This window comes from Caenorhabditis briggsae (assembly GCF_000004555.2).
Source record: "Caenorhabditis briggsae complete genome, chrX, whole genome shotgun sequence".
In the NCBI taxonomy this organism is placed as follows: domain Eukaryota; kingdom Metazoa; phylum Nematoda; class Chromadorea; order Rhabditida; family Rhabditidae; genus Caenorhabditis; species Caenorhabditis briggsae.
This window is the reverse complement of record NC_013491.2, coordinates 7,578,479-7,633,937: the sequence shown is the minus strand read 5'-3', so window position 1 is coordinate 7,633,937 and position 55,459 is coordinate 7,578,479. Positions and strand designations below refer to the sequence as shown.

General features: G+C 35.1%; 11 protein-coding genes across 11 annotated transcripts; 6 read left to right on the top strand and 5 right to left on the bottom strand.

Annotated features, from left to right (window-relative positions):
- Positions 1 to 2,002: 2,002 nt before the first annotated feature.
- CBG14006 lies at positions 2,003 to 3,267 on the top strand (the record flags this gene model as incomplete). The annotated part of the gene is made up of 6 exons (XM_002644210.1): positions 2,003 to 2,043; positions 2,086 to 2,194; positions 2,255 to 2,363; positions 2,417 to 2,530; positions 2,571 to 2,635; positions 3,145 to 3,267. The coding sequence occupies 6 exons, from the start codon at positions 2,003 to 2,005 to the stop codon at positions 3,265 to 3,267; spliced, it is 561 nt and encodes a 186-aa protein (XP_002644256.1).
- A 1,602-nt stretch (positions 3,268 to 4,869) lies between these two features.
- Positions 4,870 to 5,299, top strand: CBG14005 (the record flags this gene model as incomplete). The annotated part of the gene is made up of 2 exons (XM_002644209.1): positions 4,870 to 5,100; positions 5,147 to 5,299. The coding sequence occupies 2 exons, from the start codon at positions 4,870 to 4,872 to the stop codon at positions 5,297 to 5,299; spliced, it is 384 nt and encodes a 127-aa protein (XP_002644255.1).
- Positions 5,300 to 13,684: 8,385 nt separating this feature from the next.
- CBG27610 lies at positions 13,685 to 16,610 on the bottom strand (the record flags this gene model as incomplete). The annotated part of the gene is made up of 3 exons (XM_045239396.1): positions 13,685 to 13,728; positions 15,413 to 15,825; positions 16,480 to 16,610. 3 exons carry the CDS (start codon positions 16,608 to 16,610, stop codon positions 13,685 to 13,687), a joined length of 588 nt encoding a protein of 195 aa, XP_045099450.1.
- A 1,732-nt stretch (positions 16,611 to 18,342) lies between these two features.
- CBG14002 lies at positions 18,343 to 18,772 on the bottom strand (the record flags this gene model as incomplete). Its single annotated transcript, XM_002644208.1, has 2 exons — positions 18,343 to 18,495; positions 18,542 to 18,772. The coding sequence occupies 2 exons, from the start codon at positions 18,770 to 18,772 to the stop codon at positions 18,343 to 18,345; spliced, it is 384 nt and encodes a 127-aa protein (XP_002644254.1).
- A 3,758-nt stretch (positions 18,773 to 22,530) lies between these two features.
- CBG14001 lies at positions 22,531 to 23,104 on the top strand (the record flags this gene model as incomplete). The annotated part of the gene is made up of 3 exons (XM_002644207.1): positions 22,531 to 22,596; positions 22,644 to 22,823; positions 22,973 to 23,104. 3 exons carry the CDS (start codon positions 22,531 to 22,533, stop codon positions 23,102 to 23,104), a joined length of 378 nt encoding a protein of 125 aa, XP_002644253.1.
- Positions 23,105 to 25,763: 2,659 nt separating this feature from the next.
- CBG14000 lies at positions 25,764 to 26,650 on the bottom strand (the record flags this gene model as incomplete). The annotated part of the gene is made up of 2 exons (XM_002644206.2): positions 25,764 to 26,024; positions 26,531 to 26,650. 2 exons carry the CDS (start codon positions 26,648 to 26,650, stop codon positions 25,764 to 25,766), a joined length of 381 nt encoding a protein of 126 aa, XP_002644252.2.
- Positions 26,651 to 34,400: 7,750 nt separating this feature from the next.
- On the top strand, positions 34,401 to 37,031 carry CBG13997 (the record flags this gene model as incomplete). Its single annotated transcript, XM_002644205.1, has 6 exons — positions 34,401 to 34,543; positions 34,633 to 34,729; positions 35,527 to 35,610; positions 35,670 to 35,869; positions 36,444 to 36,515; positions 36,980 to 37,031. 6 exons carry the CDS (start codon positions 34,401 to 34,403, stop codon positions 37,029 to 37,031), a joined length of 648 nt encoding a protein of 215 aa, XP_002644251.1.
- Positions 37,032 to 40,143: 3,112 nt separating this feature from the next.
- Positions 40,144 to 43,945, bottom strand: CBG13996 (the record flags this gene model as incomplete). The annotated part of the gene is made up of 5 exons (XM_002644204.2): positions 40,144 to 40,168; positions 40,211 to 40,382; positions 41,255 to 41,323; positions 41,372 to 41,449; positions 43,912 to 43,945. The coding sequence occupies 5 exons, from the start codon at positions 43,943 to 43,945 to the stop codon at positions 40,144 to 40,146; spliced, it is 378 nt and encodes a 125-aa protein (XP_002644250.2).
- A 64-nt stretch (positions 43,946 to 44,009) lies between these two features.
- Positions 44,010 to 44,939, bottom strand: CBG13995 (the record flags this gene model as incomplete). Its single annotated transcript, XM_002644203.1, has 3 exons — positions 44,010 to 44,178; positions 44,226 to 44,816; positions 44,863 to 44,939. 3 exons carry the CDS (start codon positions 44,937 to 44,939, stop codon positions 44,010 to 44,012), a joined length of 837 nt encoding a protein of 278 aa, XP_002644249.1.
- Positions 44,940 to 48,771: 3,832 nt separating this feature from the next.
- On the top strand, positions 48,772 to 50,281 carry CBG13994 (the record flags this gene model as incomplete). The annotated part of the gene is made up of 4 exons (XM_045239395.1): positions 48,772 to 49,559; positions 49,846 to 49,927; positions 49,974 to 50,192; positions 50,243 to 50,281. The coding sequence occupies 4 exons, from the start codon at positions 48,772 to 48,774 to the stop codon at positions 50,279 to 50,281; spliced, it is 1,128 nt and encodes a 375-aa protein (XP_045095315.1).
- A 1,303-nt stretch (positions 50,282 to 51,584) lies between these two features.
- CBG27609 lies at positions 51,585 to 52,357 on the top strand (the record flags this gene model as incomplete). The annotated part of the gene is made up of 4 exons (XM_045239394.1): positions 51,585 to 51,717; positions 51,940 to 51,997; positions 52,046 to 52,165; positions 52,225 to 52,357. The coding sequence occupies 4 exons, from the start codon at positions 51,585 to 51,587 to the stop codon at positions 52,355 to 52,357; spliced, it is 444 nt and encodes a 147-aa protein (XP_045099449.1).
- Positions 52,358 to 55,459: the final 3,102 nt, after the last annotated feature.

Below are 55,459 nucleotides of genomic sequence, written 5' to 3'. Positions count from 1 at the left end.
GATTTTTTTGAATTTCATGTCCGGCAGGTAAAAAACGTAAAAAACCACTGTCGGCGACTTGAAAAAAAGGCTGTCAGGTGCCGTGGCCTAGGTTTCTCACTGAAAATCCTCGTCCCCCGGCGGCACCTTTTTTTGAATTTTCTTCCTTTTCAATGGCGTTTTTCGGAGATTTCGGATTTTCTTTGAATTTTTTCGCAATAATATTCGGAAAATAGATAACTTTTAACACATTTTAATGCAATAAAAATTTTTGGTCGGATTCCCCCTTTAAGGAATCCCCCCTTTTCTGAAATTCGTTTCAGATATGATTCTAATTCTCTAGAAGACATCATATGACGTAGGTTTTAAGATCTACACCAATGATGTGTACTTTTTTTTGAAATGAAATAAGAAAACCCACCAAACCGAGAAAGTAATGTTTCAGAATCATTGAACCTTAGGCGCCATATGGTTGTTTTTTGCCACTATCCTACAATAATTCGTGTGATCTTTTTCTTCGAAGTCAAATTTTTCTTTTTGAAGATCAATAAATCAGGCGCCATATGGTTGTTTTTGGCCAGTGTCATATGTCAAAAACACAAAAATGTCTTTGTTGAAGCAAGCATGAGATCTTCCTAGAAAAGTTGGTGATGTCAGGCGCCATATGGTTGTTTTTTGGCAGTGTTAGATACAAACGGAAACATCTACGATCTTTCAATAGAGATACGACTTCTGGATCGTTTTGTGTTTTTTGGTTCTAGAACTGAAAACATTCTAAATTGGTCGCAAACTTTAGTTTTTTTGGAACACAATCGTGTTCTTAAAAACTAATCCTTCAATTTGACATCTAGAACACGTTTATGGTACTAGATCAGGAACACGAAAAAAAAATCCAAAAACTTTTTCGAGCAGTATGTTTTGTTTAGATTGGTAGGATTCATGTATGTAGTCTGAAATCAAGGGGATTCAATTTCGATTAAAATTTTTTGATTAACTTCGAAATTTCGTATGACAAATTTTGTTTTTCCTAAATGTTGTTTGAAATTGTTTTCACTACATTCCAACTACATTCAAAATGTTTTTTCAATTCTTTAACATATAATTTAGGAAATGTTAGAAAAATGATTTCAATGTTTCCTTGTTCCTGATTCTTCTTGTCAACATGATAAATACAGTGGCGAGAAGTGGTGAGGAGAATTTTTTCGAACATTCATTGCTTTGTTCAAAAACGCTCAATTGACTTGAAATTTTGCATGAGAATAGCTGTAAAATTCCAAAACATAAAACTCGGTTTTTTGAAGGTTCTCATTTTCAGAATTTTTAGAGCAGTTTCAGATGTAACCGTGGTCAGAGAATCCACAAAAACTATTTTGAGGATTTTTTCTGGCTTCGATTTTAGATGTCAAATGATTTTTAATGTCCACGTATGCACCAAACAATTTTTGAAAAATTTTGGAAGTCGGGCTCTCGAGTTATGATGCTCAGAGAACAAAAGGTATGTGTTGGCGTAACTCCGCTGAAAATGTGGTTTTGATGCTCAAAACTTCACAAATGATGTGATTTAAGTTGTTTAACAGTTTTATGTTAAATGTTTTTCAATTAAAAGTTTTTTTTTTCATTTTTAAATTTTAGAAATTTTTTGTAGAGGTGGGAGTACGATGAATTCGAACTTTCGCGAAATCGAACTGTCCCGAAATCGAACTCGTTCGAATTAGAACTGTCCCTTTTTCGAACACGCCCAGAACAGAACAAGAACGGAATCGAACTGCTATAAATTCGAACTGTGCGGTGTCGAACTGTCCCGGATTGGAACTCTGTTAGCAACAGGGCGCGCTTGCTTTTTTAAAATTATTTTTGTCAACAAATTTTGCATGTTTTCTCCAGAAAATAACTTTTTTCACTTATTTTGGATATTTTGCGAATTTCTCTTCCCGTTTCGAGAATATAAACTTTACAGAAAGTGGCTTCTCGTAAAAACAAGCCGATCGTTCAAGTTCAAGGATATGCAATGCGTTTCAAAAAAATGAACAAAAATGGAACAGAGCTTTTTTACTGTGTCGAGCGGTAAAAAATTGCAGCATTACTATAAAACAATATTTTTTCCAGAGAAAGACGAGCTCGATGTGATGCAGCTCATCTTTTCGACAGAAGGAACAACACGTTCACTGTTAAGAAGCAACATGTGAGACACGACGAGGATTTTGTCAGAAGTGAAGTTAGTATCAATCGATAGAATGTAACAGAATAGTCGTCACAGCAAACGATTTTTCTTCAGGCATTCCTCGTGCGCCAGGAATTGAAAAAATGTTCGAATGACGGAAAACCCCGCGAAGTGGTTGATGATGTTAGAGCCAAGTTCTCTGTAGTTGCTTCAGTTGCTTGTGGTTAGTACACAACATCATAAAGTGTCTTATAAACAATTATATATTTTTAATAGGATCCTATGACGCAAAGCGAAAAATCATTGACACTGCGAAAGGAAGAAAAGAAGACGATGTTATTGAGATGGATAAGGGTGGAAGCATTGCAAACGAGTTCTCACAAACTAAAGGTAAACACAAAGTTTTGACATTTGAAAAATTCAATTTCAGATGGACAGAGGTTTCTAGTAAAAGATGAGCAGTTTCAAACAGCAACTGGCTCATCACGGATTCTTGTATTTGCTTCAGATGTCGGTCTTGAGTTGCTTGCTAATTCTTGCCCATTCTGTTTAAAAGTCATGAATTCTTTCTTTTTTAAACACATATTTTCTATTTTCAAAATGTTTTTTCCTCACTGTATTCAAATAAAAATGCTTTTTTTGTTGTAAAAATGATTTTTTTTCTGAAGAAAACTTGAAATTTTCAAAGGTAATGCAAGCGCGCTCTGTTGCTAACAGAGTTCCAATTCGGGACAGTTCGACACCGAATCAGTTCGAGTTGGAACAGTTCGATTCCGTTCTTGTTCTGTTCTGGGCGTGTTCGAAAAAGGGACAGTTCTAATTCGAACGAGTTCGATTTCGGGACAGTTCGATTTCGCGAAAGTTCGAATTCATCGTACTCCCGTAGAGGTGAGAAAAAAGAAAATATTTTTTCCCTACAATTGAAAAAACTTTTAACACAAAAATGTTAAACAACCAAATTCAAATCGTTTGTGAAATTTTGAGCATCTAAAATACATTTTCAGCTGAGCTATGGCAAAAATGCCGACACATACCTTTTGTGCTCTGAGCATCATAACTCGAGAGCCCGACTTCCAACAGTTTTCAAAATTTTTTTGGTGCATATGTGGACGTTGAAAATCATTTGACATCTGAAATCGAAGCCAGAAAAAATTCTCAAAAAAGTTTTTTTATGGATTCTGTGGCCACTGTTACATCTGAGACTGCTCTGAAACTTCAGAAAATGAGAAATTTTCCAAAAACTGATTTTTATGTTTTTGGATTTTACAGCTGTTCTCATGCAAAATTACAAATCAATTAAGCGAATTTGAACAAAGCTATGAATGTTCCAAAAAATTCTCCTCACCACTTCTCGAATATGAAATTTTCATCCTGATGGACTTTGAATGTGATCTTGGAAATTCAATCTCAAATTATACTCAGTTTTCACCAACTGACGTACAATGGTCAGAAAATGCAGAGGATTAGAATATTCGGGTCAGAAACTACCATGAATGGAATCGGAGAAAAAATGTTTAAAAAAAAATGAGTCACAAAATAAGACGATTGCTGTAGAATTTAAGGAGAATGAATTCAAAAAATTGATATGTGAAAAAAAGCAGTTTATAAAACTAATATTTTTCAAACTTAATATTTTTGGAAACAACAGGGTTGAAACATTTGTCTTGAAATTCTTAAGGAGAGTGAAACTTCCAAGAAAACTGTACTGTGATTGATCAGCCGCTACCGGCTGAGCTATCAATTGGGAACTCCTTCAGCCGAAAGATGGAGTACAAGAAAAAATAAAGTAGCCAAAGAAGATGTGAACACCAATCGCGGTGAACAGGCAGGCAAAAACAGATTACTTTTTTTGTGGCAAGAATGACATTCTTCAATCTACAGTAGACTTTTTGCATCAGCTGTTCAAGAAAACAATAGAAATTTTGAAAACTTTTAGAATGAAATTTTAACAAATGAAAAAATTATGAAATTTAAATATCTCAAATGTTATAACTATTTTCCATTTTTCTGTTTTACACACCAATTAAATAATTTATTGGAATGTTGCAAATTCTCTGAATGTTATCTACTTTAGTCATCACATGAGACACGAATTCAGCAAGTCAGTCACCGGATACTTGAAAGATAACTCGGCCCAGGAATTTCTATTTGAATCAAATTTTAAAATGCAGAACTTGACGTCATCGAAAAAATGATACCTATTGTAATTATATCTGATTGCTGTGTCTCGCACCAGACGCCCATGGCGGGATTCGACGGAGAGCAATTTTTCCGGTCCTATTTTTCACGGGTCCTGGTCCGAATATCAACATTTGCCTATGTTTGGATGCTTTGGGGTCGTTGTGCATATTTTCCAAAAAACATGCGGTTTGGTCCTCGGCAGCCCACTCGCCCTCTGCGATCGTTCGCATCCCATTTTTCTGCTATCCAAAGAGAAAACCTAACCGTGAAAGTATTTCTCATCCTTCTCTTATCTTCAAATTCATCATCATCGTACAGCAAGAGGAGAGTTGAAGAATTGGGCGGAGCATTAGATACGAGTAAATTTCTAAAATATAGGCGGAGAATCAAAAACGCATACTTTTCTGAAACATGGGCGGAGAATCAAAAACGCATACTTTTCTGAAATATGGGCGGAGTCTCAAGACCCTTCTCTTTAAAAGGGTCTTTTAGCAGTGCTTTACATCAGTCGTTACCTCACTCTCCCCCGCCTCAACCTCTCGGAGAAAATGATCCGTCTCATTTTCCTCCTCTCCCTCTCCGCTGCTCCCTCCTTCGGAATCTCCTGCTATGGCTACAACGATTACCAAGAAGTCGTCGAGACCCTCCACCACCGTAAGTTCTGTATTGCGGTGTACGAGGTCTCCGATGGCACCGGAGCATTCGGAGGTGGTGAGAGACATCCATCTCGCATCCCGAACATTGTCAATATGACCAAGGGAAACGATTGTGTCATGCAGGTATTTTAAATGGTATGATCTTTTAAGTATCACTCCCAATTTCCAGCACGTCCAAAGCAACCTCGGCATTCCATCGTCCGACATGTGGCTGTGCTACTGTTACACAGAGATGTGCAACTATCCGTTCACTTGGAAGGAATTCGTCAGCCGAGGATACACCCTCAAACCGACCTATGCCGCTGGATTCGAGAAGAAGTGAACTCTGATTGTGTTGATCTTTTTAATTGATTTGTCCCATTCTCAAAACTGATTTGTATTTTATTTCTGTTTTTTTTTGTCTCTGGTCGGAGGGTTCGAAATGAAATTTGTTGCATAGCCCTTGTTTTGAGATTTCTTGGGGCTTTCAGAGTACTCGGGGGTTCTTCTCTGGTCGAATTCTTCGTTTTCATCATAGGCGTTTTGAGTTTCTTCTTGGGTGTTTCTAATCTTCATCGATGGAAAGGCTTATTTTAATAAGTGATACAACGAGTCTTGGGTTGGCAGAGAAGTGTTTCCCTTCCGATTTGTCACTTGGAATGTTGCACTAGACTGGGATTCCATCAGCCCGTGATTTTGGGTTTATTGAACCGCCCGGGTTCATTTTATCGGTTTTCTTTCCGTGGCGGTTCTTCTAATGGTGGTAGTAGTCGAAGCTTTCAGTTGATTTCCACATATTGAACATATGTTCTGAAGCTACATTTCGAGAAATCATTTTGAATTGATCCAGGAATCGGAAGTATTCGAAATTTTCAGAATCTCAATAGTAAGCAAGCTACCTGAGAAATTGAGAAGATCTGAAATTTTCTAAACATTTTATTTTTTGAAATATCACGTTTTCTGCCTTTCTTAGTATGTTTTCTTTCGTCTTCACACGAGTTTCATTTATTGAAAGATCGGTTTGGCAAAAAAAAAGAAGTTGTAATCATTTTTCTAACATTTCCAAAATGATAGGTTTAAGGACTAAAAAAATTTGTAAATGTGGTTAAAATTTAGTGAAAACATTTTCAAACAACATTTGAGGAAAATAATTTGGTTTTGATACACTGAAATTTGAAAATCTTAACTTTAGCAGCTTTATTTCAGACTACAGTAACCATCCGAACCTGAAGTTTTAAACGGAAGACCACTGCTTTTTGATTACGGTTCTTCTGAAATTGTTAGTTTTGCCCCGGTGAGCAGACTAGATTTTCACAGTCTTGCTCAACTTAATTCTAGTTCAACATGTTTTTCACGACGATATCTAGAAAAATCCTCAGCAAAATTTGTTTAGTTTTTCTGCTTCACTGATTTCTTGCTTCTGATTATTGTTTGTCAGATTCTTTTCTTAACACCTGGGATTTTTGATAAATTATTCATACATACGTAGATTAGAGTAAAATCCTGATTATATTTGACGTAGTGTAGTGTTGCAGAATTGTAAAAAAAATATTCGGCCTTTTGAATTCAGGAAACCGGTCTTTTGAATTTAAAAAACCGGCCTTTTGTATATAGAAAACCTCTTCTTGGAAAACAATGTCATCATTCACTCAATAATACGAAAAAAACAGAGTCTTCCAATTATCAGAAAATTTTCGTCATTCTACAAATGATTCATTAGTCATCAGTGGCTTCATCTTTACATTTTCTGTATCCTCGATGTAATGGAAAACTATAAGACTGTGAAAATGTCTGAGAAGGATTTTAAATCCATTCACAAGCTCCTTCTAATCCAGGCAAATGCTTTTTCCTTCTCATTTTATCACATGGATATCCGAAATCCCTTTTTGTTGACGACCAGTTACATAGGTGACATGATGCACCAGCCCACATAATATCCCACATCTTTTTGATATTTGCCTCAACCTCCGCACAGCTGAATATCATTTAGAAGGCGGAGCCTATATCTCATGTTTTTAGTGATATCTCAAAATTTTCCGCTTCGGCGTCTGTCAGTTTTTTGTTCTCGCTTTATCTTGTATGATGTCCCTTTCTACTTATATTTTTCAGTTCTTAGTTGTCTGCCTTCCAGGTGAATGACTGCATAATGATATCTCGCCATCTCGTTTCTCAGCGCCTCGATCTCTCTCGCATTTCACTTGCTCCGACTCGCGGATCTCATTCGAATTTAATCGGTGATATTGGCACCTCGTGTAGGAGCCTAGAGTATTCAAATTTTTCTGAATTTCCATCTTCATATTATTATTTTCTCAAATTTATTTTTTAACAAAATAATTGATCACCTTCTGGCTGGAGATCTTTATTTTGTGCATTCTACCATCTGATTTTTCTGAAGTTCAATCGATTTTTGAATGTGTTATTTATAATTGTAAGTGATTAAACAACGAATAAACCCTCACGATATTATGTTTTTCAGTTCTCAAAAATGGGATCCCTTGAATTATTATGGAGACGTGTTGCTCAAAGAAGTAGTTACTTTTAGAGATCTCAGCATATGATGCCCACAACAAGGATTTTATTTTTTAGTTTTGTTCAAAGTCATCATGACATGCTGCCCAGTCTGGAAATTTATTTATACATATTTCATCTTCAGTTGTTTGAGTATTTGTATCGTTTCTTAGTTTTATCCAAGATCATTTACCACTGCTGCCCAAAGAAATATTCCATTTTTATTGTTTCTCATTTAGTTTTAGAGATTTTAAACATTATTTCCGCATGTGCTGCCCGTACAAATGCTATTGTTTTAAAGTAGTTTTTAATAGTTTTTTTCTGATTAAAACAGGTTCCCATTTTTCAAAAATATTATCAACCAGTGTTGCCCAAACCAATACTGCCAACCAAGTTCATCGCCTTAATATTTTAATTTTCAAGCATTTCAAAATTTTGATTGTTGTTGTTTTTATGAATGAAATAAAATATTATTAAAATTTCTTCCCATTTTTTAGTTAACAAATTTTCAAAAATGAAATGGTTTGTTATTTGCCGGAGGTTTGCATTCACTTCGAGTTCAAAGTTTTTGTTTTTCAAAAAGCCGCAAAAACTTAAACTTGGGTTCTAGAACGATTGAATTTAATAAATTATGTCTATCTGTTGCCTATCATTTTTGATTTTTTCCTTATTGCTAGTTTTACCAAAAGTTTGAAAAACACCAGAAAAGCTGAAGTAGAAAAAAACAGTCGTTAGAAAAAGTTCAAAAAGTCAAAGACGATAAAAAAGCATTATGCCAAACAAGTGGCAGAACATCTTCTTTCTCCACATTTTTTGCAAATAAGGTAGTACAGATAACACAGGCAACACTGGAATTTCGCTTACAAGTTTAAAAAACGAGATCAAAGATTTACATGTCGAACTATCCAAATGGCTTCATTATCTGACATCAAGACTTTTGTGTTTTTGATTTTTTCCAATTTGTAGATACACTGATCAGCTTTGACTTTCTACAACTTTTCAAGTTCGCACGATCTGACATTATTAAATCTTAATATTATGCTTTCTGATTTTCTGTAAATCAAAAGTTCATAAATTATGCTCGAGAATCAAATACGAAATCAATTCTCAACTCCACCAAAACAGGTCAGAATAGATTTCAAGCAGACGTACAGTTGATCTAAACCAATCATTCCGGTGGATTTCGAATTTGGAGAACTAATGAAAATCCTGATGGATGACAAAAAAAAGCGTGTTCTATTGATTTTCAGAGCTATACCTCTGCTCAGCCAGTCGTCGGGGGTACTATCCATTCCAACATTTCGGCAAACCGGAGTCGGTCAGTGGCTCGTCAAGTCATACGATTTCGGTCGGTCGCGATGTCGTCAACTCCGCGGTGTGTTTCTTCCCGTTTTCAAAATGTCTCAGCATTGCACTTCATTTTACGCCTTCTGATTCAGATGGTCTGCAAATGTTTTGGTCAACGCTTTGATGCAATGTATTTTCATGTCACAGACTTGAGGATATGATTTTCCAACCCTTTTTCGGTAGATTTGAGGCAGGTTTTGGTGTGAAATTGAATTCTAACAAATTTCTAGGCACGCAATCAGGGCTGTAATCACAAGCCGACAACCCAAATGAAGTAACTATTTAAGAATCATACAGATAGCAACTAACCCAGGAAATTACGGACAAAAATTGGGTGTCCATTAGACAAATTGAGTTGGTCGGTACTGCTTTTGAAATTTTGAACGAAATTTAACATTATAGTCGCTCTCTTTTGATTTGAAGTATGCACCGAAGTAGTTCACGACGTTATGCGACCAATCTTGCTATCAGAACTCAAAGAATTTGTTCGTTCTCTGCACACAAAACAAATATTTTGTTTTTTTTTTTGAAATAACTCACTTTTCTTCTTTTAAATATGATATTTTACTTTTCCGTTTGATTTGATAAGAAAATATAATTTTCCCCAGTAGTTTTGAAGGAAAAAAATAACTTTTGAAACACATAGGAACTAAAAAATTGCTTTCCTATTAGAAAAAACAACATGAAATGTGCACCGTACTCTTGTCGCGTCGAGACTCGTAGCACACATGCGGGCCTTGGCAGCATGCCATTGCGTGCGCGCGCACACAGAAAACATGAAAGAGTATTGCGAAAGAGGAGACGCAGAGGACGTACTGACCAAAATGGTCCAAGAATCGATATTTTTAAACGCTTATACGTTTTTTTCCTATTTGAGTACTCCTCCAGAAACAAGTTCAATCTGGTACTTTTTCAAGAAAAGAAAAGGATTAATATTTCAAAAAAAGTGAGTTATTGAAACAACTATTAAAACAATTGTTTTATTTTCAGAAAGAAATTCTCCCAATATTGATGGTTCATTAATCACAAAACAACGGCAATTATTCCAATACGCACATGCGAATAAGGTCCAGCAGCTATGCACATAGTACGGTAAATTTTTTTCGAAATTGTGAGACATTTTTGGAAAAAAATTGGTTCTTTCTGGGAAAAACGGTCTCAAGATTATACGGCTGTTCCTGACGATTCGCTGATTTGTCGATCACGGCCCTACTCTTCAGAACATGGTCCCGGCGTTTCGACAGAGGTCCCAACTTTACATTTATTTCGAATTCTTCTCATTAGAAAAAATTTACAATGAAAAAGAGATGTTTCTCCAGAAAGTGATTATGAAACTGTGTAAAATGAATCTCAACTGCTTAGGTTGATGGTCACCAGTGTGAAACAATCGACGTCAAACGAATTTCGCTCTCATTCACATTTCGGCAAATTCGAAGAACAAATGAAGCTCAGAAAAGCTTTTAACCTAGCAGAATAAAGAATTTACTCAAACAAGCGGAACAAACCAAATTGAAGCTTTTTTCTCCAAAACCTAGAAACTGGTCTCCTGCATTCTCGATCCGCCCACAAGTGGTTATCATGCACCTCTTTTAGGCGCATCGTGCAAAAGAGGTTTCAAAAATATTATCCTCCAGTCTCCGACAAATAAAAATTGTTCATCAAAGCATTGACTAAAACGTTTGGATTTTCAGCATTTCTCAATCTTGGAGAATGGGAGTGGAAACATGAAACGAAGAATGCGGCGTTGATGGTGGCGGCACAGATAATCTGAATCAGAATACATAAAATGAAGTTTAACGTTGGATCGTCGGCTTCAGTCAATGTTTGTTCATTCTGAAAACGGAGAAAACATGACCACGGACTAGAATACATGGCAACCGAATATAATCGTAAGACTAGCTGAACTGCTGGTCGATTTCGGTTTGGCTGAATGTTGGAATGTTTACTTCCCCCGACGACTATCTTAGCGCAGGTACAGCTTTGGGAAGCAATAAAACACGCTATTTTGTTTATCATCCATTAGAATTAGAAAGAAATTTTTTCGATATCAAAATTTTCCTCGACTATAATTTTTTCAGCAAGTCTTGAAGATATGTCTCACAAACCACCAACGACTGACTTAGAACACGTTGCCTTGATTATCAATTACAATCCTAATTAATTGTGCTGAGTCGAAATTCACCAGAATGATTGGCTTAGATTTTCTCTCGACTGTACGTCTGCTTGAAATCTATTCCGACCTGATTTGGTGAAGTTGACAATTGATTGCGTATTTGGTTCTTGAGCATAATTTACCAATTGTAGATTCACAGAAAAACTAAAGAATAATATAAATACCGAGTTCTATTAGTGTCAGTTCGAATCGTGTCAACTAGAGCTAAGAAAGGATTTTATTGGTTAGCAGTAAATTTTTTCAGAAATTCAGAAAGTCAGATATTCAGAAAGTCAGATATTCAGAAAGTCAGATATTCAGAAAGTCAGATATTCAGAAAGTCAGATATTCAGAAAGTCAGATATTCAGAAAGTCAGAAAGTCAGATATTCAGAAAGTCAGATATTCAGAAAGTCAGATATTCAGAAAGTCAGAAAGTCAGAAATTCAGAAATTCAGAAATTCAGAAATTTCAGAAATTCAGAAATTTCAGAAATTCAGAAATTCAGAAATTCAGAAATTCAGATATTCAGATATTCAGAAAGTCAGATATTCAGAAAGTCAGAAATTCAGAAATTCAGAAATTCAGAAATTCAGAAATTCAGAAATTCAGAAATTCAGAAATTCAGAAATTCAGAAATTCAGAAATTCAGAAATTCAGAAATTCAGAAATTCAGAAATTCAGAAATTCAGAAATTCAGAAATTCAGAAATTCAGAAATTCAGAAATTCAGAAATTCAGAAATTCAGAAATTCAGAAATTCAGAAATTCAGAAATTCAGAAATTCAGAAATTCAGAAATTCAGAAATTCAGAAATTCAGAAATTCAGAAATTCAGAAATTCAGAAATTCAGAAATTCAGAAATTCAGAAATTCAGAAATTCAGAAATTCAGAAATTCAGAAATTCAGAAATTCAGAAATTCAGAAATTTCCGGACTAACTTTTTTCTTAATTTACTAACTTTTTCCTTGATACTAGTTCAATTGTTGCGTAAATCCAAATGTCTTCAAAAATTTCTTTTTTTTTCTCCCAATTCAACCAAAACTTCAAGAAAACTGAAAAATATGCTATTTTTAAGGTCAATCTGTTTTTGTTACTGTGGAACAAAAAACGAAAGTTTTTATATGGAAAGTTAAAAACAGAGCTTTAGATTTTTAGAACTTTACCTTTTTTCCGGAACTTCAGTTTTCCTGATTTTGGAATTTCGAGATGCTGCAATCTCAGAATTTCATAATCTTTGAAACTTTGAAATTTAGAATTGCAGAATGGAAATGCTGAGACATTCTGAAAACGGGAAGAAAACCACCGCGCGCGGAGTTGACAACATGGCGACCGACCGAAATCGTATGACTTGACGAGCCAATGCCCGACTAAAAGCTAGGAGCACCACAATTTTTCTGGGGTTTTTTCATTTCACATAAGGTAACCACTTTTTTCCTCTAACATAAGCCTTTTCTTTGGCGAAATGTTGGAATGGATAGTACGTCGGGGGACGACTGGCTGAGCAGAGGTATAGCTCTGAAAAGCCATAGAACACGCTTTTTTGTTTATCATCCATCAGGATATTCATTAGTTCTCCAAATTCGGAATCCACCAGAATCATTGGTTTAGAAAGCATAATATTAAGATTTAATAATGTCAGATCGTGCGAACTTGAAAAGTTGTAGAAAGTCAAAGCTGATCAGTGTATCTACAAATTGGAAAAATCAAAAACACAAAAGTCTTGATGTCAGATAATGAAGCCATTTGGATAGTTCGACATGTAAATCTTTGATCTCGTTTTTTAAACTTGTAAGCGAAATTCCAGTGTTGCCTGTGTTATTTGTACTATCTTATCTGCAAAAAATGTGGAGAGAGAAGATGTTCTGCCAGCGCAACTGGAAGAGGATGAAACACTGGCTGCCGTCAGGTATAAGAACAAAAAGATAGGAGCACCACAATTTTTCTGGGGGTTTTTTCATTTCACATAAGGTAACCACTTTTGTCCTCTAACATAAGCCTTTTCTGCTCTTTGTCACTTGTTTGGCATAATGCCCTTTTATCGTCTTTGACTTTTTGAACTTTTTCTAACGACTGTTTTTTCTACTTCAGCTTTTCTTTTGTTTTTCAAACTTTTGGTAAAACTAGCAAAAGGGACAAAATTAAAAATGATAGGCAACAGATAGACATAATTTATTAAATTCAATCGTTCTAGAACCCAAGTTTAAGTTTTTGCGGCTTTTTGAAAAACAAAAACTTTGAACTCGAAGTGAATGCAAACCTCCGGCAAATAACAAACCATTTCATTTTTGAAAATTTGTTAACTAAAAAATGGGAAGAAATTTTAATAATATTTTATTTCATTCATAAAAACAACAACAATCAAAATTTTGAAATGCTTAAAAATAAAAATATTAAGGCGATGCACTTGGTTGGCAGCATTGGTTTGGGCAACACTGGTTGATAATATTTTTAAAAAATGGGAACCTGTTTTAATCAGAAAAAAATATAATAAAAACTACTTTAAAATAATAGCATTTGTACGGGCAGCACATGCGGAAATAATGTTTAAAATCTCTAAAACTAAATGAGAAACAATAAAAATGGAATATTTCTTTGGGCAGCAGTGGTAAATGATCTTGGATAAAACTAAGAAACGATACAAATACTCAAACAACTGAAGATGAAATATGTATAAATAAATTTCCAGACTGGGCAGCATGTCATGATGACTTTGAACAAAACTAAAAAATAAAATCCTTGTTGTGGGCATCATATGCTGAGATCTCTAAAAATAACTACTTCTTTGAGCAACACGTCTCCATAATAATTCAAGGGATCCCATTTTTGAGATCTGAAAAACATAATATCGTGAGGGTTTATTCGTTGTTTAATCACTTACAATTATAAATAACACATTCAAAAATCGATTGAACTTCAGAAAAATCAGATGGTAGAATGCACAAAATAAAGATCTCCAGCCATAAGGCGATCAACTATTTTGTTATAGGATACATTTCAAAAATGAATAATGTGAAGATGGAAATTCAGTAAAATATAAATACTCGAGGCTCCTACACGAGGTGCCAATATCACCGATTGAATACGAATGAGCTCCGCGAGTCGGAGCAAGTAAAATGTGAGAGAGATGGAGACGTTGAGAAACGAGACGGCGAGCTATCATTATGCAGTCATTCACCTGGAAGGCAGACAAATAAGAACTGAAAAATATAAAAGGAGAGGGGAATCATACAAGAAAATATGAGGAAGTATTGATAGACGCCGAAACGGAAGACTTTGAGATATCACTGAAAACATGAGGTATTGGCTCCGCCTTCCAAATAATTTTCAGCTGTGCGGAGGTGGAGGCAAATATCAAAATGATGCGGGTTATTATGTGAGCTGGTGCATCACGTCACCTATGTAACTGGTCGTCAACAAAAAGGGATTTCGGATATCCATGTGATAAAATGAGAAGGAAAAAGCATTTGCCTGGATTAGAAGGAGCTTGTGAATGGATTTAAAATCCTTCTCAAATCTTTTCGAAGTTTTATAACTCTCCATTACATCAAGAATACAGAAAATGTTCAGATGAAGGCTCAGTATCCAAGGGTACATCGGAAAAGGGTACATCGAGTTCTTAGGGTACATTGGATCAGAGGGTACATCAGTTCTTAGGGTACATCTGGGAGGTAGGTTCAAAGGGCACATCTGGCGTTGGTTCTGAGGGTACATCGGAGAAAGGATCCCAGGGTACATCGACAAGTTCTTAGTGTACATCAATTAAAAATTTTGTAGTTTTCAATTGGAAGATATTTTGGTATAAACTGCACTATTTTGCTTGTTTTTTTTTCGATTTGTTTGAAAAAGTACAGTTTTTCATAGTTTTATTGATTGACCAGCAAGCTGGTGAGCCTTCGGCGCGATTCCATCTATTTTTTCAAATCTTCGTTTCTCACTTTTTCTAAATAAAAGGGTCACGTAAATATATATGTATTTATCAATTTTTTCAAAAGTGCACAGACGGACACGAGGACGGACAAACGCCTCTAGCGTTTTATTAATAAGGAAGATTTGTTTATTGGAGCTTGTATCCACAGAATGCAATAGATGTACTATTACATTTTGAGCCTGCCGAAGAAAACAAATCCTTGGAATATCGCAACATGATGATACCTTCAAAAACAGCAAGAGGGCCGACCGGCGACATTAAGAGATGATTTTGAGAGCAAACTCATGTCAACAAAAAACCAGTTTTATTAAAAATTAATGAAAACTACTACTGTCTATTACGAATTATCTGGTCCTAGTTTCTGTATCCCAATCTTTCTGGCGCTTTTACATCGCGTTTCGGCAATTTTCGTGCACATTTGGCGAGTTCAGTTTGTTCCAACGCTCTTTTCGCAGATTTCCTGCTGGAAGATCTGTAACAAATAAGATTTCTAGTTTAGCATGCAACATTATATTCTTACCTAAAATCCGTAGTAGGGACTCATTTTTCTTTTCTACACGGTCATTCGTTCTATTCAGTCTGTGCATTTTGTCTTCTTTGCCACTAACATCCGAGTCGGCGTACATATATCCATGGAAAAACTTCTCCTTGAGTGAAGGCGAGCGAACAAAATGAGGAGAGCCGGAAGATGAACTGTCACTTATAGAACTGTTAATTCTTATGATCGAATCGGTGATAATATCAATATTATCGTCACACGAATTGCTGATTACAGAATTTTCTGGTCCTTCTGTATCCACGAAAGATTCTAACAGATTATCAGTGTTCGTTGTAGTGTTTTCCTTTTCAATGAACAGAGTCTCATCGGTTCTTCCTTGGCCTTCAGTGTCCTGCAGATCCTCTGTAGAAGCTTCTGATTCCGAGCCTTCGATCCTAAATTCCAATCTAAATACACATAACACATCAGAAAACTAACCCATGGATAGTTCGAGAAAAGTTTTTCCGGGAGTTCTTAGCAAATTTTCGCCGGTGTCGTCTAGATTCATTCTTTCTCCCGTTTATTGACTTTTCCTTTTGTTTCTCAGTGAGCGATTGAATAAATTCATTTGAAATTTGTAATATCTTAAAGCTCTTTGAAGTCTGATAATCTCTCAAAATCTATAAATTCCACTTAATCAGCCTAATATGACAACCTGAAAACTTTTTAAAAGTCTGAAAAAGAGTTTTTTCTTGTTAATGTTTTGAAATCATGCATCTTACAATAATTTATTCGAAAATTATATAAATGAATTTATACCGGCTGTCCCGCCTCTCCGATTGTTTTCATGAGATTTGGTAGCACGTGTCACATGTCGAAATGCACCGAATTGTTCATCGGACTTCCAATCTTGAGAATCGATCCCAAGAGTCGCTTCTCGAGTTTCGGAGCATTGGTATCTCGGCTTCTCTTCAAGATCGCTTCGTTGAGAACTGTTTTCACAGGCTCGTGAGTGACCGCTGTTCACTCTCCCAGATGGTCGGAATGGGGTCAAAATCTGAAAATGGAAAATAATGGTACATTTATTAATAAGTTAAAAAAACACTCACCAAATTGTTGAGGTCACCAGAAATAACGAAATTTCATTTTTCGAAGCCAAGTATATGAAAATTTCCAGGTAAGATACTAATACTTTTTGAAGTGGACATTCAGAAAAATAAGGAAACTTTTCAGAGTCCATTCACTACTAGGATTCTAGAAAAAGTTTCCGGAGAACTTTCACAGATCTTTCAGAAAATTCTCATTTGAGACCTGCTAGCAGATACAAGTCAAGGGTGAAAAAAGAATCATGATATGATGGTTCTTGGTGTCTCCATGAAAATAGTAAAAAAGTTCAGAGAAATGTGTACTCGTGGCCGAAAAAAGGTGGGCTGAGCGGGACGGTGAGAATCGAAACAAAATACGAAAAGAAAATAAGAAAACAGAGAATTTATTGCTGGAACGAAATGTCAGTGTTGATTTTCAAAAAAAGAGGAGGGAGTGATCAAAAGGAAAACGATGTTTACCTATCGGCAGCTAGCAGATAAAAATGAAAAATTAAAAAATTCGGAAAATCTGACAAAAAGACGATGGCATTTGAAAAACATAAAAAATCTAAAAAATATTTAAATCATCAAACTCAAAATAAGTTTCAAAATTCGAATACCGTATTTTCTCTAATTTTCACATCCTGCTACGTGCTGAAAAAGGGGACATCCAACAAAAATTTGTGCAGTTCGTCTATTCAGTTTTTTGCAGACATTTTTTCTTTTTAAAAAATGTTCTGGTGATTTTTAAAATTAAGCTTAAAAGCTTTTGGTGATTTTATGAGAAGAACGTTAAAAAATAGAAACTCATGCTTCAATTAGAAAAAAAAGATAATCTAAAACTACTTAAATTCCGAAAAAAACTGAGAGAGATGAAAATATTTTTTAATCTGAAAATCTCAAACAAAACTATAAAGTCTGGTAATCCGGGAAAAAATCTATGAAATACTTGCAAAAGGCCGTGCCGGTAGGAGGATTTTCCCGGCCCGCCTCACAACTGAAAAATGTTTTTTTTTTAATGTTTCTTTTTTTTCTATGAAAGAGAACTTAAAAATTTTTGCCATTTTATTGAGAATCTATCTACTCGTCGTATTCAAACAGAAATTTAATAATCCAGCGTATAGTTCCCATTTTTCTCTCTCCCTCTCATGCTTACTTATTCAGCAATATTCATCTATCCCTCCAAGAATATAACTTGAGCACTAAAATCGAAAAATGGGTGACTACACACTTTGACTCGGAACAGCCAGTGTTTTAGAGGGGGGAGCTTAGGTATTTGAATACTGAATAAGAGACTGTTGTCGAGTATTTCGTAAAACATGTGGAAAAATTATCAGCTTTTTGATCTGAAGAAATAATTTTCCGAAATGGCCAGAAACTTGGTTCAGTATAATTTTTTTCAATCTTTCAAAAGTAAAGAAAGGACAATCTGGTTCCAGAAAAGTTAGATTTCAAAACATTTTTTTTGAAAACAATTCCTATTTTTCTTCGAAAAGTCATATTGTTTAAAGTTGTTATGATTCTCTTCAAAATGTCACATTCAAATTGTTATTCCCAAACGTTGTTTGAAAATGTTTTCACTACATTTTAACTAAATTTTCAAATCTTTTTTCAATCCTTCAACCTATAATTTTGGAAATGTTAGAAAAACATTTCTTGTTCCCGATTCTTCTTGTCAACGTGATCTTTGGATGAGAAATTGAAAACCCATAATGAAAACGAAGAAGACTACAAAAGAAGAACCGCAGAGTACTCTGAAATCTCCAAATATTCCAAGACACGGGTTATACAACAATTTTTATTGACTTCCCTTCAAAACTTTTGACAAAAAACACAGAAAATTGCAAGAATCGGACAAATCAATTAAAGAGATCAAACATCAAGAGTTCACTTCTTCTCGAATCCAGCGGCATAGGTCGGTTTGAGGGTGTATCCTCGGCTGACGAATTCTTTCCAAGTGAACGGATAGTTGCACATCTCTGTGTAACAGTAGCACAGCCACATGTCGGACGATGGAATGCCGAGGTTGCTTTGGACGTGCTGGAAATGGAAGAATAAATTCAAAAGCGCATACTGTTAGACATACCTGCATGACACAATCGTTTCCTTTGGTCATATTGACGACGTTCGGGATGCGAGACGGATGTCTCTCACCACCTCCGAAGGCTCCGGTGCCATCGGAGACCTCGTACACCGCAGTACAGAACTTACGGTGGTGGAGGGTCTCGACGACCTCTTGGTAGTCGTTGTAGCCGTAGCAGGAAATTCCAAAGGAGGGAGCAGTCGAAAGGACGAAAAGGAAAATGAGACGGATCATTTTCTCCGAGAGGTTAAGGTGTTGGGAGGAGGATAGAAGTTGAGGTAACGACTGATGAAAAGCCCTGCTGAAAGACCCTTTTAAAGAGGGGGCGTCAAGTTTCCGCCCATATTTCAGAAAAGTATGCGTCTTTGATTCTCCGCCCATATTTCAGAAAAGTATGCGGCCTTGATGCTCCGCCCAATTCTTTAACTCCTCTCTTGCTAAACGGTGATTATGAATATGAAAATCAGAGAGGGATGAAGAAAACGTTTCTGTTTGGACAAATGAAAAAAAGCACCCATCGCCAAAAGCAATGCATGTGATGACTGAAATAGAAACGTTCTAATGAATTTGAAGTTTTCCAGGAAGACTTTCAAACACCCTCCGTGCCTTTTTCGGTTTTCGTCAGGGTGACGATTCACTACAAACTACGTTTCATGAAACTTTCAACATTCTCGCTTGAATGGATTTTTCGATTTGTCACGATTTCATTTTTTACGAACCTGATGATAATAATGATAACATTTGGCGTGGAAATTTTTGGAAATGAGTAAACAAATAGATCTAACATCCATAACATTATAGTGATTGGAGAAGTAATGATTTCATATTGAATTCGTTAAAAGAGAAAAAAATCCCAAATATTGTCATGGAGATGAAACTGAGAGTTTTTAAAGGGTAATTTCTTCTCTGTTTCTGAACGTTTTTCAAATTTTCAGTGTTTCGAAGAACAGTTAATGCAAAAAATGTTACTTGGTTGTCACTGACATTTTGTGTTCTAGTCTTCTGAAGAATTCCAAGGCAAATATTCGAACCCTGTCGTTTTCAACAATATTAGTTTTATGTTTTTTTTTTTCAAAATTTTGAAACGAAGGTTCTTCTAGTTTGTGACTCATTTTTCTTTTCCTAACATTTTTTTTTCAATTCCATTCGTAGTACTTTCTGACCAAAATATTCTAATCCTGTGAATTTTCTGACCATTTTACGTCAGTTGGTGATGGTGGTGTACAACTGAGTACAATTTGAAATAGAATTTCCGGAATAGCATCGAAAGTCAATCAAGATTGAAATTTCATATTTTTATTCAAATTCCATGTTGATCAGAAGAATGAGAAACAAGAAAAATAAAAATCTTGTTTACAACATTACCAAAATTATAGGTTTTTTGGAAAACATTTTGAATGTAGTTGAAATGTAGTGAAAACATTTTCAAATAACATTTAAAAAATAAATTGAATTTGCCATTTTGAGGTGAATCAAAAAATATTGAATAAAATGATATCATCTACATCGTAGGTTTCCCATGATTTTAGATTACATCAATCCTTCTAACTTGAACAGCCACTGCTTTCTGACTACCGTACTTCTGGAATTGTTACGTTGCAGTATCTTGTAAACGGACAAGCCCAAATATTTGTCTGGAAATTCTTTAGAAGAAAACTCTACTATATAGAGTTGCTCGGTCGCAAGCTGGAGATCGTTGTCAATTCTGCGAAATAGAAATCCAATTTTCTTTCTATGCTATCTTTCAAATAAAAAATGTTTAGTTCAGAATTGTTCAGTTTCTCTAAAAACCTCGAGTATACTGAACAAAACTAGATCATTTTTTTTGTAGTTGACAACTTTTCGCTAAATTCCAGACTGATGAGATATGTCGCTTGTAACTAAAAGTTTGTCGGACATGACCGTGTTCGTTTGAAACATTTTCAACTTGCTTTGTTCAATTTGTAGGGGAAAGTTGTCAACCCCAAAAAGATCTAGTTTTGTTTAGTATACTCTGAGGTTTTCAGACTAATTGAACAATTTTGGACTAGTATTGTAGTACTTCAGAAGTGCCCATTTTTCACTGAAACGCTGTTGCACAAATTCAAACTTTCAGGAAATATGTAGCTACAATATTATTTTTTGTGATCATTTTTTCTAAGTTAAAGTTGTTATTTGCAGAAATTTATTTAACAAAAACAAAACTAAACAAGAATACATCAAAATTGAATATTATTTATAATGTTAACAGCGACTGGTTCTGGAGTAGACTCAAAATTTTCTATTGGCCCCTTTTTCTCAATTTCTGGGTCTTGATTATCGATGAGATTCATTTTAGATTCTCGATCAATTTTGGATGTTTATGTCAGTCTGCTTTTGAGTAGCGAAACGATGAATGTGTAAAGACAGATTGCCACAAACCAGGGGAGAAGAGCACATGCATAAACTCGGCGCCCAACATATCCAATGCTCTGCTCAGAATTTCTGAGATATTCTTCAGGAAACATTTTGACATTCTGAAATCTTTTTGGAAAATCTTGTTCATTACCATTAGACTAATTTTTTCAACCTACCATGAGCAGAAACTAGAAAATTCAAATCTTCAGTAGTGTCGAAACAAAAAGAAAGTTGAGAAGAAATTTCTGGCAAAAAAATGATGTTTTCCCTTGAGCCAGTTGAAAGGTTTCTAAGCAACAAAATGTGGAGAAGAGCAGATCTTGTGACTTTTTTTTTGAATGTGAATGGACGAATTTTTGTTTTGATGGGAGGAGAAAACTATTGTGAAAGTTATGTTTGGCGTGGATTTAAACCCATCTTGACTTCTTTCCAATGCAGAAACTATTTTTCGTACAAATGACATGAATGGATAGGGCAAGAAATTTTTAGTAATGTGCTCAACGTTTTGGAATCGAAAAATTTTACCAAAAAGAAGTATTTACGAAGTTTTTGGACCATACGGACAAATACTAAATATTCGAACAGACACCCAACGTTAGTTATTTTCATTAACAATATTAATTCGGAGCATTCTCTTTAGCCCAAAAAAATTAATCTGAACCCTCATATCATGTGCGGCCACACCACAATTCAAACGTGTGTTGTATTGACTTTTCTTGTTTCCCAGAAGGAACGTTAGGTCTTACAACGATTCCCCATCCCAACTGACCGGTGGACGCGTTTTATGTTCCACGCTCTGTTCGTTGCATTTTTTCAATTTATTGGTTTTTTTTCTCTTGACTATCGGTTTATTTATTTATTCTTATTTCATCAGGGAGATTCAAAGTACCGTATCGAGATTAGATTTCTATTACACATGCTGAATGAATTCAACCTACTGTCAAAACTTTTATTATAGGAAGGCGCATTATCATTCTATTTCTTCTAATAGAAGCCAATTTTGGCTGTGCACTTTATCTTTTCTGTTATTGCAAATACTTTATTTTCCTGGAGTTTTCATTAATTTTAGTCGTTTTTACATATTTTTTTTTCGTTGAAGAATCAAAAAATGATTAAAAATAAAATGCTTTTGTTAGAGAGAATACGGTACATTAAAATTCTTAGTTATTGGCTGTGTGACGGAACTTTTGAATTTTTGACATTTTTTTTCAAAAATGAATTTTTGCATTATGAACTCTGGATTCTATTTCTTTCAGCGTGTTTTTTTTGGTAATATCAATTAGAAAAAACCCTATCTCTCGAAAAAGATCTGTCACGTCATCCGAATCTGTCTCACATGTTGACTTAATTGCTCTAAAGAAAACGTCGACCTTGGTGTTGACCGTTTTCCATACCCTCTTCCAACTTCTTCTTTACGTGTTTTCCCGTCCTACTGAATTCATTCATTTTTCAAGTTAGCTTTCCCAAAATCTCTCGATTTTTTACTCATTTCTCGTTGCTCTTAATGATATTCTGAAAATCATCGTTTAATTCTAGCTATTCACCATTTCTCTCGAGTGCCTATTAGGTGGAATTTTTCTTCTTACTTTTTTTTTCAAATTCTTTCATTTCAGAAAATGTTCGTCACGGAAAGACTGATCTCCATCTACTCCGGACTTCTTTCATCCCCTGAAGAAGACATTGTAAGTTTCGCCTCTAACTTAATAGTGGATTTTCTGATATTTTTTAGAGACATTTCGCTATGAAATGGATACTCGAATCAAAAGTCACTCTGGATCTTCTAGAGAAATACAATGTTCGAATGCTCGTTGAGCAGCAATACTACATCACTCATGAGTTGGCTCGTCATCTGCTCAAAAAAATTGGCGATCTTGAAGAGGAGCTAGAAAACGGGGCTGGATTCTATACGGTGAGTATGATGGTCATTTTTGATTTTGAAAACAGTAACACGCGTTTTGTGACTTTCGATTCATGGATTATTTTTTTCTATATTCATTTAGGTTTCTGTTATGCTGATCTACAAGCTTAAATCTTTTACTAATTTTTATAAACTTTCAGCTGACTCCGTCGCCAGTCAAACGACGCAGAAGTAGATCAACCGGGAAGTTCGTGGGCGGCATTGAGATTATGGAAGGTCCAGCTCGCAATCTCCAGAAGCAACTCGACCAACATTGCAACAAAAAGCAGTGAATTTTCAAAAAAAAAAAACGGGAGCTGAAACTTTAAAAACAGCTTTGAACTGCAAAATTATTTTTGATCTACCTGAAAAATTTCGGTGTGGCAGGTCTGAAGCAAAATTTCATGATTTTTTATCTCATTTTGTGGAGATTCAAAATGATTCGAAAATTTTTTGAAAAATCAATTAGTGGTCATAGAATCCTACATGGTGCTTTTCCGGAAGAAAATATTCCAAATAAGGTCATTTTTCAAGATTTTTTCAGAAAAATTGGAACTCCCCTCTCTCGGTTTCCAACATTACTAGGAGTTCTATAGCTCAAAAAAACCGCAAGATTTTGCTCTTCAATTCGTATAAAAAACATTTTCAATTTTCCTAATTGAACTTTTTTATAATCAAAAAATCTCACGAAATCGTAATTTCACCATGTTTTTCGATTATATAAAAAGTTTAACTAGGAAAAATAAAAAATGCGGTTTTTTTGAGCTATATAACTCTTGGAAATGTCAAAAACTGAGAGAGGAGTTCCAATTTTTCTGAAAAATTTTTGAAAAATGGCCTTATTTGGAATATTTTCTTCCGAAAAAGGACCATATAGGATTCTATGACCAATAATTGATTTTTTAAGAATTATTTGAATCATCTTCAATCCCCACAAAATCAGATAAAAAATTCTGAAATTACGGTTTTAGACCTGCCACACCGAAATGTTTCAGATAGATCAAAAATAATTTTGCAGTTCAAAACTGTTCTGTGGGAGAGCGTGCAGCGTGGTTTTCTCATTGAAAAATTTTATTTTTCTGCTCATGTTTTTCTCAGTTTTACCGATCCCATATCAAATACTACCATTCAATTGTATCATTCCTTTTTCACATGTTTCCAAAAAATGTTCCCTCCCTTTAGTCATTCGTTTCAATCATCTACAGTGTCATTTGAAACATTTTCTTCCTAATAAAAATTTTCATGATATATGGCTTTACAAGAGTTATGATTCTTTAGAAACATTTTGCCATTCAAAAAAACCCTCTCTTTAAAAATGTTCTGGTCTATAACAAAATTATGGTAAGGATTTTTAAAAAAATGCTGATCTTTTAGAAACTTCTGATCTTTGAGGAAAATGATACCCCTCGAAAAATGTTGGTCCTAAAAAAATATTTGGGTCTACTATGAAATTCTAGTCTTTAAAAAAACTCTGGTAAAAAACTCTGCATTTAAATATATAAATGTTATCTGAAAAATTCGTAACATCGGTGAACTTTGTTGTTTTAGTTTGTTTTCAAAAGATTTTCATGATAGACGTTGATATTTTGTATTCGAAAGATGATCAATTTGCAATCATCAGTCGATTGCACCCATGCAAAAGGCAAATCAGGAAAATATATTACAAAATATGAAATTTTTCATCTATCAGATTTTCGAGGGCGAGTGACATTTGTATACTTGTTCACATGTCGGTAGAACATTTGAGTATAACAATTTTTATATCATTTTTTTCAACAAAAAGTTCCTGCTTGATTTAACGCTGGTCTCAAGTCTCATGTTCTGTACTTTAGACGGCTGTTACAGAAATAAGGTGGTACTCAATGCACCTCATCTGTTAACCATAGTTTCGAGAGATGTTCATTTTTTGTTTTTCTTCATGTCTATTTTCTTCTTAACAATGCGTTTTCCTCGATACAGTTTTTAAAAAGGCTATTCTGACGGAATCATATCAAAAGATTTAAAATATCGGAAATATTTGCAAAATAGTATAAAATTCTCAAAACACACTTCAAATTACACAGAGCCATACTTCGTGATTTTTTTCAGAGATTTCCCCAACCATAACAATAATATGTTTTGGAAACCAGAGTTTATTTTGCAATTCCTTGTTGATTTTTAAAACTAATGTCTATTCTGGAACGTTAATTGCCCTCGGAATTCTGATAGACATGGTAATAACAATATTTATTTCTTAGCAATTGGTATTTGTTGAATTTAGTGTAACTCGAAACCATCCTATTTTCTATTAACTTTATTGTCCCTTTGAGAATGGACCATGACATTGACAATGGACTTTGATGCTTGCAAATTCATTATCTTTCAAATACAAGAATATCAATGGTTACTATGATAATCTTCTGAAAACAAATTTTAAAAAAAACCAAATTCACAGGTTTTACGAACTTTTCAGATAAAAATTATGAATTTACATGAACACCTTTAAAGACCAGAATTTTTTAAGGACAAGAATTTTTTAAAGAACTAGAATTATCAATAGAAAAAGACTCTACATTTTCACTTTGAGCTCAATTATCTCCTTTGCTATAAATTATATAAAAAGGGAATAACTGTTGAAAAGTTTAACATGAAATCAGCAACATTTTATCAGTTGACAGATTTTCATTATCTCTCAAAGAAACCGAGATAATTGAGCTCGAAGTTGACGGTTTAGGTGGTTCTATTAGAATTTACGGTATCTCTCATCTTTTGTCAACTCTCACTTTTCCTAGCATAAAAACGTTTGTTTTTCTCAAAAAAAAAACAGTTGTAGCAAAAATACCAAATATTTATTCCTTGCACTTGAAATTTTCAAAATCTCGCGTCTTAGTTTTTTAATCAATACCATATAATTCATGATAAAATGCTTCGAACATAAAAAAGGTAAGAAATGAGTGAAATGCGAAAACGATTCTAAGCAGTATCAAGATCATGCGTATAGAGCCCTCTACCAGGAAATGCAGTCAAAACGCTTGTGTAGATACGAGGTCTGAAATCGAAATCACCAAATGCGTAAGCACCCGAATTGGCATAGTTGTTAGGCGGGTACCCTCCTCCGTTGTACACGTTCTCTCCCCAATCGACAAACTCCTCTTTTCGAAACAAACCCCAGACCAAGACCAACAGAACGATAATGGAAATAGGCAGCCAGAAATACGGATCAGAGAGAAATTTCTGAAATGAAATGATTAATTATTCGACAGAATTTTAGTCTTTGTTTATTCATTCATTCAGACCAGGAATCAGGTTTTACGTTTACGAATTTTACGGGTTTCATGGTTTTTCTTAGGAGTTGCAAAATATTTCGGCCCGGCGTATAACCAGTAATATCAAAAAAGATTAGTTTTGGTACGCGAACTTTTTTTGATGATTTATTTTTGGTGTTTTATTTGAATTTTTGAAATGCTGGTATGATGTTTTATATTGTTCCTAATTATTGTTGTACTTTCAGAAGCATTTTCAGGATTTGTTTCAGTTTCTGGTTACAAAAGTGAGAGAGTACATAAATTTTGAATAGTTGCATTGAAGTTTCTCACTGCTTCGTAATAAAAATAGCTAAAAAATTAGATGAACAAATTTTGGAAAAAAACAAAAACAAGCTGAATTAAAGTTCTAATCATTTCAGACCTTTTACCATTTCGATAATTTTTTTTTGAAGAAAGACACTGAGAAAAACTTACAGTTGCATTTGAAATTTCGAATTCTTTATTGTTCGTTCTGTTATCCAAAAGAGAAGATGGCGTCCCAGCACTGAGCTTGAATAGACCGAGAAGAAAAATGAGAAGGATAAACTCCCACATATTTCTGAAAATTGGGCATAAAAGATTGACATATGGAAAAAAAAGTGGTGACAGATACTAATACTTAACCTGAAGGAATTTCAAAAAAACTAGTTTTAACGCTGCATTATTAAAAAGGAACTCTTTTTTAATCTAATTTCAGAATAGGACTTTTTGAATTTGACAGAAATAGTTATTCAGAATTTAGTGTTTTCAGGGCCAATTGAAATTAAAATTCCAGAATTTTTGGAACTGTGATTTTAGAATTCGACATTTTCCCTATTTCTGAACTTTCTATTATGCTTGCCTGAGAAAAAAAAAGTTGAGACGCAGAGAAAAAGTGTCTGCGTCGCCACCGTTTGTGTGCTATATAGGCTCTCCGCTTCGATATTGCTACCGTATTTAGACTGCAAAAAATACTCCCTAACCTTTTTCTCAGAAAAGTATAATAATTCCTAAATTTCGGAATTTCAGATTTTTCGAATTTTATTTTTTTTTGGAATTTACGATTCCTGAATTTTGAATTTTGAGTTCCTGGAATCTCAGAATTTCATAACTTCAAAACTTTGAAGTTTAGAATTGCAGAATGCAAATTTCGAATTTTCCGAAACACAGAATTACAGAATTCTTAACTTCCGAATTTTCGAATTCTTGAATAAACTTTGTTTTGAAAATAAATCCTTGAAAAATAGAAACCCATCGGCTTCTATTAGAGGAAATATGGAGATTACTTATTCTGTATTATCAAAGTAGCAAGGCACAATTTTTGAAAATGTCGCGAATCTATGTTTTCTTTTCCTCGTCAGGGAGAAGCAAAGATGGTAATAAGTTTTCTGTCTAGTGGAAACAACTAAAAAATCATAAGAATTCTACACAAATTTCAAATCACGAGAGAACGCATTCAAAAAATAACAGAATGAGTAGCAATTTCGGTTTATTTACTATTGGTTAGAGAGCTGAAGACGCAGAGAAATTTGTGGCGAAATAGCGTTGGCAAAAGAAATAACAAAAGTGAGTCTTAGCAATTGTCGAAACCGATGACACATTTTATCGCTTTTCGAAAAAATGAGAGTTGAGACGCAGACAGACTCTCCAAAAAATCTGACTGCATCTCCATCGTATGCGTGTTTTTTCGTTTCGCCGCTTCGAGATCCCTACCGTATACCACTCTCTAACTCTCATTTATTCGGACAACAATAACAGATCAATTGGGAATAAGAGACTCTTGAAAAATTGATGTGAATCTTGACGTCAAGGATATGATAATATGTAGGAGTTTTCAAGAAAAAATCGTGAAAGGACATACAAAGTTTTCTTTCCCAAAGTATAACAATATTTGTTTTCCGGCTGATATGAAGTTTGCAGTATTTTTCATTTACAGATTTGGGATATTTTAATAGCAGTTGATATGATTGAGCCAATGTGTAGAATCCGATTTGATCAGTCACACCCCCATGTTTTTGTTTGGTTTGTCTTTATCTCTCTTTCTCCCGAAAGATAATATTTCTTCCACAAACGACAACGCACAGTGTCCCGATCCGCGATTGCGCCAACTTGCCGCCTTCAAATGGTGCGACGGAGCGAGCTTGTGTTTTCAGTGTTAAATTTCCAGATTTTTTTTCAGTTGGAGATATCTCAGCTCAAACCGAAGGAAAAACATGGGAATACCTACGAATTGTAGAGAAAAACATTCTTCATCAGATTTTAATAATTTTCGCTTTTAAAAATTTTCCGGCTTTGCGGAAACGTGCCTTTTCTGAAAAAAAATCCAGTTTTTCATAATTTTTTCTTGGTTTTCGTTCGTTTGTCAGTTTCATTTAACGACAAAGAAAATACATTGCTGAACAGGTAATCTCAAAATCCAGACAAATATTTCAAAGTCTAATGTCATATTTAGCGAGTAAAACACATGGAGGTGTTGTTGTAGGGTTGAATTCGATTTCATCGAACTCCATGAATTTCAGGCAATTTCATCGGTTCATAAAATTGATTCTGTAAATAATTTTCCCCCCCTAGGACTTAGATTGAGTTGTATTGACCATTTTCTTGCAGGAAACTTTCAGATTCTGTACGAAACGTCATGAAAATGATGCCGTGATAAGTTTCGAGCATTCATCTTACCGTTCCAATTCGATTTAGCCCCGGGAGAAATCAGGTTTTGGACAGCTGCTCTAAATTAACAGAAGCAGGCTATTCATAACTTGTATTTTTGAGATTCTTGCTTAAACTGTCTATTTCTAATTCAGAAACATATGTATTATGTCAACCATACAAAACAAACTTGGAAACTATGAAATTTTGGCTGAAAAAGTTTGAAAAACTGGACTTTTTTCAGAAAAGGCACGTTTCCGCAAAGCCGGAAAAATTTTAACAGCGAAAATTATAAAAATCTGATGAATTATATTCTTTACAATTCGTAGGTATTCCCATGTTTTTTCATTCGGTTTGAGCTGAGATATCGCCATCTGAAAAAAATTTCTGAAAATTAACACTGAAAACACAAGCGCGCTCCGCTGCACTATTTAAAAGCGGCAAGTTGGCGCAATCGCGGATCGGTAGGCTGTGCAACGTTACTGTTTTTTTCTATATCGATTTTTGGGTATATCGCTTTACAGCCCCTTCCAATCTATCCCACCTGGTTTTCCAGTATACACCCAACAGACAAAAACGTTGAAATACATTCCCACTCACTGTTTTTCAATGTTTTTCCTGCTTTTTTCAGCTGAGCAGCAATTGTAGGCAGCCAAATTATGCATGAAAACGTCTTTTTCATCCGTTTTACTGTTTTTTGTTAATTCTCCTTGATGTTTTGTCTTTTTCGTTTTCGTTTTTCAATCTTCAGCTCTTCCTGACGTATGGATTTATGTTGTCGTCGTATTAGACTCGTCTTCAAATCTGTAGACTAAATTTCCTAAATTTCCAAAAAATTTTCACGACTACTTTTGTGTGGACCACACCAAAATTACTGATCCTTCGAAACTTCCGGTTTCAGCAAATTAGCGAATCGAGAATGAATGTTTATAAGTTTGAAGCCATCATGTAGAGAACACCAAAAAACGAAAGCAGCTGAAGGTCCATTTCTTTTCTTTTTCATGCACAGCTATTCAAAATTTATTGAATTGAACCGATTTGTGACGAATTTCAGTTTCCCCATCCGTTTATAGATGTTTTTCTTGACCTCATCAAAACTACTGATTCTTTGAAACTTCCGGTTTGAGCAACTCGGCAATGAGTTCATATCAACTGGAGGTTTGAAAGCACCATGTAGAGAAAATCAATAAGGCAAAGGCAGCTGGAGGACCCTTCTTTCTTTTTTCATCCACGGCTATTAGAAACTTCTTGAATTGAACCCGATTTGTGACGATTTTCTGAAAATACAAAAAAAAACTGACCAAAAACTTACGCTGATATAGGACCGTAGTTGATAACTTGTCTTCAAAAGCAAAATTGACAATTCTCTGAACCCTTCTGATGCATTTTCTTACAAAAATTCTTTTTCGAAATGAGAAAATCCGCTGAAACAATTTTAATCATCGATTGAACGAGTGTCGTTTGATGCGTTGCGTGCCGCGTGCGGCTGGCATCCTCCCGTCAGCAAGATGAGGGGCACTTTGTATTGTGTTCTTTACCAGATCGTGTGCCCGATAACCCATCACCAACGGATTTTGGCAAGTAAAAAACTTACTACAAGGAGCTTTTACCGTTTTTAACTGTGAGTTTTTTTAAACTAAAGAATGAATTGTTTCCAATAGTGATTTTTCTTTCAAATGAGAAAACTCACATTAAAAATATCAGTTTTCCGTAAAAAACAACATTTCACTCAAAATTTCAGATCAATTCAGTTGAGATTTGACTCAATTTTAAGCGATTGACCAGTACTTTTTACAGAACACCACATGGACAACCGAAAACGGTTTCTTGGTCATCTGTATGTGCGGATGCATGGAAAATCGTTTTTTCAGCTAGATAAACTCGAAGTACAGAACAAATGGCAAGAAGATTTAATGGAAAATTACTCTCTTCAAGTTGACACCTAGTTCTGGATCAAGAGACAGATCTCACCAAATTCGATCGACTTTGCGCTGATTTTGCCGTTCAATGCGACAGCTTGCCTTGGCGACCGGATTTGGATATATGAAAAAATCCCGACGACAATGCGATTGATATTTATTTATTTATTTATTTATTTACGATTGCAAGAATCGTGGAAAAAAAGGAAAAAAAAACATTAAAATACATGATAATCAGATTCCAAATGATATCCCATACAAGCAACAATACGGACAAATCAAGACACATCGTTCATATTTCTTCATGCTCATTCAGCAGGAAATAAAAACTTTATAAAGTTTTTGTGAAAAACCAACAAGTTCGCATCTTCGTGGAACGATATCAAGTGAGTTTTTCGATTTTTACAGAGCTGAGACAAGTCTCATGATCAGTTGTTGGCAAAAACAATATCAGAAATGTGCCAATAAGTCAGTAGAATTTCTAGAAAATTACGACTTTGTCGCGTTGAACTTGTCAATTCGTGAAAAAAGTTTTCAGGACAGCTTATGAGCTAAAGTGATATGATAATCGCAATTGTTGATTCAACAATCAGGAGGAAAACCATGTCGGTGGAGCATTTGAAGCAAGAGCTGAATAATATATGACGAGAAGCAGTGTCACATCCTGAAAGTAAATTTTTATTTGATGATTGAATTAATCTATCTATGAAAAATATTATGCTACGATTGAAAAACTAATTTTGTGTTGAATGAGGTAGAGCTCTCGAGTGCGTTGCGTGCATCCTGTAGGACATAAAAAACAAAAAAATTATGATGGATAAATAAACATTGTTTCTTTTTAGCTAAATTACAGCCTAGTTTAGTTGTGCTTTAGTTAAATTTCCATGACCAGTAATGTTTTTAGAAGACCTCATGGACGATCGGAAACGTTTTATTGGTTTTCTATATGTGGGAATATGTGGAAAAAGTGATACACTGGCCGAATTATTTCAAAATACAGGAGAATGGGAAGAAGCTGCGATGTAAAAGCCGTCCGTTCATTTTGACACCGGGTTCAAGATCCAAGAAAAACAGATCCCGCCAAAATGGAAAAATCATTTTCTGCTTCTTCCCGTACCTGGAGTATTCGAGATATCTGTTGAACTTACCATTGCAATGAGACGGTTTGGTTTTTGTTAGAATACCTTCGAATGCAGTGTCAACAGGAAATAAGAACCAAAAAATCCGTGGCTTCATGAAGCAAGTGATTTTGATTCAAATCTGTTTCTGTTGTCTCCTCAGGGTTCTACTTTGCGGTGAGTCTTTGTCATTTAATTTTTCTTGTCCCTTAAAGCAAGCTGAGTGTTCTGGGTTTAGTTTGCTTTCAGTATCGGCTTCTGGATATGTACAATCACCAGCTGAAGATCCGATGATGTCGACGCGTTCGATTCAAGCTGCTCTACACGTCAATCACTTCTGATTGGATTTTGTACTTATATAAGGCTCAATGTTTGAAATTCACCAGAATGTGTGGTCAAGGTGTCTGATGAATTTTATCATCAGACATCTTCTCTGCTCTGTTTTGGTGGCTGGAAAACACAATTTTATTTCTCAATTCTTCAAGAAAAAATAACGTTTATTATGGGCTCAAGAATACATATGAAAAGAGTGAATAAAATGAAAAAATTAACAGTTCAATCCTGAAAAACATGTAGCACTCATTTCCAGAGTGTAGCACTCATTTCCAGAAACCTAATCTATAAAACCTGTAATTTTTGAGCTGATTTGCAATGCTTTGCCAGATACATTGTAGTGTCCACATCTATATCAACAGTTCAAAAAACATTCAAACACGAAATATTCTTGGTTCCCACAAATCTTTTGATATGTTCTTGCATAAATTTACAGTTTTTCCCATAGTTTGTTCTACCCCATACTATTTTCGCTGGACTGTTTCTCTGTGTCTTGTACTCTCGCCCGAACACATAAAAACCAAAATTTTTCATTCTTTTTTCTCTTTTTTGCCTTTCTTTCATCTTCCATCCCTCCCATCTTTTTCCGAAACTCTCGATTTATGTCTTTTCGATTTTTTGTGTTCTAGAAACTGGAGTTCCAGGTTTGGAAATCAAAAGCTAAAAAGGTTGATTTAAAATTCAGGTAGTAAACCAATAAGCTGTCAAAAGGAAAATTATCAATCGATTATTCATCGTTTCTGTTAACCAAAGATTTGAAGAACTCATACTACTCAATTTTCAGAGTATGACCCGCTGTTTCTTTCTTCTCGCAATTTCGTCTCTTCTGTTTACCACAATGGGGACATCAATTGAACTCGGAAACTCCACGTCGGACTTTGCTGATGATGTTCTTAATGTTACCGAGATTTCCGCAGAAACCATGGAGAAAACCCATGCGGTCACCACTTCGAGAGCAATGAAACATTTTCATGATGTAAGATTTCTAAATTCGAGGACTGAAAAATATTCAGCATGTATATTTTCCAGTAATGTTTTCAAAAATTTGCTTCAAGCAAGGATTTTGAGAAAAACAAGACTCTGAGCATGTTTTCTTTTGCAATGAATTTTTTGAACAAAACACCTTCTGAAATACATTATTCCAATTGCTTCCAATTTTAGATGATTTCAGATGTACTCATGCTCCTGGCTTTCGCTACCCTCATCACCATTTTGCTAATTCTGTTTGTAGTTATTCCATTCCTCTGCTATTCAAAATACAGTTGTGAAGGACACAAGAAGAGAAGTCTCACCCCTAGAAGAAAGATGGAGTCTCGGTCGCCTATACTGCACACAGACGACTGGATTGAACGACGCCGAAATATGCCCGAATTTGGTTTAATCTTTGATTATTAATGTTCAGTTTTCTAATTTTAAATACTATGACTTTGTTCTGATATAATTTGTCTTTTTCTTTCAACAGTATTCGTTCGTCTTTTTAAATTTGAATGAAGCACTGACTAAAGCCTTCAAGTTGTTCTCATTCCTAACTAAAAAAAATGTGGATATTTTCTGACACTGTCATTCTGAACTGCCCTAACAGTGTTGTCGACGACGTTGGCGCGCACACATTAAACGAAGGGAACGTTAAATACAAAAATTCAAAAATCGAGAAAAACTCACCATTCAGCATTTTTGATAATCAACTTGATACATCGTCAGCCACATATTTTGGATGGCAAGGAGCTTGTAATACCATCACGAAATTTGCAACTGACGACGTTTACACGCTTTTTGAGAAGTTACGATCCGCCGTCACAGTTTTTATTCCCGAGCAACGACCTGAAATTTGTATTGTTTGAAAATGTGATGAAGTATGAGAGAATACGCTAATTTTCTAGCAAAGAAATACCCATTTTAATTTTAAAAGAAATGTGGATTTTTTTGTTTTTTGTATATATTATTTTGAATTTGAATATTTTGAATATATTTTAAATTGTCTTATATATTGAACGGTGCGCAAGAAAGTTCCCGAATTTCTCCTTTTAAAATACTGTAAAATTTCTAATTTAGTAACACTCTCATTAAAGGCGTACTTCTTATTCTGGAGCATTGTGAAAGATTGATTCAAAAATTGTAATTCGTGCCACTCTATTAATCAAATTGCTGTTTCATCAAATGTTACACTAGCTGACCCTATCTCTCTCAACCTCAGTCTTCAGCTAATCAGCCATTATTACATCAGGAGAAAAATATCACTTCGGCATTTGAAAAACTTTTTTATTCGAGAAAATGAGACTCCATTTGCTATTTTTTGTCATCATTCTCCCTATGCTTGCATCAAGACCACTCAGAACGTGTGTCCAAAAGGAAAACTCGTCTGAACGAAAGTTCGTGCAATTTCCAAGCACTCTCTCATGTCAATTAGAAAAACTATTTTGTGCAGACGTATTGATGCTTCAAGGAAAAGAAAAGTGAGTTGGTTTTGAAGTGTGTAGAGGATATACATAAAAAAGGACTTTTCTGATACTCTTATAGTTTTTTCTATCAGAATAAATTTCAGAACTTCAGTCTCTATCAGCCCAGCAGCATGTGCTTTAAAACTGGAGAAAGTCATCATGATTTATGTATTTTTTCTCAAGACGTTTTTTGTTTTCTTTGTAGGCTTTGTTCTTGGTTTCTTCATTTACTTCAGAATCGTCAGATTTGTTTAAACAATTAAAAAAGGGTTTGATTTTATTAGAGTTTGTTTCCTATAATTTTAAAGTTTATAATAAAATGTTGTAAAAGTTAATATTTAAAAAAAGTGAGTTCTGCTAAAGACTTCGATGGTTTAAAAAGTTCAAAACTTTTTTCTTGGAATGTGATGCAAGCATTGGGATCAAACTGTTTAGAATTTTGAAATTTTCAAGAGACGGTTTCTGCAAACTTTCGAGAACTCCGATTTTGGGGGGTTTAGTATAATTCTTCTCTCCATTCACACCACATTGCCCTTCGAGGCAGCCATTTGTTATATTTTTCTCTTATCAAAGTATTCTTTTGAAATGAAAAGAAATAAAAAAAGGATAAACTGATTCATCATTAAACACTCAGCATACGGTAGACGCATGAATTCAAGCATCAGTTTTCAGATAAAGAATATCAAACCACCTTATTGTATATGAGGGGAAAGCTAACATCTCATTTCATTAAAGACCGGTATACGGTAACGATGCTAAATATTTTATTTATTTATTTACTGAATACGTATGTAAAATACGTGAAAAGCGACAGAAAAGTGTTCTGCTCATAATCAAATTTCACTTTGTCAAAACGTAGTTCCTGGCACCATATAGTTTGTGGTACTACCAGGCACTTCGGAATACACACTGGGAGCGCTCGCGAAAAAAACCCCGCTCATTTCTTTTTCGATTGTGTAATGTCTGGCCTCACATCAACATATCCTATTTTTTTACAGCATTTAGGTCATAACATTTATATTATTTTCACTCAAATCGTTCCTACTCGATGCTTCAAAAAATATGAAGTGAAATCAATTATTGTGAATTTTTGAATTCTCAATTCAAACGCTTATTTAAAATGAGTGTCTCATTGTTTCAGATTTTTAAAATAAAGCCAATCCTACTTTTATTAGTCATGACAGTTTCACTAGCCGTCGCCAACGAGGACTACTCAATTGAAGCTCTCAAAAACGAAACCAGTACAGAAAAAGTCATCATCCTCTACAACGGAACTTTCACCTGTGCCAATACACCATTTTGCGCAATGGCAACTTATCACCGAGCGACGAGAGACAACTTGTGAGGATATTCTCGGTACCAGTTCCACAATTTTTAAACTGTAGTTCTTGAAAAACAAAACAACTCTCGTGTAGAATTTTATTGCACGGAGCAGCAATCGGTTTCTCAAACGTGATGAAAATTATGTTTTCGCTTCAATATCGCTCTGGTTAAGTGACTAGCTTGATGAACCCATATATCATTCGAATTCACATTTGATGCTCTATTTCACAACGCAGATTTTACAAAATTTGCTTAACCATCATAGGTTTCAAACGAATAAAGTCATTTTTCAAGGTAATGTTGGCACGCAACTTCCTCTTGCTTTTCTCCAGCATGGCTTGTGGCCGAACAGAGATTAGTAGGAGCGTTCACATTATGTTTTAATAATGAAAATAAACTGTTGTTTTCGAAAAACATGGTACTTCGTCAACTCCGATCAGTACCTACTCATCAGTCATGGTTTTCCGCTGACCGTTCAAAAGTTCGAAAAACTTTATTTTTTCTTTTGTGAATGAGACATATAAGCAAAACATTGTATCATTCTGACCAGCTCTTTTTACCCTATCGTAAAATACAATTTTCCTAATTTTAGGAAAATTCCTCTTGAATTCCTGCCGCTTCGAAAAGTTTTTTGTCAAAACAACAGATTTTTCAAACTACCTATGTAAGTTTGAACGCATCCTGTTTCATCGATTATCGAACCATACAGTATCATGTTTTATGAACATTGTAAACAGGACTCATAGTTTTTAAAAATCAGTGTTTCAAAGTCTCGCCATGACCAGTAAGAAAGATTGACGAGACTAAACTTGAAAAAAGCTTTGTGCCTCAAGCATTGTGTAATCAACCACTCTTCTGATCCTAGCGGGAAAGCTAAAAATGAAAATTCTAAAAATCAAAGTGATTCTTAAATTTTAGCAATAGAGTAATCTGCGTGGAAAGTTTCTGAAAGTTCCGATCACTTAGAAGAAAGTTACAACGAATTTTTTATGCCCCTAAGAGACAACTTCAGGATGCCCCTATGAGTTAGTGACCCCTATGAGTGTATGCCCGCTTTGAGTACGATGCCCCCTATTTCGATGCCCCCTGGGAGTATGGGCCAACAATTTCAATGACACATCTTTTCAGAGCTTCACGTTCCCAGAAGAAGCTCCTCAAGATTGAGCAGCTTCTTCTTTGATTGATCAGTCATTTTTTTTGAATTTTCTGTATTTCTCCTGTAAGGACATCAGCTTCTCATTTAGTTTTGAGTCGCTCCCTTTGAAATTTTCGATTTTAGCTTTGTCAGAACCCTTCGACAAAATCATCACTTTCGACCATTTTGTCTGCGCTTACTGTGAAAAATTATAAATCAATACTAACAAAATTCTGAAAGACCGTCGTTTTTCTTCTGAACCATCTTCTATTGATCGTCAAGCTCCTTCCGCATTTTTCTGACATAAAATTAATTTGTTGGCGTGATTCACAGCTTCTACAAAGATCTTTTTCAAAGTTTTGTGTGAAACCAGGTGAGAATACACATTTCCACCAAAACTGGGGAAGATTGGAAGCTATAGGCAATTTTCCTTATTAATAAAACGCTAGGGGCGTCTGTCCGTCCTAATGTCCGTCTGTCAACGTTTGAAAAAATTTAAAAAAAAATATATATTTATATATATATATATTTACGTGACCCTTCTAGAAAAAGTGAGAAACGAAGCGACGAAAATTCAAAAAAAAATAGATTGAATCGCGCCGAAAGCGCACCAGCTTACTGGTTTGCGATATTTGACAAAGCCTTTTTTGAAAAATTTGTTCCTCGAATAATCATTTCATGATCAAATATTTCAGATCTGTTCATTTCGGAAACACACAAAAAATCTAAGAAAAAATCAAGAAAAATGTACAGAAAAATCAGGAAAAATAGACAACAAATCAGGGAGAAAGGACAAAATATCAAGAGAAATAGACAAAAAATTAGGGAAAATGTACAAAAAATTAATAATTAATAAAAAAAGTGCAAAAAATTTACAAAAAATTAATAATTAACAAAAAATTAATAAAAAAGAATTCGCGAAGAAAAAGTAACTACTATCAAAAAAAAATTATTAACCTTATTTGAAAATAGTTCCATTGACAGAAAAGCAAAACGTTGGCGGCAGACGGTAAGACGAAAAAGCAAGAAGTTGGCGACAAACAGTTAGACAAAAAAGCGAAAGGTCGGCACAAGACGGCTGGACAGAAGAACGGCAGAACGGCGCGGAGGACAGTCGGCGGTTTAGGCCCGACTTGATACACACATGCGTTATTTTTTCTCCACTACCACACGTTTCCCGCTTTCCTCTCACTGTCTCGATTTTCCGTGCTTCCTCTCCTAATCTATGTATACAGGGTGGGCCAAAAGTATGGTAACACAAGTTTCGTGCGAGCTGGTTGGCGCTGAAGCGGTTTTGGGGTTACGATTTTATGTTTTTAATTTTCAGCATGTCTCAATTAGTTGATATACAAATTTTCAAGTCGTTAGGTTAACTTTTACACGAATGGTGACTAGTTCTATACTCCTAGGCACCCTCGTAGAGGTTGCAAAGAGAGAGGTGGCTATCGGAAATTATTAAAGATTATCGGAAAAGCTCTCCGTTTCTCACGAACAACCTTGTGGATAACCATCGAATGGTTTGGTTAGTTGAGTACGGTCAAGAACATTCTGATAAACGTAAAAACTTGATCTTTGGTTACTCAGGAGAGAATCAAGGCCGTCAGAAAACGAGTTCGTCGAAATCGCAGAAAATCATGAAAACAATGACTCTGGAGCTGTGATTGAGCAGAAAATCAGTCAGATTAATCGTAAAAAGTGAGCACAGATTGACCCTGTATCGTGTTAAAAATACTGGAATTCTGCCGGGAAACAAGAATCTGGTACGCATCCAAAAGTGCAAATCTCCATTTGCTGGCACGCACCAAAATGAACACATGAATAGGATATTTGGTGACCAGAAACTCTTCACGGTGGAAGTCGAATCCTTATCAAAAAACTATCAAGTTTTTGCCCCGAGATCTGAGCTAGCTAATAATCACGTTTGGATGACCAACAGAGTTTTCTATCCTCAGAACGATGTCGTTTTTGGTGCAACAACCTCCGATTTCTGATTTATGTAGATTTTGGGGTGGAAATCAACAAAAAGTACTGATAGGAGGGAATTTTTTGGAGGCATGTGCTTCCGTAGATCAAATCACATTTTAAAAATTATGTTTGGACTGTTCAACATGATTCTGCTTCCGCTCACTAGGCGAAAATCGTTCAACCAGGTGCGGCCAACTTTGCAAGGCCAACTTTTCAAGATTCAGTACGACTTGCAAATGGTCAGCCACGTCGCCAGACATGAATCTGCTGGACTATTCCGTATATGAAATTTCTCAGTCAAGAGTCCGAACATGTCCAAAACCCAATTTGAAGTCATTGGAAAATGTTTTGGACCTAGAACGAGCCATGTTATCCCCAAAACACCCCCGTGCCATAGTAGATGTGTTCCCTAAGAGACTCATGGATTTTATGACGATCAAAGGCAACTGCACCGAACAACTATTATAATTTCATTCTTAGGAAGTATTCAGGAAGCTATTGTCAAAATTTCAAGTGTGTTCGAGTTTTTTTGGAGAAGTTACAGCACTTTGAATGTGTTACCATACTTTTGGCCCACCCTGTATTTACGTTGGGGTTTTTAGGGATGCTGATTTTTTCGCAGTTTTCTTCAATACTATTAGGAAAATACAAAATTTCTCAAAGATTTTGATACAACAAATCTTTGTCGGAGTCCTCCTTTACGCAGTAGAACCGTTAAATAAGGATAAAAAATGAATCGGAAACTTGTCATCCGAGATCCAGACTCCTGAAAATGGCCATAATGACCAAAAATAAACTGAAAAATATGATTTTGTTTATCTTTTCGACCGGTACTGTATCTTAGGGGCTTCTATTTTTCAAATTTGCAAGCTTTCTGATTTCCCAGTACTAATTCCTACTAAAACTTCCAATATCTCCTACAAAAGTTTTCAATCGAATCGGATAAGTTTGAGCAAAGATAAATGCCATTCTTTGGTCGATATGTGTCATTGCATCATTATTTTCCTTTCTTCTAGGTTCGATGCGTAAATGTGATCTTAATTCTTCTGAAAAAGAAAAAGTATACGCTTTTTATTCCATGCAACTTCTAAACATTTTTGTACTTAACAAAAACAGATTTATTAGGGAAAAAGTGAATCAACAAAAGCGGAGATTTATTTTGGTGCTCCTACTCGCCAGTTTAGCCCTCTGTTCATCGAAAGCGGCTTGATTTTTTTCTGGAATTATATCCTTTGGTTGGGAGCAAAAAATCTACATACCGCTCAGAAACATCTTGACGGATGGGTACTCGTCGTCTCTGATCTTGTTCAACCCCTCGAAAATTGAGAGCTTGTTCACGGATCGTTCCCCTCCCGCCGGCCTGTGCTCCATGATGAGCATACAGAGCCTGAGCTCTGAGGGCTTGCATCATATTATGCTTGGATCGAGTCCCTAAAAAGGAAGAACATGAATCAGATTATCAAGTTTTTGGGTTCGTCTTGTAGCATATTAAAAGTTTTGTAGTATTGTAAAATATTGGTTCGGAATAGATATGCTTTACCGTAAAACCTGTTCTAGAAAGGCCATCTGACTATGAGGAAAATTTTCTCTGTTCCTATCAAAAATTTGAAAGAGTTGTCAACTGACAAAACACTTCTCATATTATGATGAATAATTTATTAGTAAGCCACGTGTTTATATCTCTGACTGGAATTGAGATAATTGAGATCAGCGTCAAAAGTTAAGGGGCTCTTCTATTGAAGGGGTTGACGGTACTCGCCATTATAATTTTTTTCAATATTAATCGTGTAAAAATTAGGAATGAAAGAAAACTCAGACATTTTCTATCTTCTGAATTATTTGATTTTAGAGATTCAAATTTAAAAAATATACATATTAAGAAATAGATAATTTTTTGGTTCAAGATAGCATTAAGACCTTTATAATCATTTCTGGGAATCCCATAATATATTAATTAATTTTCAGTTTTTAGTCAATTTCCAGAAATTTTCAGTATCAAAAATCGCGGTTGCAGTGATTTTGAAAGACGATTCTCTTAACTATCAGGACGTTTCAAAACATGAAATTTGTATATTGTGTTTCACTAGAAAAATTTTGTTCAGGGAAAAAAGTAAATAGAAAGGCGGAAAAGAATATGATAATTTTTTGAGAGAAAATGTTTGAAATATGAAATTTCATACAAGTTTTAATAAAATACATTAAAATACCACAAATTTCATGTACTGAAAAGTCCTAGAAGTTGAGAAAATCGTCTTTGGCTGTAATCAGACTATTTGGCTTTATAAATGACTTCCGAAACTCACTCAGTTGATTGTGAAAGCCGCGTGCAGTGGTTAGTCCATTGACTTCACCTTGAGTGCGCCAGAACTCTCCTAAAAAAATGTTATGTTAAGAAAGTTACTGGCGGCTAAACAACTCACGTTCATAGGCTCCAAGTTCGTTGCGAAGATATCCAATCTCATCAAGCGCTTTGTTGAGCTCCGCAACTGGGACCAATACTGAAAATCAATCACTCAATCACACCAAAAATAAAGTTTTGTAAGTTTGTTTGAGTTTGCATATACAAAGCACAAGGTGAGCTCCTTTAGTTCAATAAGTGCGAAAAAATGAGGTTTTACCATATGGGGTAAAATATCAAATTCAAGGTCGAAATAATCAAAATCAAGGTCAAAAACAAGATCAAATTTGTACCAAATATAGTATTTGTGATAGGTAGTATTGCGGCAAAGTTTCAAGAATCGTTCTCATCGTCTTCGAGTGTTTTTTGAAGTACCTCGACGAAAATTTTGTCCAAGTCCATTTTCACTGAAAACACGAGCTCCAGAACTGCACGAAGACAATGAGAACAAATTTTGAAACTTTGCCAGAATACTACCAAATACTACATTTTGTGAAAATTTGATCAAAATTGGAGATGGTAGATTTTGGGCGAATTTTAGTTGCTTTGTACTTCCCCACATTGTGAAACCTCATTCTTCCTTCTGGACTACAACTCGCCTTGTGCTAAGGATATGCATTTAAACAAAAACTTTCGAATGTAAAGTTTACGTTGGTTTTGAATCTAACGTTAACTTTTTTACACTTATGTTAAAATTTTTCACGACGACACATTTTCAGTGATTTTTTTCATAATCAGATATCAAAGTGAAAGCAGGTTTACATTGAACTATTAGTGTTTCGTTTTTGGTCCAGTGGAAAATTTTTGAGAATTTTCCAAAAAAGTGAAAAAAAATTCAAAAAAGTGAACAAAAAATGGAAAAAGTGAAATTTTCTCTACTCTAGGGTTATCGTAAAAAATTGGTCCCAACAGGAAAAATGGTCATAATAGTACCAGAAACTGAAATTCAAAATATTTGGGTCGATATCATTTTTTTTTTGAAAAAAACATTTTTCGGGGTTACGGTAGTTTTTCGCGCCCAGAGGTGATCGTGGCCTAAGAGCATTATGATAAAAAGTTTCAGGGTAGCTTTTATACCCACCACATACAATATCAGACTCCTAGGACCATTTTGCTTTTTTCCATTGCCAAACAATAACAATTTTTCTAACCGTTGAATGTCCCGCCGATACATATTCATTTTCAGTATATTTTCAAAATCTTTTCTCACCTTTAACTTTTTACAGCATTTTGAAGAGCAGTAGAAAAAATAATAAGAAAAATAGAAGAGAATAATAAAGTTTCAGGAAAATAAAGTGTTCTTCCCGAACCCATTCATTCACAGGGTTCATAGGAAGAACACCAGAATATAGAGGCCCATACACACGGTGCCAGAAGAAGAAGAATGAATACAATGGAAAGAAAGAAGAGAGACGGCGGTGTGGGCGTGGCTAACGTTCTGTGTGTCTACGTTCTCTCTATGTTTCGTCTATATAACGACTAGACAGGTCAAGTGTGTCCTCTGTTGAGAAGACACAACAACAAAAGAAGAGGCAATGATCTGCGTCTACATGGTTTCACTGTACTCTGGCATTTTGCCATCTTTTGTCGGTTAGTGGCTGAGCGAACATGCTTAGTGGGGAGGAGAAGGAGACATCCAACAAAAAGCTACAATGACATGGTATAATATTCAAATGAAAGGGATAGGGAAGAAAGCGGATCGACAGAAAAAAAATCTTCATTTTTTAAAAAAGAAGTTAGTGTTACAAGTTTACAATAAAAGGCTTAAAAATAATACTGAAGTCGTGTGATGCTTTTATGCCTCGTAGATATAATCAAAAGATTAAAAAAGAAAAACAATTTTGAGAGTATATTGATTCGACCTTAATGTTTTTTGTCTGCGTTTCTATAATTTCACTGTACTCAGTAATTTCCAAAAGAAGCAGTATATTTAAAAGATCCATTTGAAATGGATTTTATAGATCGGAAAATTTTCAACATTTTTTTTCTAGCTGAAACACCTGAAGCTGAAATTAATGGAAATTCTAAACTGATTGTCTTTTGTACTTCTTTGATGATTAAGAGTACCCGCTGGCCATTATATTGATAAAAATTGATTTTGCATTACTTTTAAGAGGCGATAAAAATCACAGGACTTCAATGTTTTTCGAAAAGTTTTTCTTTTAATTAAAACAAACATAAATATTTTCCAATTTTCCCGTCGATCCCCTTTTCCCTCTACCCGATTCTGGATAAGTTTAGATTTTCACCCCCCCCCCCCTTATTTTATTTCTGTTCTTTCTCGTTAGAACTATCATGCGACAGGTGTCTTGATGACCTATTGTCCTTTAGTGGGTACTCGTTCGAGATCAAAGTATAATTTAATTATCTTTTATTGCGGTCAGAAGAGGTCATACTAACGAAAGTGGACTATTCAAGTTAATATATGTGCTAAAAATGTTGATATTAGTGGGCCTCGTATCTCATGATCCTGTGGAAAAACAGGTGTCAATCATACATTGAGATTCTTTGGAGTTTAAGAAGAAATAGTATTTCTAAAAATGGACAGTTTCAATTTGGTACTGAAGTCTGGAATAAAAATTTTAATGAAGTACATTAACTCGAAAAGGGATAAATAAAATCTCTAAAAAATCTCTGCAAAGCAGTACTAATATAGGTTGCTATTCGGTCAAGAAAAATTTAATGGAATATATATATATATCCCATACTCCAAAACTGAACGTCTTCGCTTGAATCAGAATTGATGCTACACGATTGTCTGAATCTCGAACGACGTATGTGTGGCTAGTGATTGGATCCGTTTTTGGTTTTTTATCATACCCAATGTGCCTGAAAAATGATATAGAACTATTTTAAATCATTTAAAAATAACTTACACTTTGGGAAGTGTGTGCGTTAGTGGCTTCTTAGTTCCAGCAATGAATTTAGCCTTAATCGCCGAAAAAATTTCGTCCTGGGGGATTTCATGACAACCGATTCTCATTTGTAAGTATTCAAGGTTTTGAAATGCTTGTCCTGATTTCCATAAATTCACAAACCCGATCAAATCCGAGATTCGGTATCTCAAAGTTTCTAAAAATGCCTGTCTTCCTTGAAAACGACTCAAAACGTTTGGGACAGTGTTGAAGAATTGATCGATTTCAATAGATTCTGCTTGATAGATTTTAGATTCCGTGTGGAATGGTTTGTTACCAATGCTTGTGAACATATTAACCGATTTTAAAACAGGAGACGTGGAGAAAAAAAGGTCAAGGAGTTTCATATCCTCGAAGTTCAGGTTTAACCTCACCGCAGCGGACAATGACAAGTTTTGGGGTTGTGAAATAAAATGAGCTTCAAAACCTTCTGATTTCCAATGATACTCAATTGAACTTCCGAAAAAATCAATCAAATAATCATGGATAGCCTTGATGACGCATTCTCTTTCACCCCGGGGAAATGATGCTACAAGAGAGTTGTAGGATAATCTGAAATAAAAATTGTTATATCATTCAATGCACAATTGTAACTCACCGGAACTTTATCTTCTTTCCAGAAATATTCAAACTAAAACCTTTCCTGATAAACCTCTTATGCTCCACTAAATTCATGATTTTGACCCATTCATTGTTGCAGCGAATATAAATATATGGTAGATTTCTTTCATGACAGTGGTACTCAATAGAACTGATCTTTTTGAATCTGCTGATTTGGGACGATTTGATGGCTTTTTTCATGTTTTTCGAAGCGAAAGAAAGGCGAAAAAGTTCGGAATATCCCATATTGTCGAGTATTTCTTTTTGAACCAAACACGGATATTTGGGTAGTTTCATTCTTTTTGTAGTTCTGAAAATACAAAGTAAACTGTGAAAGAACAGGAAGAGAGGGGATGAGAAAAGTTGATGACCATGGAAAATAGAATATTATCGGAATCGAGAAATACAATCAATATAGCAAAGAAGGAGAACGTCTGCGAAGAAGACAGATGACACAGTAGGTACTCTGTTCCGCCCTTTTGTGACCAGATCCTCGTTTGATGACTTGTTTGTGCGATTACTGAATGTAATTGATTTTCTCAGGTGGTCGTGAGGGGCATTATGCGTAAAGGGCATGTCTAGAAAAACTAAGAAAAAACGGCATCAAATAGCATCCTTTCGTACATCATTTAAAAACTCATTTCAACATTGATTTAAAATTATTTTGCGACCAGAAATGTCTTCGGGTATATCTGGTGTATGAGGTTATCGCTAAAATTTTTCATGTATGTTGGCTGGTACTTTGGCTGAAAATTGTATTTTACAACGACCATAGAACTTTTATTTTTTTTTAGAACTCAATCCCCAAATACATAATCTGCCAGAATCCATCAAAAAATCTGGGGGCATCCCCCTTCCATCTAATACTTTTAGCCAACTTTGTCAATCCGGTTCCTATTTTTTGAAGTTTACGAATGAAAGTAATGTAATTATTGAAAAACTGATAATTCCATTCGATTTTTTGCAGTCGATTACATAGGGTCAAGTTCTAACCCTAAAAATAATGAATTTCTAACGACCAGTACAAGCCTTAAAAATGGGAATGAGCCGAGGGGAGAAAATTTTGGTTTCTAAAAATGGACAGCTTCAATTTGGGACTGAAATCTGGAATAAAAAAAATCAGAAAAAATAGCCACAAAATCAGGGAAAATAGACAAAAAATCAGGAAAAATAGACAAAAAATAAAAAAATAGACAAAAAATCAAGAAAAATATACAAAAAATTAAGAATAAATACTCCAAAAATGCAAACAAAAAAAGCATTCCGGAAGAAAAATTACCTATCATCAAAAAAAAAATTATTAGTCTTATTCAAAAACAGTTCCATTGACAGAAATGCGGAACGGTGGCAGCAGGCGGTACTTTGTTGATTTAGAGAACCCGCTGTGGCCATTATTTTGATAAAAATTGGTATTGCAATACTTTTAAGAGGCGATAAAATCACAGGACTTCAATGTCTTTCTAAAAGTTTTTTTTAAAATTAACACAAACGTATAAATATTTTCCTAATTTTCCCGTCGATTCCCTTTCTCCCCTACCCGAATCTGGATAAGTTTAGATTTTCACCCTCCCACTTTTATTTTTGTTTATTCTCGTTAGAACTATCATGCGACAGGTGTCTTGATGACCTATTGTCCTTTAGTGGGTACTCGTTTGAGATCAAAGTATAATTTAATTATCTTTTATTGCGGTCAGAAGAGGTCATACTAACGAAAGTGGACTGTTCAAGATAATAAGTGTGCTAAAAATGTTGATATAAGTGGGCCTTGTATCTCATGGTCCTCTGGGAAAACAGGTGTCAACTGTAGTGAGAACGAAGGCAGACAGAACGTTAACCACGCCCACACCGCCGTCTATCTCCGTTCTTCCCATTTTAGTCATTCGTTTTTTCCTTGCGAAAAAAAAAACTAATGCAAAATCAATTTTTATCAATATAATGGCCAGCGGGTACTCTTAATCATCAAAGAAGTACAAAAGACAATCAGTTTAGAATTTCCATTAATTTCAGCTTCAGGTGTTTCAGCTAGAAAAAAATGTTGAAAATTTTCCGATCGATAAGATCCATTTCAAATGGATCTTTGATCTTTTAAATATACTGCTTCTTTTGGAAATTACTGAGTACAGTGAAATTATAGAAACGCAGACAAAAAACATTAAGGTCGAATCAATATACTCTCAAAATTGTTTTTCTTTTTTAATCTTTTGATTATATCTACGAGGCATAAAAGCATCACACGACTTCAGTATTATTTTTAAGCCTTTTATTGTAAACTTGTAACACTAACTTCTTTTTTAAAAAATGAAGATTTTTTTCTGTCGATCCGCTTTCTTCCCTATCCCTTTCATTTGAATATTATACCATGTCACTGTAGCCTTTTGTTGGATGTCTCCTTCTCCTCCCCACTAAGCATGTTCGCTCAGCCACTAACCGACAAAAGATGGCAAAATGCCAGAGTACAGTGAAACCATGTAGACGCAGATCATTGCCTCTTCTTTTGTTGTTGTGTCTCTCAACAGAGGACACACTTGACCTGTCTAGTCGTTATGTAGACGAAACATAGAGAGAACGTAGACACACAGAACGTTAGCCACGCCCACACCGCCGTCTCTCTTCTTTCTTTCCATTGTATTCATTCTTCTTCTTCTGGCACCGTGTGTATGGGCCTCTATATTCTGGTGTTCTTCCTATGAACCCTGTGAATGAATGGGTTCGGGAAGAACACTTTATTTTTCTGAATCTTTATTATTCTCTTCTATTTTTCTTATTATTTTTTCTACTGCTCTTCAAAATGCTGTAAAAAGTTAAAGGTGAGAAAAGGTTTTGAAAATATACTGAAAATGAATATGTATCGGTGGGACATTCAACGGGTAGAAAAATTGTTATTGTTTTTTTTTTGATTTTTTAGTAGTATTTCGTATAAAGTACGAGCGTGAACTTTTTTCGGTATCAGATTCAAAGCCAGCGTGGAAATCACCACTAGAAATTGTTTTTTGATCCTTGCCGCTTTTTTGAAGTTTTAAAAATGCACGAAGACAATGATATTTATTCTTGAAAGTTTGCCAACATACAGAGAGGCTCGATTTCGGGACACTCCTCATGGCAAATGCTGCATCTGGTAAAAATGTGATTGGAGAGGCTTGATTTTACGCGAAATTTAGTTGCCATGATCAAATCATCATTCCCATTGAGAAAATATTTCATTTTTACCGAATTTGGTCACGGTTTGGACAGTACCAGATATCGGAACCAAATGAGCATTTTTCGTCTTAAAAAAATGTTCCAAAAAAAACCGAAAAAAAAGTGAAAACGAGCGAAAAAATTTTAAAAGTTTGAATTCGCGCGCTTTTACTCACCAGGCGGCCTAGAAAAAACCTCGTCCCTAAGGGCTTTCAGCGTATTTTTCGATGCGTTTTTCTCAATGAAGGAATTTTTTTTGAATTTTTTCTATATTTTTAAGGCAATCTACATGCATTTCTGCACATTTTGATGCAATAAAAAATTTCACCGTACACCACCTTTAAAAAATCCAAAATTTTCGAATTTTTGAACTTGAAAAATACAAAATTTCAGAAATAGACTTTCAGAAGAAGACTGCAAACTACGAAAATGGAACATTTTTATTATGCTTGTCTGAGAAAAAAAAGGTTGAGACGCAGAGAAAAAGTGTCTGCGTCTCCACCGTTTGTGTGCTATTTAGGCTCTCCGCTTCGATATCGCTACCGTATTTAGACTGCAAAAAATACTCTCTAACCTTTTTTTTCTCAGACAAGCATAGATATTTTGAGAAATTGAAAATTTCTGATTTTCCGACAATTTTTTTGCACATTCAAAACTCAAAATTCTGAAAACTTCACATTAAAAAATTTCCCTTAATTAAACGTGTTGCTGATAAAGTTTACCTTTAGTGATGCAAAGCTTATTTTTTCTTTTGAAGTTCTCAATTCTTCTTACCGTAACGAAAACTGATTATAGAAAGAAAACGGTCGTGAAACCAGCAAGAAGATCTCAAAATGTCCGGAAACCGAAACTTGCTCCGATTCCACAAATTTTTCCGAATCCACCCGAGGTAGATGACGTGGAAATGGGAAACGAAGAAGAGGAAGCAGCGCCAGATCAAAAGCCAGTAGAATTCGATGACTTAAGACCGGCAGGGAACCACGATTTAAATGTTCAAAAATCAGATGCTCAAGCCAGTATTCAGGGTAATAATCCAGCACAGAATTTCATTCAAAACTTGAAATCAGAAGAAGGCGTGGATCTAATAAATGGAAGCCTCCACCAAGGAACGCTGTTTAATGGTCGAATCGACTATGCGGATCTGGATAATGGTGAACATCCAGAATTTATGGTTCCCAATGGAATTGAACCCCCAATGCAACACAACAAACGACATTCAGAACTCAGGCAAGGAAACGCAAAACGGCCTAAAATCGAGAGACAGGAAGAACCAGAAATTGCAAATCCACCAGAGACCAATGAAGTAAAAATGAGAAAGCCAGAGGAATTAGAAGGATTGGGACCAACTGTTCACAATGATTTGAATATTCAAAATCAAAATGCTGAAGCCATAGCTCATGATAACAATGAAGCACAGAATTTTGGTCAGAATACCCGAAATCGAGTGAAAATCGAAGATTTTGTGGAAGAGATTCAGCAAGCTCCAGAAGTAATTATTCTGGACAAAGAAGCGGAAATGTATGTCTTTTTTTTGAATTTCGCCCCTAACTAAGCCTAGAATTAAAAAAAAAACATAATTCTCTAAAAATAATTTCAGTCAAAAAAAGTAATGAAATTCGCGAAAATCAGAAAAATTTCCACATTTTTCATAGGCTTAGGCTGAAACGTCTTGTATTGCTACAATTGAAACACCCTCATTTTGGCGCCAAATTCAAAAAACTTCGAAAAAATATAATTACCTGAATTCAGGCGACCTCTGGTATTTGAAAAAATCAGTCTTCGGAAACTGGCAGAGCAAATTGAGACGCTCGCTTTCAATTAATTTGGAGGACTCTTTCCAAGAGAAAGCGTTGAGAGCTGTACGTTTGTTCAAGGCTAATGATCAGGTTTGACTGGATTTTCGTTCCGAAATAAAAAAATTTTATTTTTCAGTTAATTCCGATTCAAGACTTCAACCAATTGTTCAGCATCGTTCTGAAGAACGTGAAGAGTGGACGACTTCAAAATCCAACTGGAACTTCAATAAAATTGTGTCTATTATTCAAGCATCTCGCAAGATCTTTGATTCGACCTTTGGGAGAATTTCTTATGGCTGATACACTGAAAGTTCTCGAAGAAGAGATTGAGAAGCTTGAAGGAAGCGAAGAAAAGGTTTGAGAGGCATTTTTAGAATACTAAAATGGTTTTTTTCAAATTTCCAGATTCCATTAAAACAGTTCAAGGCAAACTCGACGGACTGATGCTCGTAATCACCAACATTTGGGTCAATTTGGATGAATAACTCTGCTTCTTTTTCTGTTGTTGAATTCAAAATTTTCCTTTTCTATGTATTATTCCATGTGCCCCTTCTTCAAACGTTCCCTTTCAAATCATTTTCGATGCTCAATATGAAGTCAGAACTTGGCACTATTTGTTCAATTTTTGTTAATTTGTTTTTTTATTTTTCAATGAATTTTTTGGTTTTTTTAATGTGGTTTTTTGAAGACGAAACAGTTAGCTACTCGATCAAATTTCCGAAAATTCATTCAACTCAAAACGAACACATCGTGCGAAAAGAGAAAGGTCATTTGCTGCGACTGAAATTTAGATTTTTACACTTCAAATCATATTCTAGGTTCTCAGGCCCAAATCACCGCTTCCACGCATTTTTCTGCGCCTGGAAAATTACAAAAAAGACCGAAGTTCGTCGGTGAATTGGTCGCAAAACACCGTCACGACAGAATGCACAGATTGAGAACTACAGTAGTGCGAGGAGAAATTTTTTCTCAGAATTTTTTTTTGTTTTTTTTTTCAGTTAAAATTTGAATTTTCTTGTCAAATTTGATGAAAATCTACCTGAGCATCTCGCGAACAGCGTTCGTCTCGATTTACGAAGCCTCGCCCCGAAATCCGATACTGTACTCTTCAGTAGTCTCTCGTGATATCCTACATGAAAATTCTCCGTATTTTTTGTTAAAAAACAGTTTAAAAGTTTTTCTACCTAATTTTCGAACGTTTCCTGCATAATTCCTATTGTTTTCCATGAGTTTGGCCGTCTTCAGAGTTACGTTTGAAGGTACGCGAGACCCCGCAAATTCTGGGGAAAAAAATCAGGGAAAAAAATCGGGGAAAGTGGGCGGAGTCAGGGGCGAAGCCTAAATTGCAATGTCGCCGCACACTTTTTCCTCGATTTTTCAATGAATTAATATTCGGTTAAAAATTGCATTCAATTTCAGGGGTTTAATTGAATTAATGAAGCGATTGAGATATGGAATAGTTGTAAAAATAATAAAAATTTCAGGTTCTTGACAACATTTTGAAATGTCATCAATAATAATGGATAAAAAACAGAAAATTGAATTTTGGTCAAAATCGGAACAGTGTTATGAAGAGGAATTAAACGAGGAAAATGACCCGAATGGGTCTAAAAGACATTTTAAAGGCAAGAATATAGTACGTCTATTGTGTTAAACATATTTACTTCCAGCATTTGACGAAAGGCGTCGAGCTTTGAAAGCAGTCAACGGAGACACTGTTCACACCAGTGCTAACACTGGTCAAATTATGTTTATTGATCTGCTCACTCCTCAATCTTCTCCAATTTATGATTTCGATTCTAATAAAATGAGATCCCATGAGAATTTGATAAACTTTGAAAATACTTTATCTAGACCGGAGCCAGAGCCAACAACTTCCGGTATTCAAATTTTCCGGAATCTTTTGTTCTAAAAGTTCAGTCAACCAGGTGTCAGCAGCAACAACAACACTAGCGTTCAATTGTCGGATTATTCAGAAGACGACGACGACGATGAAGATTCAGATAATTTTGCGATGGATCATGTGTATCAGGAAACTGACGAAAAAATTTTTTATGTAATATCCTTAATGGAAGAATTTGTAAACATATAACTTGTTCCAGACGGCCATCCGAATAGAATTTCTGATGATATGATTGCTGGCTTCTTCTTTACTAATATGTAAAGCCAATAAAATACTGAACCTGTGAAAAATACCTGTTTTTTCAGACGATCTGACGTTCAGAGAATTGTGGAAAAGTATAAAAAGAAAGAAGGATGTTCTCGTCGAAAGCTGACAGTCGAACCAGAAATTTTGGATGAAAATTGCTCTTTTTTTGGTACGCATTGGTTAAAAATTCAGAGAAATTCTGCAAAATCGAGTTTTCTAAAAAAGTTCTGATTTTTAGTCTTACATCCCAAAAGGGTTCACCGTTGATTGTGGTCAACAACCAATTATATCGTCCATCTGAAGAAACGCAATCTGGTGAAATCAATGCTAGGTTACATATGCTTCTTCTTCTTTTTAAAACTGTTGTTTGAGGTGCACGTCCAATATTGATCTAAAATCAACTTGCTCTGGATCCATTCATATTGCTAGAAACAGTGGACATGTCTCTGTTTATAAAAAGTGCTATCATGGTCCGCGAAGAAACCACATCGCTGTGAGAAGACTCCAAAACAGACTCAAAAACAATAAATTTTCAATTCAGCTTCTTCTCATTCTAAGAAAATTAGCCATTCTAAAAGCAACATCAGACCCGCCGAAAGAACATTTGTACAGATTAGCCACACGAGAAGCTGAGTTATATGACATCCCATATTTACTGGCCTCAAATATAATCACGAGCGAAAGATCCTCAGCATTAGTTTTTTTTACAGGAGTCAATGAGCAGGAAGTTAGATTCTATGTTAGACAGAAGATCATCAGAAGTGTTTCCTCCAGCCCTCCCACTGAAATACTTCCAAGGTGTCAGGAGGGTGTTGGATTCTTCGGGAACATTTTCTTCCGATGATGAAATCGTCATTGCTTGGATCGTGGATGGCACAGAGAAATTTTTCAATATAAAAACTCTCAACATTGATGCCAAATTCGTATAGGCAGCTATATTGTCTATCTAGCAAAGTAAAACTGAAAACAAGAAACTTTAGGAACATTTTATTTACAGGATGAAGATTCTGGTGTTTTGATTTCACTAATGTTTGCATTATGTCAATCGTCGAAAAAAGATATGTACGTTCGTATTTTTCATACTGCGCTACTGGAAGGACTGAATCCATGGTTTATTTATTGTGGTATCCCAAAAAACTGAGAATTTCATATCAAAAATTCTATTCAGATTTTGAAATTGGTGCGATTGATGCGGCTAAACTCGTCTGGCCGAATTCTAAAGTATTAGGTTGTTGGAGACATTTGAAAATCTCATTCCTTCGAAACCTTATTAAATGTGAGACATATATATATTTTTTAATTTTACACTATTTTCTCATAGATGTTGGTCGAGAAGATGCTCGCGCTGCTCCACTGGTCAGAATGCTATTATCACTTTATACCTTATGTTTTGCTCCAGAAAACAAGGTTTATACTTGGTTTCATATTTTGAAAAGAAGATGCAATAAATTTATTTAAGAATTAGATGTAACAACGAAAATTATTTTCAGGATTTTTTAATTATCTACAAAAAAACTATTTCAAACCTTCATCACGATTTCCTTTTGAGTTGTGGAATTGCCGCTTCAGAGTTGAACATGGAATGAATTTCACAAATAACGATTCCGAAAAAGTATTTTCAGCATATAAGGCAAGTCAAGATGAATGTATGGTGTTAAAAAATTTTGCAGAGACAATTTCATCACAATGAATATCAAAAAGATTTTCCCAATCCTGCACAAAGTTTAAAGGCGCATCCCTTTTTCCAGAAAAAATATCCCGCCACGCGATGTATTTCAATGCATTTACAGTTATGTCGCGAAATGCTTTGAAATACATTTCGCGACGCTCATGCATTGAATTTCGAGGGCGCGGAAATGCATTTCAATACATATTTTCGCTACATGAATAACCCCATTAGGAAAACAATTGAGTGGACATCCTCTCTTGTTCGCGATGCTAACATGTGCCGAAATGTCCTCAACAGAAACTCTAAAGAAACGCCTCTGTTCAAAAATCAACATTTCCTTAGAGCAGTGCTATATAATCATCCGAATTTCCAGTCATTTTCCGAAAAACTATTTCCATTCATGGCATTACCAAAAGATCATCATTGAAATGTTTCTTTTCTTTTGAATATAATAAATTTTTTGTTTTTTAAATGAATTAAATTGGATTTAGATATTACAGACAAACCATTATAGCATCAAAAAACTCTGAATTCGGAATTTAAATGCAATTTTTAACCGAAAATTAATTCATTGAAAAATCGAGGAAAAAGTGTGCGGCGACATTGCAATTTAGGCTCCGCCCCTGACTCCGCCCACTTTCCCGGTTTTTTTCCCCGATTTTTTTCCCTGGAATTTGCGGGGTCTCAAATGCTCGAGTTTGTATTGCAAGCGCGCCCTATCTGCACGGGCGAGAAAGAAGAGACCGAGGAAAAAAAGACGCAGATCATTGCCTCTTCTTTTGCTGTTGTGTCTTCTCAACAGAGGACACACTTGACCTGTCTAGTCGTTATGTAGACGAAACATAGAGAGAACGTAGACACACAGAACGTTAGCCACGCCCACACCGCCGTCTCTCTTCTTTCTTTCCATTTTATTCATTCTTCTTCTTCTGGCACCGTGTGTATGTGCCTCTATATTCTGGTGTTCTTCCCATGAACCCTGTTAATGAATGGGTTCGGGAAGAACACTTTATTTTCCTGAATCTTTATTATTCTCTTCTATTTTTCTTATTATTTTTTCTACTGCTCTTCAAAATGCTGTAAAAAGTTAAAGGTGAGAAAAGATTTTGAAAATATACTGAAAATGAATATGTATCGGCGGGACATTCAACGGTTAGAAAAATTGTTATTGTTTGGCAATGGAAAAAAGCAAAATGGTCCTAGGAGTCTGATATTGTATGTGGTGGGTATAAAAGCTACCCTGAAACTTTTGATCATAATGCTCTTAGGCCACGATCACCTCTGGGTGCGAAAAACTACCGTAACCCCGAAAAATGTTTTTTTCAAAAAAAAAATGATATCGACCCAAATATTTTGGATTTCAGTTTCTGGTACTATTATGACCATTTTTCCTGTTGGGACCAATTTTTTACGATAACCCTAGAGTAGAGAAAATTTCACTTTTTCCATTTTTTGTCCACTTTTTTGAATTTTTTTTTCACTTTTTTGGAAAATTCTCAAAAATTTTCCACTGGACCAAAAACGAAACACTAATAGTTCAATGTAAACCTGCCTTCACTTTGATATCTGATTATATCACTAAAGGTAAACTTCATCAGCAACATGTTTAATTAAGGGAAATTTTTTGATGTGAAGTTTTCAGAATTTTGAGTTTTGAATGTGCAAAAAAATTGTCGAAAAATCAGAAATTTTCAATTTCTCAAAATAAAAAAGGACCAGGTTTTTTCTAGGCCGTCCGGTGAGTAAAAGCACGCGAATTCAAACTTTTAAAATTTTTTACCTCGTTTTCACTGTTTTTTTTTCA